Genomic DNA, 57,460 nt, shown 5'->3' on the forward strand with positions numbered 1-57,460 from the left:
TATTTTACTTTGCGAAGTATTTGTGTGAGATTGCAAAAAGAAAAGGAGTACTAGTGGCACCTTAGAGACTAACCAATTTATGCTCAAATAAATTGGTTAGTCTCTAAGGTGCCACTAGTACTCCTTTTCTTTTTGTGAATACAGACTAACACGGCTGCTACTCTGAAACCTGTGAGATTGCAGTGTATAATGCGTAGTTCTGACTTTCACTGAAATGGTGACTTGTTTTTGTGTGTGTCCATTCTTACCTTATACATACTGTGTATGTTAAGTGTAATGATGTATTTTAATGCATTAAAACAGCAAGGTAAACTGCATAGGGGTTTTCTGCATGTACTCCCGGCATATGTTTAGGGCTATTTTGAGATTTTTTGCCATCTAAACACATTAAAGAGAGAGAATCTTGCAAATGCAACACAGTGGAAAACATTTGTATTTGTCTGTGAGACTCTGTTTGAAAGGATTGTGTCAATATTACAATGTTTATCAGTGCACCTACATATGTAGTCCCGTGGCTCCTGTCTCTTACAAGGGAAATGGACTAGGATAAACTTAAAAAATGACTTCTTGCTTGAAAAACCCATTAATGTGTTTGCACAGAGCTGAGAAAACAAAGAAAACTACCTATTTAAGAATTATTTTCTGTCAATAGCTGTGTGTGAAAACAACCCCAGAGAGAGGACAGATAACACAGCAACTATAGTTGATGGGATTTAATTTAGCAAGGTGTAAGTAATTGTGGAATTCCATATTTCACGTTTCCATTGCCACAATATGTAGACCTGGGGGGAAGAAAACAACTTGAGTCAATATTTCACTACAAATGTTTTTTCCAAAGGTGTGTAGGAACATTGATTACATTTATTGGCTCATCTGATGCTGCCAGCCAAGATCCTACTCTTCTGGGAGGAGGGAGTACTCCACTTACATAACAATAATTCAGCCAACTAGTATAAAGGGGTGACAAGAACTGATGGAACACTATATATTTCCATCAGTGTGCAGTGCTATCTTCACTTTTGTTGAACACAGGCTTTGCATATTCAGAGCCACATTGTATGATGATCTTGTTAGAAATGGATTTATCTGAGTACTTCCAAACACGGAGGAGCCTGTGTATACCCACGAATAAGTCTATGTTGATGTCCTGACCTATCTCTTTGAACAAAAAATATGGTACAAGTTTTGTTTCCCTGATGTGACTCCTGGAAATACCTTCCGTGAAAATGACACCTCTGGGCGTGATCTGCACTAACTGGCTGACGGACACTTGAAATGCTGCCTATAGGGTGGTACTTGTGGAAAGTCATGTCATAGAAATGGTAACCTCAGGGTTCTTTTTAAAAGTAAAATAAAAAATATTTAACAAGTATTTATACAGAGTGTAATAAAGGAGTATCCTTTAATGCTCTGGGTGCCCTTGTCCATTTTTTTGGCCAAGCCAGGTGAAATCTAACACTCAGCTCTCTGGCATTTTCCTGTCTGCCTGTAACATGATCTCACTGAAACCCCATGTCTGACAAAGCCCAAACATTCAGGGAGTGTTCCAGGCATCTGTAGGCACAACCCTGTTGATTTTGCTGCAAATACGTGCACCAGAAAAGCCTGATTCAATGGAAAATCAGGGCTCCAAGACTGCCTGGTGCTTCATGCAGAAGAATCTCACTGCCACCCTCTGCTGCTGCCGCCTGGATATATCAGAGGCAACAGCTTAACTTACAAAAAGAACAGGAGTACTTGTAGCACCTTAGAGACTAACCAATTTATTTGAGCATAAGCTTTCATGAGCTACAGCTCACTTCATCTAGCCTGGGCTCCAAAAGAAATAAGAGAGTCTTACAGGGAGGGCTTGGGGGTGGGAGGAGAAAGGGGGTGCACAGAGATCCTGGGATGGAGGGAGGATATGCAGGACCCAGGGATGGTGGGTGCATGAAGACCCTGGAATGTGGGGAAATGAGCAGGGATGCAAAGAGACACTGGCATGTGGCGGAGAGGGGAATGTGAGCTACCCAGCCCCTGGCATGGGGCAAGTGGTAGGGAGCAGCTGCACTGGGTAAATGAAATGGAGGGGGATCGGAGGTTGTGGGGGAGAATGGAGGGATGCAAGAAGCCCCTGGTGTGTGCAATCAGCTCAGTTTACAAAAGCTACAAAGTCTGCACCCCCCCAGTCTAGAAATACGCTAGATCAAACAGAAGCATCACTCCCCCTGATCAACTTGAATATACAGCAATGACATGAATGACTGAAATCAATCAACCCCACACAGAGTCTCCAGAGCTGCTGTACTTCACTGTTGTGCATGGAGTTAAAATTGCTTTTTGGATGAAATCTATCTCCATGCAGAAAGCCAGCCTAATGCCTGGGCACCCTTGAACTCCCATTTAAGCTCTGTTTGGAGGGTTTAAGTGGGACTGAAGTGGGCCTTGCCCTTGTATGCTAGCTCTTTGCGTAGGGGAGGATATCACCCTTTAGGAGCAAACTGTAATGTCAAATTTGGCTCTTTTTATAAATAAATAAATAAAATGTAGTGTAAGACAAGTGTACTTACACATGTCCATCTTCTTCATTGATTATGTGGACCATTTCTGCTCCCAGTTGGGCCCAAAGCAGAGTAAATATATTCTTATTCCAGAGAAATTCAATCTTCGTAATATTTCTAGGGTTAATTTCAACATCGACGTACTTTGAATAAATGTTACCTTGATGAAGGAGTCCACTGCAAATAGGAGAATGAGGAGAGTGACACTATCTGATATGGTCCAGGGGCAGGGGTTCTCACCCGTTTTCTTTCTGAGCCCCCTCCCGTGTTCTAAAAACTTCACAGCCCAGCTGTGCCACAGCTGGTTTTCTGCATATAAAAGCCGGGGCTGTTGTTAGAGGGTAGTAAGCAGGGCAGTTGCCGGGGGCACCGGTAGGGTGACCAGATGTCCCCATTTTATAGGGACAGTCCCGATTTTGGGGGCTTTTTCTTATATAGGCACCTATTACCCCCCATCCCCGTCCCCATTTTTCTTGCTATCTTTTCATCCTACTTGCAAACAGAGGTGTGAATGAAATATAGACACACTACAAAGCCTAGTCTTGTGCCATTGAACTTACCAGATAATTTGGTACTGCTTTGTGAACTTGTCTGTGCCATGGAAAACTATGTTTAGTTCCCCCCTCACTTTCGTCGTGCCAGACAGCTTGATAGATATTTTGTGGCTCCAACCTACATAACAAAAGCCAAATAAAAGTAGATTGCTGGCATTGTTTAGGTTCCTTACAGACTGCAAACAGTGACAGTTCTCTTTTTAAGTGTACTTTTACTGTTCTCATTTGAAGAACAGGCAGCTCAAGAGTCTCAGCAAGAATGGACTTTGGTAAACAGTTTAGTGTTTTTCCTTGGTTGTCAGAGGTCCCTTCCAACTCTGATATTCTATGATTCTATGATACTAGAGAGACATGGAAAACCACCACCATTCAGCTTATCAAAGGTTTATAACAGCACAGAGAATTACAGCTTTACATCATCTCATTTCAAACCCCCACCTCTTCCCCTCCCCCCCATCCATTTGGCTAAATAATTACCCTTCTACACTTACTAGTAAAGGGTGGGTGTGCTCCTGTATTTAAAAAATATTTTTGGTTTATTTTCTCCAGTTTAGCTGGATATTGATCAGCATAGTGACCCATCATTGGGCAGCCTTCTCTGGGACACGGGAAGCAGATTCCCTAGGGTAAAATAAGAGCGTCTGGGTAGTGTGGAATATTTTTCTTTTCATTCTAACTCTTGCAAGACTAAGGCTGAAGAGGTGGCCCTGATGCTGCCAAAGCCTTGACCATTCTCTTACCACGCTATTGAACCCCACTGCGTTTCAAAGTCCTGTTTCTGATATCAGTTTATTTTCTGATTATTTATGCTTAACCATCTGAGGATGAAACAAACTAACTCTTTACCCATAACAATGAAGGGTGCACTTAACTTCCAGGTGGTGATGGTCTGAACCCTTCCATTTCAAACACTGCCTTTTTTTCAGCCTGAGATTTGTGCAAAACTTATGCGAGCCGTAAACCCCCAATGGAAAGTGTAGCATAGGAGACACTGGCGGTTTCACCTGTACCAGTGGAATCATCAGATACCCAGGATTCCGTCACTGGTGCAGCGTGGGAGCCAGGGTCTATCTAGATCTATCCTGCCACATGCCTGCTCTCTACCAGCTGGCATTGCTTTATTGCTGTTGGAGCTTTGTTCTCCCCCAGTCCTGATCCCAGTCAGGCACTGGGAGAGCAGAGACTCCCTAGCACCTGACTCTGTGTGTGATGTGTGCACATGAAAGTAGAGTTGTTAATTTTTGCAGCTCACCCATTCTTGGGCTGTTCTGCTTACCGATTGGAAGAACGCGTATGTCTTGCAGGGATATCCGAGAAATCCATTGGGATGGAGGATACTTTGAAAATAAAACTGATGGCTGCGTGAATGATGGCATAAAAGGTAATGAGCCTCTGTTGAAACAAAATTCTGAGTGTCTGTGAAACCATCTTCTATTACATTTGTCCATGTAGAGCAAGGGTGGTTTTTTCTCCTTTATAACAATAATAAAAATGCTGGCTGGAAGGATAGCATGGTCCTGTAGCATTTCTTAAGGGGAATCTTATGGGTTTCTGGTTGTCAATAGCATACGAGAAGCTCGCTGCTTCAATTGACCCATGCACCGACTTCTCATAGCTGGAAAACTGGATTCACCCCTGCCTAAGATCTCTTGTGGATATTGATCCATCTTAGAAGACAGCTACGCAACGCAGTATCGTTTTTTGTGTTGCAGCATGCTATAAAGCAGCAGTTCTCAAACTGTGGGTTGGGACCCGAAACTGGGTCACAACCCCATGTTAATGGGGTAGCCAGGGCTGGCTTAGACTTCCTGGGGCCGAAGCTGAAGCATCACCGCCCGGGGCCGAAGTCCGAGGGCTTTAGCCCTGGGCGTCAGGACTCAGATTACAGACCCCTGCCTGGGACTGAAGACCTAGGGCTTCGGCTTTGTCCTCTGCCACCAGGGGCTCGGGCTGGCTCAGGCTTTGGTCCCCCTCCTGGGGTCATGTAGTAATTTTTATTGTCAAAAGGGGGTCGCGATGCAATGAAATTTGAGAACCCCTGCCGTAAAGATGCAATTCAGACAAACTGAATAGAGTATAAGGGATACACAAGCTTTGTGTCCACCATTCCAAGCCATGTGGAAAGGGGATTCTTTCCCCCTTCTCCTTGGAGACGTTCAGCCCACTCTTTGGCTCAAGTTGCTAGAAGGAGGGGAGGTGCACTCAGGCTCTGTGCCTTTGCTCAATGCCTTGTGGGTGCTGGATGCAGCGTGGAGAGGTGTCACTTGCAGCCTCTATTCCAAAGTGGGAGCTAGTGCTGCCCCACTATAGGTATAGTCATGAGCTTGTCCTCTCCCTGGCCAGACATTTCCCATTACAACTGAAGCACTAACTGATCTCTGCCCCAAATCTGCAGTCAAATTATGGAAATTAAGGCTGATCCCACATCTTCCGTATGCCCATTTCACCCCTTACGCTACCTTCAGGCTATCATGGCTGTCATCTGGCCCTCATTGTTTCATGCTTTTTTCCCCCACCCATCATCAAATATGCAAAAACATTATTTTTAAAATAAAACCCTCAAAAAAGCTCCAATTGCCATGGTCAGAACGATAATATGAACAGACACTGCAGATGTTTGAAGTAGATTTATCTTCAGCGAAGATTTACCTTTTTTAGTCACTGGAATAATTACATCATCGCATCCAGGCATAATACTTCCTCCATTTGGGTAAAAGTCAAGGTGGCCAGAGGTATTAACTATTCCAACTCCTGAAATACATACATGACATGGTGAGTGCCTCAGTTAATTCAGTGTCATGACTGTTGCTGCAAATGTTTGCTTGTATGTGGGACCTTACCTACAGTAGGAAATTGAGCAGCATTACTATGAATAACGTCAACAAATCTTGCATCCGTAGGGTCCAATCTGACTTTTGGCGGAGTACCTTCAAAAAGGGGCCCAGCGGGGTCCAAGCCTAAAGAGAAACAAATTATTCACTGTTTGATTGGAAAAAAATTGTACGTATGCAGAGCATCAGTTTCAAATGAAGTATATAATGCATGGTGAGGAGTAATGTAAACATGGGTTAGAACTCCAGGCCAGTGCACTGAACATTTTAATGTAATAAACATTTGTACAGTGTCAAAACACTTACAAAAATCACAATACTTCATAAAATGTAGTCAGTGCAAGGAGAATGAAGCCTCGTTTCTCTTGGTTGTCTACTGTTTTTCCCAAATGATCTAGAAGTGAGTCTCAACTTCTAGAAGGCAGCCTTTCTGCAAACTTATCCCAGCACAAGCAAAGTGCTATCAGTTAGTGTATAATGGTGTCATATTGCCAAGGATAAGGAGGGATTTTAACACAGTGATCCAGTTTTCTACATTTTCTGCTGGTGTGGAATGGAAGGACTAAAGAGTTTTTGATCAGTTATTTATTTGTATTTTAGTAGCACCCATTGGGCCCAACTGTAATAGGCGCATTACAAACGCAAAGTGAGAGACAGTCCTTGCACAAAGGAGCTTGCAATCTAATTAGAGAAAAGAAGCATTATCATTATTATCCCCCTTTTACAGATGAAGGACTGAAGCACAGAGATTGTGACTTGCTCAAGGGCACACAAGAAGCCTTTCACAGAGCCAGGAACTGATCCATCCTAGTCCAGTGCCTTAATCACCAATCTCCTGTCACTAGCAGCAGTAACTACTACAAATGAGTCTGGGGAAGTGTGGCAAAAAAACCAAAATACAACACAGGAATGCAGTTATAGCCTGTCTGACTCGCCTGGTTGTGCCCACAAATCCTTAGCAGGGTCCAACAGCTGTCCAGGGAGAACCACCTTCTCCCAATACTTAGACCTCCATCGTGGTTTAAAACAAGAGCATGTGGTGCAATGGTGCTCCACTCTAGCAGGAGCCCCTTGCTGTAAGAGAACACCGGATCTGAGCCACAGGCTCTTCCTGCCTTAGGCAGAGCTAGTTTGGTGTCGGAGAGAGGTGAGGCTGTGACTACCCCCTTCCTATACTCTGCTGGAGCAGTGCTTGTCCTCATGGGAGTGCAGGGATTGCTGTCGCGCTCTGCTGCTGTGCAGGTGCATGTAGGGGTGGGGAAAACCAAGAGAAAGCGCAGAAAAGTCTTCAGGGGACTTGTGTGGTTATTTCCTCTCAAAGGCCTGGGAAAAGGTCATTTAGTGGGATTGTAGCCCGTGTTCCCACCCCACCTCTTAAACCCATTCAGAGCAAGGCATATGTCTCAACAGTGGCCGTTGGGAGACTCCTTGGATGAGACTCCGATGAAGTGAGCTGTAGCTCACGAAAGCTTATGCTCAAATAAATTGGTTAGTCTCTAAGGTGCCACAAGTACACTCTGCCTCCAAGAAGAAAAGGAGTATCTGCCTTGTTAATAAGTCCCATCCCAATTCCCACTTCCACTGAAAGTATGTTAAGCAGAAACTTAAGTTTTACTTTGCAAATGGATTGTAAGACATGGAAAAGTGTATGTGGAAGAAACTTGCCAGTCGTATATCAGGTCATCATTTGCTTGAGAATACTAAAAATACAGATCTGCATAAGAATCCTCATTGTTGATATTTTAATACTATTACTAAACCAAAACTGATAACATTGCATTTTCAGTTAACAAACCCAACGATAAAAGTTGAATATCTACCAGTGTGCAGATGCACTAGTTTTTTTATTTAAATATTTTGCTTACTCATGTTAACACTGTAAAGAATGCATAGTGATGTCTATAGGAACAACACACAGAACAGGCTAAATTCCGCTGTGGCATAAGCAAGCACCACAACTCATTGAAGTTGGTGAAGATACATCCACTTACGCCTGTTTGGATCAGTAGGTCCAGCTTTGCAAACTTCTTTCCTCTTAAAGAACATACCCTGTAATGTTCCATCTTAGTGCCTAGCCTACCGGTTATTCTTTTGATGCCTCGTATTCTTCTTCCCGCTTCTCCTGCAACATGTGCACCCAGACTATGGCCGATGATATGGATATGAGAAGGGCAGTATCGAAACATTTTCTGATGAGTTTTTGAAAAAAAGAAAATAGAACATATGTATTTAAATGTCAAACACAGAAGATGCTTTATTTTCATAGATTTTTACAGCCAAAAGGGACCATTGTGATAATGTTGTCTGACCTCCTGCATAACACTGGCCATAGGACTTCCCTGTATTAATTCTTGTTTGAACTAGAACATTTTAGAATAAATCCCATCTTGATTTAAAGATTTCCAGTGATGGAGAATTCATCACAACCTTTAGTTAGTTGGTCCAATGGTTAATTACCTTCACTGCTAAAAGTGGGCACCTTACTTCTAGTATGAATTTGTCTAGCTTCAGGTTCTAGCCCAGAGGTGGGCAAACTATGGCCTGCGGGCCACATCTGGCCCGCGAGACCGTCCTGCCCGGTCCCCGAGCTCCTGAACCGGGAGGCTAGCCCCCGGCCCCTCCCCTGCTGTCCCCCCTGCCCCGCAGCCTCAGCTCACTCGCTCCGCCGCCGACGCAATGCTCTGGGCGGCAGGGCTGTGAGCTTCTGGGGCAGCGCAGCTGCAGCGTCGGGCCTGACTGGATACCTACTAAAAGCACTGGCAAAAGTTATAAGGAAAGTGAGTAACACTGTAAATTGAAAGCCTGGGATTCTTTCATTTAAAGGTAAAAGCATTTTAAAATACTGTAGCCAAAGTTTTTTCTGTTCCTCTATCAAGGAAGACAAGCAAGTATGGCTGGATGCACTTATTCTGATACATGCATAAGCAAGTTAGGTTCCTTAGAGGCTAACCAATTTATTTGAGCGTAAGCTTTCGTGAACTACAGCTCACTTCATTGGATGCATTCAGTGGAAGTGAGCTGAAGCTCACGAAAGCTTACGCTCAAATAAATTGGTTAGTCTCTAAGGTGCCACTAGTACTCCTTTTCTTTTTGTGAATACAGACTAACACGGCTGCTACTCTGAAACAAGTTAGATTGTGGACTCCAGGCAACTAGTCACTGTCACTTTCAGTGTCACAAAAGTTGCAACTCCTTGGGTCAAATACACCCATATACAGTGAATATACAAATACAGTTGAGAAAGCAAAGAAATATTACAAGGAGTCTGGTGCAAATAAATCTGTTAGTCTTTAAGGTGCTACCGGACTCCTTCTTGTTTTTAGAAAAGGAGTACTTGTGGCACCTTAGAGACTAACCAATTTATTTGAGCATAAGCTTTCGTGAGCTACAGCTCACTTCATCGGATGCTTGTTTTTGTGGATACAGATTAACATGGCTACCCCCGATACAAAGAAATGTTGCCACCTGCTGGTCTTTTAAGTTATTTCGTCACTTCTATCATATTACTGTACTATCTTTAGGACATATCTTAGTACCATGTGTGGCTGTGTGAGGTATCCCCATTTTGGTGGTTCTCAACTATCTGCTGTGTTCTTCACTTCCCAAACATTAACTTTTTGAATCATACTTTTCTGACCACAAGAAAACAAGATCAGAGCACAAAGACACCAGTTACATAATCCCATTATGCTCATGTGACTCTTAGCTTTAAAAAGTAACTTAAAATTCACAATATTTTTTTTACCATAAGAGTATTTATGAAATAAGCAATCTCCGCCCCAACAACACGGATGTTGTTCACTGCACTGATGTATAAGCCTTTTGCACCTTCTGCCCAGTCCACGGCAATGCAGTTCACATCTTCCACTTCCACTAGCAGCTAGTGTGTAAACAGAAAACAAAGAATGTACGAAAGCATACAGTAAAATACGGATTCAACTTAAACCTAAATGAATCATTTAGTAAATTGAGCATTTGGGTTGCTTGTTGTTTACAAAGGACAACATTTTACTGCAGCACTTACACACATTAACCTGGGTCTTCTCATGAAGCACAATATGATGAAAACTTTGACATTCATACAAACAGATGCCTGAACTTTAAAAGAGCACACTCAAAATATTTTTTCAATTTTTGTCACCATAAACACTTATTTCAGATCAGAACTATAAACTGATTTATTGCAGTATACAATTTCTGGCTGTTTTGTTTTGTCTCTTCTGTAAACAGTTTAATGAAACCATTAATTTTTAAAGCTCTCTCTTCAATTCTGAAATAGGCAACTGACAGTGAGGGGCTTAGAACTGAGTGGGAGGCTTCTACAACAGCTCGTAAAGTTAAAAGCCTGGTGACTTTCACACTGGAGGCTTACAAACGTCAGGGATATTACTCTCTAATTTCCCATCATAACTCAGCATTTACTATAATAAGAATGCAAACATGAAGGTTTGCACTGTGCTTCTATAGTCTGTCCTCTTCGCAAGGCAGTATGTCTGTGCTGACCCATGAACAGTGCAGAGAAGGAATCATGCCTTAGAGAGAGGATTCCTTCCCTGCTTCCTATTTTGTGCCACAGGTCCAGTAATTAGGTGCTGGTGGATTACTACAAACAGTTCAGCTGCTCTGCTTAGAGGAGCGAAGGCTCAACTTCCTGCTCTGGGGTGGGTTGGGGGTGGAAGCACATAGAGTGTCGGTTTGCCACTTAATGCCTAGACCCAAGGTTTGGGGAGGAGATGCAGGGGTTTGTGAGGTTCTTACTGCTCTCATTCCCCTGAGCAGGTACATGGACCACATTGTAGCCTGGCCTTTTTTGTATTCAATGGATGAAGGTAAATTTGGGTCATATTATCCAGTATAACGTGAGACAGCGAGAGACGCTGTATGGCGATCTCTTATTTTTTCCATTTTCAGGTTAGTATTTTGCATCAAGAGACAGTATAAAACAGCCTCCACTGGGAGGACATTGAAATATTTAGTTTCACTTCTCTGCTGTGTGTTGACTTTTCAAGATATTTTTGGTTGTGGGTTGTTTATTTTTCTGAAATGTCTAAGATGATTCCAGTAATTGCAAGTAGAGCTGGTTGGAAAATATTTTCCTCTAGAAAATTTCAAATTTTCACTGAAAAACTGACCATTTTAATTCAGAAAAGTTCTATTTTCTGAAAACTCAAAATATCCCTTAGAAAACTGATATTTTTCACAGTCATTTTGTCAAAAGTCCAATTTTCCATTGAAAAACAGTTTTGATGGTAAATTTTCGACTTGCCTTAACTGAGAGTTCTGGGTATGAATTGTGTACTAAATCAGGCCAGCATATTGGTATTACTGTAGATTCTAGCCTTCACATGCTTTATTCTTTCAGAAGGATCTACTCAACAGCAAACTAACCTTTGGATAAAATTTTTTTTTAACTTTTAAATTTAAATTTTCAGTTTTGCAAACAAGCATTGTTGAGTACAGGAAATGTGTGTGTCTGTACACACTCTCTCTCTCTCTCTCTCTTTCTCTCTCTCTCTCTCTCTCTCTCTCTCTAGTTTTAAAATTTGTCCTCTCTTCTGCATAGGGTGTATAAAGTAACAAGACCATCTGTTAGCTTCAGCACAGTTAACCAAACTGCAAGGAGCAAAAAAGTTATTAAGGCTATGTCTACACTAGCACTTGTGTGGATAAAATTTTTGTCGGTAATGGGTTTGAAAAAAACACCCGTGATTGACATAAGTTTCAACCACAAAAGCGCTGGTGTGGACCGTGCTATGTCGGCTGGAAAGAGCTCTCTCCTGTCAGCACAGAGCGGCTACATGGGAGTCCTTATAGTGGCGCAGCTGTGCTGCTGTAAGGTCTGTAGTGTAGACACTGCCTAAGTTTCAATATCAGAAAGTTTGGAACATTGTAGGCTTGGCATGAGATCAAAATAAAATTAAACACCATCTCAATTAGAATAAAAATCCAGCTTCTCAGGCGAATTTGCTAAGACGCCAATACTACAAAGACTTACACATGTGCTTCATTTTACTCTCTCTGAGTGGGCCCATTACTCGCAGTGTGTAAAGTTAAGCAGGTGTGCAAGCCTACATAATGTCAGGGCCTAAGGTATTATCTACTTCCCGGTTACACAACAGTTAGCTCGATCCTGAGTGTAAACTGATTTCCCCTGGAGCCTTGTGCCATAGGCTCTCTCTGCTTTTGCAGATTGCTGTTTTTTGTTGAGGCCCAGACTTTCCTCTTTTTATTTTGCTGATTAGGAGTCCTACTTTGGGAAGAAATTTCTTTTTCTCTGTATATATGTGCATATATCATTGCTTTCCATTCATTTGTCCAAAGTAGAATTTACTCCGTTAGACTGATGGACATAAGGAGCCATAACAATTCTGCAAGACTGGGGCTAAATTTTCAGGCTGGCTTGTGAGTGGTGATGGCAGAGGGATAGTCCCCTCCAGCTGAGAGGTGGCATAGCTGAGTTGATAGCACACTGCCCAGGAATTCAGATGACTAGGGTTCTATTCCAGGCTCTGCCACCAGTCTGCTGGGTGACTATGGGTAAGTCATTTTACATCTGTGTGCCTCGTTTTCCCCATCTGTTAAATGGGGATAATGACACTGGCTGCCTTTGTAAAACACTTTGACATCGATGGATAAAAGGAACTATATAAGAGCTAGGTATTAGTATTGTTACCTCCCCCAACCACCCAGGAAGGAGTGGACACCACAAGAAGTATGGGTTTTTCTTCCAAAGCTGGAGTACTACAAAAACATATGCACATCCTTAAACCCAGCCCTGCATTCTCATTTCCTGTGAAAGCCATATGGAATGTACAGTCCAATTCACTCCCACACCCACGTTCGTGAAAAGGGCGAGGTGATTATTAAAGTTGTTACATATGGTTTAGCACCCCTTGCCCATTAGTAACATTAAGTGGTTGTCAAAATGCAAGCTTAATATTAGCGTTTAAGAAGCAGCGATTGAATGTGGCTGCAGTTAAAGTTGGAAATTATAGGATATTCTCTCATACCAAGCACATCTTTACCACCCAGCCACGTTTTCCGGTGCTCATGAATCCATGAACAATGAAGCGAGTTTTCCTATGTGAGCAGAAATGTGAGTCTTTGATAGTTGAGGGATGTATTGCAGAGATCACCTGTTTTGAGCAAAAACAACAGTAACAAATATCATCCTCTGTTTTGTCATCTTCCATCTCTTCTTAGCTAGGAAATAAAAACAAAATATGGTCCAGATCGTCCCTTATATAGGATGCTATCTTCACTCCTGGAAACCCCTGGGTCTCATTGGCTCCCCACAGCTCCCTGCCTCTCTAACCTCAGTCACAGCATAGTTCCTGTACTGTCCCTGCTGCTCCACACTACTCCTCTCTGTGTACAAAGAGCTCTTTATACAGAGCCAACCAGTATAAGACAATCACAGTGAGCAGTACCCCACTGAGTATCCTCCTCCCAGCTCCTGCCTGCCCCCTTACTGACCTAACTCCTGACTCCCCAGTTCTGCAGTGCAACTGAAGAGTGGCTTTGGGAAGTCACAGGCGATGGAATCATTGAGGTCACTCTCCTCTCCAAATATGCTGGTACAGCTCCGTGCTAGGTGCAGTAGTGGAGGCCTGTTGTACATTAATTTAGTATGGCCCTTTCTTCTGCTGCCAAAATGATCTCTAACCCTCAGTTTGACTTTTTAAACTAATGCTAGGTCTATGTTCTGGGTGTGTGGAGAGAGTGGGACTCTGAAGCATTCCAGGACAATGCCCCTACAAGCTTAGTTTGAGTCATTTGTATTCAATGCAGGTTGAGCTGCTGGGCAATAATACAAGGTACATGCTACCTGATTTAATGTACTGGATAGCAGTAATGTTTTGTGTAACCCACTGGTGAGGGTATGTTACATGTCCTCATGTGCCCTCTTGTAGCCCTGGCTAGGGAGCTTTAATAGCTCCTGTCTTTACCTTTTGAGGTGCCCAGTTGGGTCCCTGTTGTGTTGGCCAAGACGGGTGGCTGTCACATTTACACCGTCACAGCTTGAGAAGGTTGCACTTTTTATGTTCATGCATAACACAAAAGGCAAAATGTTCAGAAGCTCCTAAGTCCCATTTTTAGAAGAGTCTTAGGCTCCTAAGTCTCACTGAAAGTCAATGGGACTTAGGCTCCTAAGTGCCTAAGTCATTTTTCTAAGTCACTTAAGTGTATTTTGAAACGGTGACCCCCTGGGCACGTCTCACTTCCACCCCCAAAGTGATATAGTTCTGGCTCAGTGGGATGGCACTAGTACTACAGTGTCTCTGGGGCAGCAGCAATAGTGCTGGCTTACTCACACTGCTCCCCTGCCTCCCCCTGATCTGCGGGGATGAGATGGCAGTTCATGCTCCATGCCCGTTCAGGTTTTGGCTTCTGCTGAAATTGCCAACAAGGGCACCCATTAGGGTAGTGGTTTGAATGATGAAGGCAGCTATGTTCTGGGGAAATGGACTGAGACCACAGACTTCACATAGGCCACCACAGAGGAAGAATCTTCATTTGAAGCTGAACTTGGCTGCAGTGGCTACAGGTATTTTCCCCTTGCAATTTCCCCAAGCCATTCTCTTCCCCTCAATTCCACTTCTTCACTCATCTTCCCTTACTGGCTGCATATTTGAGTTTAAAATCATGTTGGCTTTAAAAGGCAGCATGGGTGGGAGGAATGAACACAGCATTGGGAGGGAGGAGCCTAATCCTGGTTCTGCTCTGGACTTTCTCTGTGGTTTTTGGCAAATCATATCATCCCTGCCTCAGTTTCCCCATCAGTAAAATGGTGGTGTTAGCTCTCCTATCTGTCAGGGGTGATTAAGCACCTAGAGCACTGCATAAGTGCTACTGACTATTAAAACATGTCTCCCAGTTTTCCTCAGAGAATTAAATGTGTTACAAACAGTAGTAGTCTGCAGCATTCCTAGTTCCTTGCACAGGAAAAGTGCCAGAAAAAGGTTTCATTTGTTTGGTTCTTTTTCAGTTTGTGCATGAAAATATTCCAGTTTTTACCCCAGTGACTTTAACCTCTGTTAGTTACTGCATCTAACAACAAGCTGACTCTTTATTCCCTGACTCAGTTTCTCATGGTGAGTGACGCGCTCTTCCTAGAGAGCTAGTGAACATTGGCAGGTGTAATTAATTTTTAATATTAAAATAGAGGTAGGTTCTCACTTGAGAGTTATTTCTAGTTTCTTTAGTGTAAAGGGTGAAGCTGATGTTCATACTCTCTGGAGAGTCGGGTAAACCTCCCAGAAATCTCCCTGGTATTCCAGCCCACGGCGGTTTATCTGAAAAGCAGCCAAGTCGTGGGTAGCAAACTTTTTCGCCTGTAGCATACAAAGCAAATCATTAGTATTTTGGAATCCATTACAGTTGAATCCTGAGCACTTATTATTTCCTTTGACTTTTCTGTTCATCGTAAACACTGTTCATGACACTGAGCACTCCTACTGCGCTGTTCCTGGGAAACGGTGCACACGTGTAAAATAAATGTGTCCATAGGACTTTGCAGAATCAGGGTCTAAAGGTGGACAGGGGGGTCTATGCATCGCATGAGCTCTTATAATAGAACTTAAGTGGTTCACAGGCCTTTTGCTAGTTCTCGGCACCAAGTGAACTGCATCAGAAGTCATATAGAATAAACTGAGTGCAGAGGAAAATGAATTTCCATTGTACCTACATTCATTTTTTATTTCACTTGAACATGACTAAATTCACCATGTTTGGTGTAGTTATTTATAAATATGGTATCTCACCTACTGTTGGGTCCAGCAGATAAAATGCAGCAATCCAAATTCCAATCATCTAAAGTAAATTAAATATACATGTGAAGTTCAGGTAAAGCATTTTATTTGGATACTAACTGATTTAGATTTATTCATCTTGTGAAAAGTGTATAATACAACAGTATTTTCCCAGCGACCAATATAGCACTCAATCTAGCATGAATTTCTATGCATTCATTCCTTTACGTCCTGCAAAGTAAAGGTAGCATGTCCTTAAATGTGCCCTTTAATCTACTCCTGTTTCAAAGCAGGGTAGATCAAAATGCACTACAGAACATTTAGGGCATGGCTAAGGTGACCAGACAGCAAATGTGAAAAATTGGGACAGGGGGTAGAGGGTAAAAGGAGCCTATATTAGAAAAAGACCCAAAATCGGTACTGTCCCTATAAAATTGAGACACCTGGTCACCCTAGGCATGGCAGCAAGGTCTACATGGACACTTACAGCATGGCAGGCTACTGCAGGGTAGATTTACACCCCAGCTTGCTGCAACCGAAGTGCTCATGTTGCCAAGCATTAGTGTAAAGCGCTGTTTTCTCGATGTCTCCTCATCAGCAGATGCCCCTTTTTAGTTCACCAGTTATTTTTTCTGCTTTCTGCAATGTCGTTTTTTCTTAAATTAAAAATTCCAATTTATGTCTTACACTTAGCCTGATAGTGCATTCTATGCATCCCCCCCAACTCCCATTACCGTCCCTGGAAAATTTTGTGTGTGCGAGAAATGCAGGCTCTAGCTTCGTGAGGGAATAAATTCTGTCTCAAGTAGATCTTGGAAATGTTCCGACAAAACAGCGTTTGAGCTCTGCCCCTCCTTGTGATTTTGCTTTCTTCTCTATTCCCACTCCCAAGGCACTATGCAAGCCTACTCCCTTTATCTCCTCTGACACTGTGCCACAAACTTAGCACCCTTCCAACAATCCTCCACTTTGCCTTTCAAATCTCTCTTCAAATCCTCTTTTCCCTCCCCACCCACATGGTTTTGCATACAAGGTGTTTGGAAGCCCTGGGCTCAGCTCCTGACTCCATGCCAGAGAACCTGGAAGCCATGAGAACCCAGGTTTGAGCCAGGCCTCTAGGGGCTTCCAGGGTCCCAAGTCAGCTGGCTCCTGGGCTGCCCAACTTCCGCAGCCTGGTGAGCCAGTTGCCCCAAGAGTCAGGAAGCCTAGGGAGCCAGCAGGGGTCCCTGGCCCGAGCAGTCGAGATACCCCGGCTGCCCCAGAGCTGCAGACCCTATAAACTCTGTCAGCTGCTGAGTGAAAATGACGCAAACTGAGAAGATTCATCTCCTGTCAACCACTGAATAGCAGCACTGAAACTGACTCAGCAGCTGCTGAGTCATGGGACCATTTTGGAAACACCTTGTTTTGGCCAGCTCTAATTTGAAGGCTTTTGATTATTCCATCATCTCTGAGGAGCTGGGTAAAGTCCGGAGGGGAACAAAAGACAGTGACATGCAAAACTTATTAGAGGGTCACACGCTTTTTGTTTCTTCTGTGGGCTGAACGCTGGGCTCACACCAGGGGCTCCTAGTGTTATTTACCCCATCACATCACCCAAGAACCAGGGGTCATCCAATGAAATTAATAGGCAGCAGGTTTAAAAACAAATTTCTTCACGCAACGTATAGTCTAGGGTGACTAGATGTCCCGATTTTATAGGGACAGTCCCTATTTTGGGTCTTTTTCTTATATAGGCTCCTCTTACCCCCCCACCCCCATCCCGATTTTTCACATTTGCTGTCTGGTCACCCTAGCACAGTCAAGCTGTGGAAGTTGTTGCCGGGGATGTTGCGAAGGCCAAAAGCATAACTGGATTAAAAAAAAAAAGAGAAGTTCATGGAGGATAGGTCCATCAATGGCTATTAGCCAAGATGGTCAGGGATGCAACTTTATGCTCTGGGTGTTCCAAAACCTCTGACTGCCAGGTGCTGGGACTGGATGACAGGAATGGATCACTCAGTAATTGCCTTGTTCTTGTCATTGGCCACTGTCAGAAGAGAGGATCCTGGGCTAAATGGCCCATTGGTTTGACCCAGTATGGCTGTTCTTACGTTCTTATGTACCTTGCATTCTTCCATTCCTCTACAAGCTCCTGATGTGGCCTCCCAACCTCCTCTATTTCAGGGACTCTTTGCAACCCCCCAACCCTTTATTCATGCCAGATTTAGCTCAGTATGCTTTAGGATTAATACACAGGACCAAATCCTCAGTTGGTATATATCCGCTAAGCAACATGGCCTTTGAAGCTAGAACAATTTATACCAGCTGAGGGTATGCCTAAGGATATAATATAAACAATTGTAAGCTCCTTTCTTTGGCCTTCTACTTCAGTCCCACCCCCCTCCAGTCCACATGGAATAGCTACTGGAGAACAGCAATGCCAGTGAATTTCCCTGTGTAGGCTGCCCTAAAAGTGGCAGTAAAAATCACAAATCCTCTCCTGCCAATTCCGTCACATCACACCCCTCTCAAGTGCATATGCAGACTGACCCAGTCCCATATGTATTTTAAGCTCCTTACTGCATCAGAACCTTTCTCAATTCTGCCCCTGTTTATAATTCCGCTATCGTCTCTTCCTTTATCCACACCCGTGAGGCACTGCACAAGCCAAATCCCTTTGTCTCCTCTTACAGTGCCTCAGACTTAAAACACCCTCCCAGCTGCAGTCTTTTAAGCATTCTCCCTTTTGTCTTTCAAACCTCTTTTTATATCCTTGCTGCACTTCACCCCCCCCCCCCCCCAGTTTTGCCTACCATTTACTTAATAAGTGAAGTGCAACAGGGGTATCCACTCTTGCACTGCAATTATTACATGCAAAATGGAGAGGAAGGAAGGTCTTAGGGGTAGTGCACCTGCTGGAAACCCAGGTTTAATTCCCTGCTCTGCCACAAACTTCCTGTGTGGCCTTGGGCAGTCACTTAGTCTCTCTTTCTCATCTGTATAATGGGTTTAGTAGTGTTGTCAGGGTAAATGCATAAAAGATTGTGAGGTGCTCGGATACTGCAGTAATGGGGGCCATATAAGTACCTAAGAGACATAGAACCACCTCTTTCCCTTGCTATATTGTTGTTCCTCTCTTTGGCTGCTGTCCTGGAATGGTTTATGCCAGCAGCTGTTGTTCTGTTTTCTGCTCTTTCTGCACAAATCATATTATAAATTTTCCAAAGCCGAAAAGACGTCTCTTTAAAGTGCTGCATTCACCAGATCAATACAATATGTCTAAGTGTTCACCTGTTGTCTTTTATACTTCAGTTTAAGGCCAAGGATCAGATTCATTAGAAGGAAAGAGGTAAATAAAAACATGCCAGATGATTACAGTTAATGTCTTTGAAAACTCAAAACAAAACCCTTGATAATGGAAATATCTGACAGTACAAAGTTCTCTGCATACCACATGTCTCCTCTTACCTGTGTGAATACCCAGTTCACCTCTAGAAAATGACTACTTGGAAACACACCGGCCGACTCCTTAAAAGGAATCTGAGAATAGCCTCTTCTCTAGGCACATTCACCCTCTGTAGCTCAGGTTGGAGATAGCCCAGTAGGATCCCAATTAGCTGCCCAGACTCTTCCAGATGCTGAAAACTGGTGCACAGAGAATTGCATGGTTTGCTGGTGACATGAAGAGTGAAGTAATCTGTACAGGAAGTGGAGGACTTCATCCCATCTCTAAATGCTGCCTACTCCTTCCATATGTTTGTACAGTGCTTAGCACAGTGATCCATAATTGCTATTAGGATTACTACAATGCAAAATATAACAGAGAAGAGAGCATCTTGACTTTGGCCAATCTCCTCTTCCTGTCTACCCACTAGGAGTTGTATGGGGAAGTTCTCCAGGAGGTAACTTACCTTAAATAAAGGCTCAAGATGACATAAATTTAAAATTAGGCAAACCAGCCATCCCGTGGAGCAGAGTGCTTTGGAACTTCTTTGAGACTCTCCTCCTCCAAATCAGCAGACAGAGTAAAAGCAATAATTAGGTCAGGGTAGAGCATTCATACACATCACTTTGTCCGGCCGTAGGTAAGAAGGGAGGCTTTCAAATATCTGCCGATCTCCTAAATTATGTTGGAGTCTCTGGATTGAAGCAGTGACCCAGAATAGGTGCTAGGGGATGTTTTTCTGAGGTATTTGATGTGGGGGATGAGGGTACAAAGTGTACAGGCATTTGCTTACTGTTGGAGACCATGTGCCAGGGGTTGGGATTTTAAGAAGTTAATGTTATAACCTGATGAAGAATCAGATACAATTAATATGATGGTAATGTAGGACAGAGGAAAAGGGGATATTAATCCAGAGCTACTTGCTTGGGCATGGATCACAGTCGAATGGACTCAGATAATGTAATGATGAAAAAAACTCATTCAGTTATCCAATTTTTCATCTTGCCAATGTAAGATTGTTCCATTCAGCATTTTGTCTAGTCTAGTTTAATGTCCTAAGTAAGGAGGATTCAACCACTTCCTTGCACTGGGATTCATGGATTTTTAAGGCCGAAAAGGACCATTATGATGATCTGTTCTTGACCTCTGCATAGCACAGGCCATAGAAGAGTTTGGGAGATGTTTGTGCTACCTGTGGATTCTTCCACTAGTTTATAGTCATTGACTAAGATTTCTTGCCTCTTCTTTCTTTCTAGTGGCTCTTTCTCTCCTTTCTTCTTGGTCAGTAGTTAGGTTACTGTTAATCTCTGGCCTATTCTCAGTCTGCTTGTCAACTAGCCATCCTTAAATGTAGGATAACTTTTACTGGCAACCAACCTGAATCTGAATGTCTCCATAGATGATTGTGTAATAGAATTGTTTCTAGTTGCCACATTCTTCCAATTAGTATCTCCAAAACAATCCCATCCATTCTTTAACTCTGACAGTACTTTACTTCGTGCTTTATCTAATTTTGCTTCCTCAGTGACTTCAAATATTACTCATCGCTAGAGCTGAGTGTGAAATAGTTCTCCCATCCAGCAACATTTTTTGAGATTTCAAATATGTTCCTGTTTTGCATTGGGATGAAACTAAGACCTTCCGGCATTTTTCACAAACAGAGAGACAGACACAGAATAGCTAATAGCCTGATGCTCCAAATCCAACACCGCCAGGACTTAAACAAGGCGCGCTCACATCCCGGGTAAGTGCTCCAATGACTAGGCTGGTGGTAGTGGATCTTTCTCAGAATCTCCTGTTGGAGCTATTCCACTCAGTATAAATAATTAATTCATCATTGGGCTAGAGTACAAGCAAGACTGACTATAGCACAGTGGTTTAGTCACTGATGTGAAAAACCAGGGTTCAAGTCCTTGCCCTAGAGCAGGGATTTGAACCTGTGTCTCCCATTTGCCAGGTGATGTGCTAACCAGGAGTCTGATGGTCAGAGGCACACACTTTAATCCTAGACACGAGAAACCTTATGATGAAAGTTTTGTTGACTGTGATCCTTTCCCATGAAAAGCTTTGGTTTTGACAAATCAGTTATATTCTGATGAAAACATGTTTCATCAAAAAATTCCCAACCAGTTCTACTTGTGCCCCTATATATTTGACTCTGGAAAGGATCCAGATTACAGATATAGCTTTTCTGGTCTTCTTTCAAATTGGGACAGCATCCCTCCCTCTGAATCCCAGTTACGTTACATTATCTCTCCAAAGGAGACTCATCACTTGTTGGGATATGTCAGTGTTTAGACCCTGAAACCTCTTCCTTTCAGAGCTTCCACGGGTAGCCCTCGGAACTCGTTTGTTTGCTTCTCACATGTTGGCTGAGTCACTCTGCCATCCCTGTCTCAGATACATCCCTTGGTTAGCAGTAATGGTTTTCACTGTCCCCTGGCCCCTACATGGAAACAATCAAACATCTCACACTACCCTTCTTATTTTTAGTCACTTACCACTCTAAATCCAGCATATACGCTTGCTTTGTAATCTCTGTTCAGATCACTCCATCTGGAACACTGGTTCCTGCTCTCTTTCCTCAGACTATCCTCTCCTTGGGTGTGGACCTAACCATAAAGTGCCTAATTATGTATTTAGTGCGGGGGAGTGTGAATCTTTGTGATGATCATACAATGAGAGTATCCTTGTTCCACCCTTTCCTGTCTTGTCTTTTTTCTTACCATCTCCAGGGTTGAAGCAACCCCCAGGTTCCCCCAACATTAGGGGGCACAAAGGAAGCAATTTAGAGCAGGTCTACACTAGAAGTACTATGTAGGTACAGCTGCACTGATGCAGCCTTGTCGCTGTAGCATGTCTGGTGAAGACGCTCTGTGCCGACAGGAGACACTGTCCTGTCAGCATAATTACCCCACCTCCGTGAGTGGCAGAAGCTCTGCTGGCAAGAGAGCGTCTCTCACCGACACAGCACTGGTGTGGACAGAGCTTAGGTCACTGTAACTTGTGTTGCTCAGAGGGGTGTCTTTTTCACATCCTGGAGTGGCTTAAGTTAAATTGACTAAAGCAGTAGTGTAGACTTGCCCTTAGCAAAGACAAGAGGGTGTGTATTGTGTATGAAGCCCTATATAGGGAACAAGACACTAGGTAGGTGAACATGGTATCCTACTCCAGATGCAACTAACAGGCTCAAATGGCTTTGCCTAAAAAGCTGTGGAGCAGCAAAGGGAAAGTAACTTAAATAACAAGTGCACTGAGTGCCACACTGGTTCTTTCTTGCTTGTTCCAGGACAATGGGAAGGCAACATGTGACACTGAGAGATTTAGGATATTAAATCTGGCCAGGAGGGGTCGGAGTCTTGGCAAACTGAAAAAGGTCCTGTGCTGAGGAGCAGTAATCACGTTTTCCTCATTCAGGCTGGGGATTGGGTGGAGGAACCTCCTATTAGAGGAAGTTAATGATTTATAGGGGGGTGGGAGGAAAGATGGTAAAGGTAATTACAGAAATATTCAATTGTACTACTCATGGAGGAGGGAAGAGCCAAGCTCCCACAAGCGGATGCTAAGAGGGAGAGAGCTCTTGCTCCCGCTCCTGTGCATAATTGATGTCCTACAGCTGTGGTTTGCATTGATTTTGGCTGAAAATGGCAAAAACCAACTCTGGCTCCAAATTGCCTCTTCCAAGCCATGAGCATCACCCTCACGATCTAACCTCACTCCCTTTGCAACCTCACTGTTTTCTCTCAATTCCAAAGTCCTGGGACAAAATTGTGAAGGGAGTATTATTTACTCCTGAGGGCATTCTGTGCAAAAAAATTTAAAAATTCTGCACCAAAAATATAAAAATTCTGTGCACAATATTTTAAAATTCTGCAAATTTTATTTGTCAAATAAATATGGAGGCTCCAGCACAGCAGTGGGGAGTACAGGCTACTGGCTGCACAGAGATGGGAGATCACTGTGCAGCTCCCCTCTGGGACATGGACTCAGTGGTGAGGCTGCATCCAACCCTGACATAGCACAAGGACCGGGCCTTCCCCAGAAACATCCCAGGGCCCTGCCCCTCTGTGCCAGATGCACCAAGTGTGGATAGGCAGGCTCAGCAAGGCAGGATCCAAGTATGGAGGGGCTTAGTGTGGGGTGATCCAGGTGTGGGTTGAGAGGGTTCTGTGTAGGGCAAACTGGCTGTGGGCGGCTCAGTGGGGTATCTGGGTTTGTGGGGGATCTGGATGCACAGGGGCTTGTTGGGGAGTTCTGGGTGTAATGGTAATGGGACTCTGGAGGGGTTGTGGCATGCAGTTAAACATTTTGTTTCCTGTTAATAGAGAATCCTGATGTTCATGATTCTTGCTATCAAAGTAGCTCATTTTTATGCATCATTATCTGCAAAATGGATTCTCTCCTTTAACATTGTCCCATGGAGACGCACACAAATTGAAGGCAGTAGGATAAGTGGCTCTAAAATATTATTAAATTTTTGGTACAGTAATTTAATATTCTGGATTATTTATTTACTATTGCTGTTCACTTCTTCCATGGAACTAAAAGGAACATATAAAGTTCAAGGATCTCATGTTTTTTCACCTCCCACAGTAACAGAAGAAATGTCATGCGTATAATAATACCCTCCCCACACACTGAAAGCTGAATTTTCTGTAATAATTTTGTTAGTAATTTTTGAGAGTATCCTCAGCTTATTCTTTGCACCAAGGAAGAACTTTGGACGAAGGTTTTTGTTTTGTTTTTAATTTTAATAAAATATTTTTCTATTGTACTTCCAAAAAGCCAATACAATGTTAAAAATAAAGAAAAATCAATAGTAATAACTGAAGTTGTTGAATCCAATGACAAAAGCTGCCTCTAAAGTTAGCATTTTATGGGGTAACAAAGAGAATGCAAATTGCACAGTAGAGGAATATGCCCTCAAAAAACATACTTAGAGCACAGCTGTTCAAAGAGTAATTGTCTTTTTCAACATGGCAGCAAAATGCATCACGTAGCGCACCATGAAATTATAAATTATAGATAAGATTTAATTTATTATAAAATGTAGGCTTACTTTATTTTGCCATTTACAAGGTATGAACTTCTTGACTGGTTATCTTTTTCCAAGGCAAATCTTCCTGTGATTAGATCAGGCCTTTATAGCCTCAGACTAGTTCCAAAAATTTAAAATGACAGCACCACACAAATCTGAAACCAAGTTACAATTTTAAAATTTCAAAAGAGGGAGCTGGAAAGAGAAGACTGTGATACAGCAATAGCTGGTAACTGTCAATTCTTTATTAAAAGTACCTGTGATAAGTTTACAGGTACTAGCAGGAAAGATCAGTACTTTCACCCAAGTAATTATTACACCATTATCATAATCTCATATTGCAATAAGGAATGTAATAAATCTACTTTTGATCTACTTGGGGAAGATACTTACCCTCTCTATACCTCAGTTCCCCATCTGGTCTTCTAGGTGCTACTGTAGTACAAATAGTAAAAAACAACAGGAAGCATTCCCAATGCGTCCGAACTCCTCCCACTCTAGTGTATCTCAAAAGATCTACAGGAGAGGACTCCTCATATTAGGAATTTCCAAAGATTCACAGGAATGGGGTCCTGCCCAAGTAGATTTCCTAAGTTGGACCGGAGTAGGTTCCTTGGTTGTGCAGGTCTCTATGTCTGGTTAGTGGATGCACTGATTTACTGTATCTGAGCAAGAAGTCTGCTGATCTGGTCAGCACTGCTGCCGGCTTCCTAAGCTGCTTCCGTTCCTCTGGCAAACCTCATAAGAAATGGCTGGATTTAGACATTTCTAAATATGCTTTTTCTGTCTTTCAGGTTTGGCCTTGCAGACTAGATCTCATTAAGATCTTGCCAGTAAATCTTGTTTGAAGTATTCCAGACAAGCCAGTAGTCAGGATCCGGGAGTAAAGTAGTTGCAAGAATTGTCACATAATGATTAATACTTATTATTTCTATGTCCCATATTTTAAAAATGGCTTCTTGAAATGGTCTCACACTTGGTTAAAAAAAAAAAAGGCTTGCCACAGACCACATACACCAAGTTCAAAGCTGAAAGGACTTTTATGGGGGATCTTAAATAGGAACCAAAATTTGGTTTATAACAGAAACAGTGTCTGCCTTTTCAACATTCTCTGTTAGTTCATCTTATAGATAGGCAGAATCTGAATACCTTCAAACTTTGGGAAAAATCCAAACTATGCAGCTCAAGTCTACCTCTAATATGAACAGATGCTGAAATTCTGATGAGGAGGATAGAGATTTATGGGACATGTTCTCACATTCCCCTCCTTTGTGTTCTTTGTGGGAGGAAAATAAACATGATCCTAAGAACTGATTAAGCCTGTAGCTCTAGAATTTCTGTGACAGGTGATCTTAATGGTCTTTCCAGAGTTAGTAAGCCACATCAGTTGTTTGTATAGAAAATTCAGCTTGATTGCTAAAAGCACACGATCATATTTTGGAAGACACCAGGGATGTTTAACATATCTGAATACTTCAGTGTTGTTCTGGCTAATGAGATGAGCCATGCTCTGTGAATACAAAGGGTTGGGAAAAGATCCTGGTTGTCCACCAAATCCAGCAGAGATGGATGGAGCCGATCACAGCAAGAACAAGGTGGCAACAGCAAATTTGCTCTAGAGGAAAATGAGAAAAATCAAGTGCCATGCATTGCATTAGGCTGGCCTGATAACGTCATCGTTCCCAGCAATGACCAGGTTTTATTTCCATGTACATGTCTGACTGCATATCTGGATACACGGTCCTGCCAATTCTCAACAGGCTTTTGAAGGTATTGCCAAAAAGTAGCTTTAAACATGTGCTTCAGGAAGAAAGGTCATATCTCAGATAATTCTAGTCCAACTTCGGAGGCTTTTATTTTCAGTAGACACTATTCAGAATACTGGTGTAGAAGCAGATGTTCCCAGGACAACCATGGGAATTTTCTGGGCATGTTTAGTTGCCCGGGAAAAGGGGATTAAGAAGAGATGGTGCAGCAGTCACTCTCAGCATGAGTTGGCATATTTGAAGCTCCTATGCTTACAAAGTACATTCGGAAGGGCAAAGGTTTAAAGACAGTCTTTTCCATTGTATTTGAACAAAGAGAGACCTTTTTCCATTTTAGTATTTGTCTTCACGTTGATACAAAAATGGAACGAAACCATTCAGTTATAGCATTGGTAAAATATCTGTTATGTTCTATCGTCATTAGCTGAGCTTGACAGGAGTTTAGCTCCCCTGTGAAGGAGTGGATAGGGACAATGAATGAATTTGAAAACACAACGTTAGTGCTTTTGCAGAGAACCAAGTAAATAAAGCTCTAGTATTTACTGAAGGAACCTTGTTCGAAATCAGTTTGCCACTGAACAAATGAAAGAAGATTCTGTGGTTCTGTGTACTATGGTCACAGGAACTACAAACACAAAATTTCCATCTATATGTTAGCAAGGTGTAAGAGTTTGCCAAACTCTAAGCTGCACAATGACTTTGCCACAAAACATAGATCTGTGAACAAAAGAAAAATATAAGTAAATGTATTTCAGTACGACTGGAAATTTTCAAAGCAATGGCCGCAGTTACTAAATATGGAATCTATTCATTTTTTTAATGTCGTGTCAACATACTGGTTATTCTGCCTCAAAATATTTGCTTTTTCTAAAAATACATTGTTTTTTAAATGATCAGAATAAATATTTTAAGGGTCACCAGGTAAGATTTAACTAAACTATTCCAAAATATATTCACCCTCTGGTTCAGCCCAAACATGGAAAATTTCAGCCCAAGAGGGAAACATAACTTTCCCATATGCCTAAACCAAAATTGCAAATCTGAATTCTCCTGTATCTGGGGTAAATCTGGATACAATTCATGGTTGGCCATGATGTCCAAAATGGTCAGAATCAAAACCCTGTATCCCGTGGAGGATTAACACACAGGCCCATGAGGCCGTGCCTAGGGGCCCCAGCCAATTTGGGGCCTTTGCTGGAGTTCTGGAACCTCTGTAGATGTGGGGGGGTCACTGGCGCTGGAACTCTGGCCCCGCCCCTTGTTCCTCCTCTTCCCCCCGGGGCCCTGCCCGCTGGCTAGGCCAGAAGCCAGAGCCAGGCCATGGCAAGAGCCTTCTGGGGAGCCCTGGACCCTCTACCTGGCCTGGACGGAGGGATGGGGGACCTGAGAGCAGCCCCCGGCCTGTGTCCCCGCCCTCTGAGGCACGTTGCCCAGGGCAGGTGGAGAGTCCATAGCTCCCTACAGTAGCCTGTTCTCCCTGGGCAGCTCTTACCACAGCCCAGCTCCGGCTTCTGGCCTGGCTAGGGGGCAGGGCCGTGGGGGGAATAGTAGGAGAAGGGCCCCATAGCGAGAGTGGGCCTGAGGCCCACCTCAGCCCTCCACTGGGAAGAGTATGGCACCGCTAGCGGGGCTGCACTTTGTGGTGGGGGAACTGATTTCCTGCTGCAAAGCACAGCCCCTGCTGCTCCATGCTGGCCCGAGGCTACTATGCCCATGTTAAAGAATGGGTAGGCATGACCACCCTGCCTCCCCCGGGGTGTGGGAGGCCCAATGTTCTTTGTGCTCAGAACCCCAATAAATCTTAATCCGCCTCTGCAACACCGACAGACCCCAGTCGTCAGCAGGCAGGATTGAACCTGGGATCTCTGGAGCTAAATGCATGAGCCTCTATTGCGAGAGCTAAAAGCCACATAGCCTTAGCTAAGGCTGTGGAGCAGACTCATTAATCTCTCTCTAAGTGGTCTTGGTGCCACTAGATGGGACAGAGTACTACACCCAGGAGGTGTGTGGGTTACACCTGGACCAAACATACCTCTGAATGGGTAAAATTTGCATCTGAGTCTTAATTTCATGGATGCGCCCTATTTGTTGTCATGAGAAAATCACAATGGATGTAAAATTTGTTACTTGAACCATCATTTTCACTGCAGAAGAAACTACAGAAATACAGCTGGTACGTGTACTTACACTTGCCCATCTTTTCCAGATATGACTGTAATGTTTTCTGCTCCCATAGTGCCCCTGCAGATACACAGGGGAGGCTTTTCTCAGAAAAACTCGACTTTGAAATGTTCCCCTGAATTTCTGTATCAATGTAGTTTGCGTAAGTGTTGCTAAAGGAAAAAATATGCAAGGAAAGTGATACTCCACGTTCTTCAACATAGTGAAAAGAAAATTTATCCGCATAGTAACGCATCACTGGGCAACCTTCTTTGGGACATGGGAAGAAGGATCCCTTTTTTGAAATAAGAACATCTATTAATAAGTATTATTTTCTTTTCATCTCAACTTTTATAATATTTGGAGTCAGGATACCTTGGTTCAGTACTTAATCTCAGTTTAGAGGTGCTCTTTAAAAATCAGAAGAGGCAGAAATGCTTGCTTCTGAGATCAAATCATTTCCCTATTATTTATGGATGTAGTTGACCCGTGAGACAGGATGGTCTGGTTAAGTCACTGGACAAGAATTCTGGAGACCTGAGTTTAATTCCTTGAGCTGCCACGGGCTTCTTGGGTGATATTAGGCAAATCGTTTAATCTACCCTGCGCCTCAGTTCCCTGCCTATAAAATGGGGATAGTAATTCCTTACCCCTATAGATGTTGTGAGGCTAAAAACCATTAATAATTGTGAGGCACTTAGATACTACAGTGATGAAGGGTCACATAAGTACCTAGATAGAGACTACAACAGAGAATAGTGATGAAATAAACTGGTTTTGGTCTCCAATCTTGATATCTGATCTGCATGCATGTGGGCCTTCTGCCTATGTAGAGTCCAAATTAAGCCAGTGGGGCTCTGAGGTCTGCCCATGTTGATGAGGACATTACTAACCATAAAAAAAGATGAGTGCACATAAGCTGAGTTAGTTTTTAAGTATTTATATTTAATTTCAGGAGGAAAAAAATTACTTACCACATTCAGACAGTAGAATTTTGTTGTTCATGAGTTGTTGTGAAAAGTGTTCTTGCAGCAATAGCTATTTAGACATTAGAAGGATAACAGGACAAAATTGGGCATTGTGATCATTTCTATTATTTATTCTGCCATTCATGGAATTACTTTCCTCTCTGAGGTAAATTGCATAGAGTAGGAAAGAGCACTGGTTTTATTCTAATGCTGAATTATATCAAATTTCCAGGTTATTCTATAATATTGCTTCAAGGAACAATAAAGCTTTTTGTTGATCAGCACTGAGATAATCATTCCTTTTGTGAACAGATGGGGGGAAAGGATTACAGGCTGTATTCCCTATATAATTATCCCTCAATTGCATTACCAGAGTTCATTCATTAACGACCCAATCCTGCCAAGTGCTGAACATCACCAGTTCCCATTGACTTCCTAGTTTTCAGCACTTAGCAACTATTTTAGGCCCTGAACCATGAGTGTTTATATCCTGTATAAATGTTCATACAATCCTGTGCGTCTGTGGATGTACTTTCATTTATATAAACATCTAATCACATATAAAATCATACTCAGGCCCTGCCTCACTGATACCTGTTGACCGTGAGTTCTGTTGTGAGCATTGGGCCTACAAATTGACCTGAATTATGAACTCAACTGTAAAAAGTATGTAAAAGTTCATAAGATGTTACAGTAACATATAACAACAAATGCTGATGGGAAAAGGTACGAAAAGTAGATAGAATAACTGAATTAGTTTTTAAACAAAAAGGCCTACTGATAAAATTCAAGAACTGTGTTGAAATTAGGCTTGTTAAAAATAGGAGATGTAGAGCTGGAAATTAATGAGTTAAAATTGGTATGCTGGATATTAAGCCTAATTGGTGGACAAAATAATAAGGGGCAGGGCTATTCCACCCATCGCTGCTTTTTGGAACCTCAAAAGAGAGAGATTTTATGGGGAATGAAAAAACAAAAAGAACAGATGGAAAGAAGAGAGGCTATTGGAGCAAGCCTCACAATCATGGCTTTCACCCCACCATTTCTGGGACCCTGCCTTTCCTCATCCTGATCCTCAGACATGTCCTGGCTAGAGTGGGCCAGAGAGAGAGGGACCCAGATCATGTCGCCATCCCTATCAGTTCCATCTGAATCCAAAACACCATCTGGGATGACAGTTTTTGCCATCTTTGATGCCATCTAAAAGACTGTCAAACAAGGGAAGTTTTCCCTTCTGAAATTGGACTTTAACAACAGCAGCAACAACATCTCCAGACCATCTCAACTAACTTCTCTTTTCCCCAAAAGAATAATTATTACCATTTTTAATACCATCTAAGAGACTGCCAACAACAGGGGATTTCTCCTTTTAAAAACTTGCTCCAGCTAAAAAGACAGGGAACAAGGGATGTCGTTAAAATGAAAGCTTTACTTAATACTTCACATTTCAAATGCTTTAATTGTTTTTCCTTCTTTTCTGTATCTTTAGTAAAAGTTTAAAAGGATTTTTAATTGCGTGTTTGCCATAGTGCGAAACAGGCTGAGGTCTCTATATACCAAGCATCGGACTTTGTTTTACACTTGTTTAATGCTGAACAGTGACTCAGTTATGTTAACATCATTAGCCCATCTAAATTAATATAACAGTTTCATTGGTTAATTATATATTTTAAATCCAATTATTTTCTTTTTAACTGTTTTAAGTGTACTTCCTTTTAATTTAGTGTTCCCTTGTTCCAGGATTTATATGAGAGTAAAAATAGGAGTGTGTGATTTTTTCTCATTATATTATATGCTCCTATTATTCCCTCTATTTACTCATCTCTTTAAACAGTACTAACTCTTTTAATCTCTCTTCATGTGGATCTTCTTCTGTGTCTGCTGCTTCCTGCAGCTCCTATTGGCTGGGAATGGCGAACCGCGGCCACTGGGAGCTGCGGGGGGCAGTGTTCCCTCTAATTTTTGACAGGCCGTGTGTGCAAAAAATTTCTTCTGTGCAAATTTTTGAAGCAGAGGTCGAATTTGTTCACAATGAGGCAAATGCGCCCAAGCGAGTAAAATGCTTATACATTTTAAAAAGTTTTAATTTGCAATTTGTAATGATAGTTTTACATCATGTTATTTTATAAATGTCTTTTTTAAATACTTAGAAAAAGGAAATTTAACCATTCTTCATGAAGCAGAAGTTAGTTTTAAGCATTACGCTTTATGATCTTTTTATAGACAATCACAAGCATATATCAAGCACATATTAATCATGATCATTATCAGTCCATAGGCTTCTGCCCATTGATGTCCACTTTCACCTTTCATTCTATACACATGTCCGAAAAGATTTTGATAAACATATAATAAAGACAATTTAATAAGTATGCCATTATGTCAATTTATATGGGTTTTCAGATAGAGACATCATAAGTAAAAAAAGAAAAACAAGAGTTTGTGTTTTAAATTTAAAATATTCCTAAAAAAAATCAATACATGATTATCAGCCAAGAATAAGATATGTCATTACAAATGCATTTTAATTTCCTTATTGGTCAAAATGTCAAAGACGGCTAAACTAACCTTACTGTTTTTCCCTGCGATCCTTTTCATTTGCCCATTCAATATAAACTCTGTCCAGATCTATCAGTCCTCCATCCAGCTGGTAACTCTTAATGCACATCCGCATGTCCAAACGATCTACTTGTAAACAATTCCGTAGTTTGTTTTTTAGAGTGTTCATTAAGCTAAAGCCACGCTCACAGTCTGTACTTGATGCTAGGAATGTTCCTCCAATATCCATCAACTTTGCAAGATCCTGAAACTGTTCGTTCTGGTGAGCAAATGTCACCATATCCGGAAAACTTAAAACCAATTGGCTTTTGATTCTTTCGGCTACTGCAAACTTGAAGTCATTGTACTGACTGATTATAACAGTCTCTTCAGCAAGAAAGTCTTTGTGTTTTGAACATAGGGATTTGACCTGATGAATTCCAAAAGTGAAGTCACACTTAACTATTGCTGCACAGTCAAAAGCGGACCACTCCTGGACTTCATCCTCTGGAAACCTGTCTGCCAAATGTGCACACAAGCTGTTTATGAAAGTTTTATTATGGAACTGGTATCAATTTCATTATTTTCTTGAGAGCTCATATCTAAGAGAGCCTTAATTTTGTCACTCCATAAGACTGAATCTCCAAGGTACTGTCTTCTGATCTTGTTCAGTTTACCTCGTGCGAGGTGAAATGCTTCAAGAGGTGTAAGGCCCCGTTCTGGAGCAGTGTGGATAGTGAAGCCAGCTCCGACAAAACATCTTTCATAACTTCTAATGTTATTCGGTATTCCATGGTATTCAGCTTTTTGTGGCAGTATTTAGAAACTGGATCAGTATCTTTGTCTTGCTCAAAATATTCCAGAAGAGGATTATAGTTGCAAATAATTGCTCGAAGTGCAAAGTGCCTAGATAACCAGCGCACTTCATTGAGTGGCCTGATAGCCACTGACTCACATTCAGAAGCATCCACTATTTCCTGAAATTTGCATTTTCTCCTAGATGACCAACAGAACACCGTGTGGACAGTTCTCATTAAGGTTTCGATGTCTCTTATCAGCTTGACCTCTTTCCATGCATCAGAAATTCCCAAGACTTCCCGGTGTGCAATGCAATGTTGCTGGACTAAGTGTGGAATATCACGTTTCAGCTGAGCAGCCACACCATTGAGTCTGCCCAACATCACAGAGGCAACATCAGATGTGAACATCACCATTTTCATTAGATCAAGTTGGTGTTTTTTATAAACTCTTTGATTGCAGACACTATTGAAACAGCATCATATTCTTGCAATCATAATAGTCCACCAAACGAAGTTTTATAGTCTTCAGATTTTATGGATCTATATTTAAAGTAGAGTATCAAGTATCTGTTAATGGATATATCAGTGCTTTCATCAACAGCTAGAGTATGAAACATTGCCGATGCTATTTCATGCATGAGGTCATTTTGGAAAATTAAAAAGCATAATTTTTACTTCTCCAGCTTGCTGGTATGCGCACATACTTTTCCATATGGTCATTAATATCCTGAACAGAAAGCATTGAGCTGTTCATTTTAATAGCCAACAACACACTGTCAATAAGTACCTTGATTTCTTCTGGGTTTGAGTTCTTGCATTCAAGATTAATTTGCCTCCCCTGCTTTTCAGCTGGACTTTCAAGAATCATGCTAAGCAATCCGCTCTGTAAGGAAGGGTTTTCGTTTCTAAGTCTTGTTAAACCATCTATATGAGACTTACTTGAAAGATGACGCTTTAAGAAATCCAACTTGCATACATTGTTCCACATTCTTCCTGTTGAAAATTCTCCCGAAGCTCTGGCATCTCGACAATATACACAAACCACTCCGTTGTCCTCATCATATGTGAATATTTCACAAAGTTTAACAAGCATTACACTATGTGACTTCGGTATAACCATCTCTATAGTCTCATACAGCCATCCAGATTTAAATGAAGTCGCTGTTCTTTTTACGCTTTAGACCTCTAGACAGTGACATTTTGGGATTGATTTTTTACCAGATTGATTTATTTAAAATTAATACTTTTATTATGTGGCTACTATTTCAATGCGTTTAACAGCGTGACTCGACAGAAGGGCAAATGGGAGATCATTCAGATCAGGATACTGGAAGTTTGTGCATAACTCTGATCACGTCCATGCATCTGCGGCAAAAAAATGCGGGGAAATGGTAAAACATCATGAGTAAATGTATGAAGTCCAATGCCTTTGAAAGATTTCAATCACGAAAACAACACTCACCTTTGTTCATTTCTGGGAAATCTTTGCAGTTCCTTAGCAACTACGGCCAGGCATTTTGACTTATTCGCACGTACTTGAGTTTGTACACAGCCAAATGAACAGACTACAAGGAGATGTGTGGGTCCCGACTGTCCCGACATGATCAGCGTTCCACGTTTGAAATGCTGGCGGGGAGAGGTACAATTCATTGCCCCCCCTCCTCCCCCCCAGCTAGTAGAATTTGGCTGTGTTGATAGATGGCGGGCGAACTATGTCAAAAGTCGCCTGTAAATGATATTTCGGCCTGGCTCCGAAGTAGTATTTCATTTTTTGTGTGCGTGGTATTTCACCATGTGCGTGGGGCTTAGGATCTGTGTGCGTGTGCACACACACACACAGCTTAGAGGGAACAGTGGCAAGGGGCCGTGCCTGTGGATGGTCAACGTCAGCAAAATGTCTCGCGGCCTGCAATCACATTACCCTGATGGGCTGCATGTGGGCCGCAGGTTGCCCACCACTGGTCTAGATAATACTTAGTCCTGCCATGAGTGCAGGGGACTGGACTAGATGAGCTCTTGAGGTCCTTTCCAGTCCTATGATTCTATGATTGTCTTCGATCTCTCTCTAAAGCATCAATTTCCTCCCAAAGTTTGATTAAAATATACATTTTTGTCTAAAAGCTTCCATTTTATTAAAAAGCCACATTTGGTTGAAAAAAAGAGTAGAGATGTGTAGCCCATAAAGCTAGCTTTAGCATTTGTTTTATTTAGCAGTAATGCAAGGAACCTACAGACATTGGCTTCAGCAGTTAGCATAAAGCTTGAGGCCTGTGAATTTTGGCACACATAAATGGCCCAGCAGTCACTTTTGAGTTTTGGGAAACTTGGAATAGTATTTCAAGGGGAAGTTTGTACATACAGAGATCAGGCAACCATAGAAATGTGAGCTAAAACCAGCTTTTGGATATTTTAGAATAGGAACATCTGCAGATGTCTGATTTCAAGAGTGTAATGGCAACGAACTGACATATATGATGATAAGTTGAGATCATTAATATCCTAACCTATAGGAGAAGGGCACCCCAATATTAGTAGGGTGAGGAAACATAAATAAGGAAGAAGGGAGAAACCCCTACTGAATATACATTAGGTATAGTGGCATCAGCATATCATATTATACAAGTTAAATCCCAGCCTGTGTGCAGGGAGAGAGGCCCTCTTTGTCTATGATCACATGATCACATAGGCTTAATACTATCGCGTGTGGTCGGTATTGTGGATTCATAAGATAGCAGTAGTTCCTGTGCTTTGTTAGGTTCTGCCCTCTTTCTGAAAAAATGTGCCAAGTCCCATCTGATGAAGTATCCTATGGTACCTGTTGTTCTTCCGATGCCTCTTTCCCTTCTCCTTGCTTCCCCCTCAGCATGTGTTCCAAGACTGCGGCCAATGAAATGGACATTGGCAGGACAGTATTCACGTTTGTTTGGTTGATGTTTGAAAATGAAAAAAGAGCATAAATATGTTTGTGCTGGGCCAAGAGAGTGCCAGGGAGAGGACTGCATTGGGAGCTAGATCTTCTGACCCAGCTCCCTGCAAATGTCTGTCATGTCTGTGCCACAAATGTGCAGTGTGTGAAAATGTTAGAATATATGTGGGACCTGTAAATTAGAGATACAAGCCTAGTACAATGGCCTGATGCTCAGGGCCCAATCCTGTGAGGTGATGTATGCCTTCCCCCATTATGGACTTTGTTACGACCAATTTACCCCCAACTCATGCTATATCATGACCCCCCCAGTACTTCCATGTCTTCACCCTCCCCTGCACAAGCACACTACCATCGTCTCTAAGGCACTGGCTAGCCTGCTTCCCACTCCTGGAGTCTGTGCAGGGACAGCAGAATGACCCTGGTTGCCCTCCTCAAGCCCCTCTTCCCCCAAGCCCCATCCCCATCCTTCAGGTCAGGGCTGTGAGGCCTGGTGAGGAAGTTTGCGCTGTACCCAGTCTGTGGATAAAATAGGCCGTTATTGTACAGGGATGTCAGTCTGAGCCCTTCCACCAGCTCTGTTCATATGCACACTAAGTAACACCATGTAATTTAAAAGCAGTTAAAAAAATAATGTATGAGTCATGTTCCATACCTCTCACTCCCAGTGAAGGGCCTGTCAGCTTCATTTGTGTGAGGAAACACTGCCACCTAGTGGCTTTTTGGGTTAATTGTCCGCCTTTTTCATAGTTTGCCCTTAGGGTGTATGCTGCATGTTTTGTGGTGGTGTGACCCAGATTTGGCAAACACATGCTTAACTTTAATGGGACTCTCAGGCACTTAAAGTAAAGCCTGTATTTTATCTATTTGTAGGATTGGGGCCTGTGCGAGGCAGCCACGTTTATGTGGTTATCAACTACTGCATTCAGCATTCCCCCGCTTTCTGACTGTGCCACGTCTGATCTAAGGACACCATTGGTATTTTCTTAGACCCATCATGTGAAAAAGCTTTAGGGTCTGTAAAGAAAATAAAACCTGATGTAAACTCCACCACATGGACTGTATGTCAGCGGGTCAGCTCCATACAGCCTTGAATGGTGGCTAAATAAGATATTTTTACCTCAAGAAGGTCCACAAAATAGATCAGTTCAGCCCCCACAACACGGATATTGTTTGCTGCTTCAGTTTACAAGGCATTTGAGCCATCTCTCTAGTCTACAATAATGCAGTTCATGTCTTCCACTTGATACATGAACTGTGGATATGAAAAAGAGGATGGAAGGAAATCAGCATGAGTTAAAAGTCAGGATTCAGGTTATTAGAACTAAATAATTAAGTAATGATTGAATTATATTGTGCTGCGGCAGAGGGTCTCATCTCAAGCACCGAGGGCTGGATTCTACAGCTATTATTTATGAAATTAGCATATGCTCGTGCAAAAAGCCCCATTGGCCTCAAATTCTGCTCACGTTACTAATGTGACTAATCATATTGAAATCCCTGGTCCAACTCGTGGGCACTATACTGCAACTTTTCCACTGAGGAGTACCTCATTTTGCAAGTAATTCTATTGATCAGTGGGCTACACAGAGTAAAATATACGTACCACTGGTAGGGGGACAGAATGAGTTTGTGAGTAAGGTGTGCAGGATTTGGCCCCAGGTTATATATGCAAAAATTTTCCACATAATTATAAAGCAACTCAGCTAAGATTGTTTTTCAACATTATTTTTTATCCTATATGTTTCTAATAGCCCCTCAGAAGCTCAAATCTTTGTGTGTTTCTGTTTAGAAAAGTGGCAGTATAATAATGACACAACTGCCTCATCCGCTTACTTGACTAATGAAGATAAACTTTGAGTACTTTTTTACTCCTGTTAGTGGAGTGAACACATCACAAAACAGTGAGGAAGGATGGTCCAGTAGTTAGGGCATGACACTTGGACTTGGGAGACCTGGGCTGAAGTAGCTGCAGCACCACTGACTTCCTGTGTGACTCTGGGCAAGTCACTTAGCCTCTCTGTGCCTCCGTTCCCCTTCCCCCGCTGAGGATAATAGTGTGACAGGTTGGATCACAGAAACCCCCTTGGGGCTGCCAACTGATGTGCCAAGACTACTTCTGCCCCTGCCTTCCCTGCCAGCTTCGGACTCCAGAACCCTGCCTGGTTGTGCCAGACACGCTTGCTGGCTACAAACACAGACCCAGGTCTGAACCACATCCCCCAAACTGCAGGCTTAACTGAAAGCAGCTTAAGAAGCGTTCCTGTCTCTAACACTCAGATGCCCAGCTCCCAATGGGGTCCAAACCCCAAATAAATCCGTTTTACCCTGTATAAAGCTTATACAGGATAAACTCATAAATTGTTCGCCCTCTATAACACTGATAGAGAGATATGCACAGCAGTTTGCCCCCCCCCCCCCAGCCCCAGGGATTAAATAACCCAGAGTATATATTAATAAGTAAAAAGTGATTTTATTAAATACAAAAAGTAGGATTTAAGTGGTTCCAAGTAATAACAGACAGAACAAAGTGAACGCCTTGACTGGACGCCTTCCTAGTCTGGGCACAATTCTTTCCCTTGGTACAGCCCTTGTTCCAGCTCAGGTGGTAGCTAGGGGATTTCTCATGATTGCCTCCCTTTATTCTGTTCCTCCTCCTTATATATCTTTTGCACAAAGCGGAAATTTTTTGTCCATATCTGGGTTCCCACCCCACCTTCTAAATGGAAAAGCATCAGGTTTAAGATGGATTTCAGTACCAGGTGACATGGTCACATATCCCGTGAGACCCCAAGCTTTCACTCCTCCCAGCCTGACTCACAAGAAGGCCTGCAAGCAAACAGAGCCATCTACAGTCAATTGTCCTGGTTAGTGGGAGCCATCAAGATTCCAAACCACCATTAATGGCCCGCACTATGCATAACTACAATAGGGCCTCAGAGTTATATTTCATATTTCTAGTTTCAGATACAAGAATTATACATACATGCAAATAGGATGTCCACACTCAGTAGATTCTAAATTTTGTAATGATACCTTACAAGAGACCTTTTGCATGAAGCATATTCCAGTTACATTATATTCACACTCATTAGCATATTTTCATAAAATCATGTAGAGTGCAACGTCACAAATAGTACTTCCCTTCTCACAGGTATGTTGCGAGGATGAATATATGAAAGACTCTGAGGAGCATACATGCAAAATTGTGGTGCACCCGGCGTGGAGGGGTAGGGCTTCAGGTTTTTTGGAGGTAGGCATGAGGCAGGCTCTGTCCCCTCAGGCAGAGCAGAAAATGTAGCAACCTGCCTGCATAGTTTTTCCTGTTGTTGTTAGTTAATTGTTCCCGTTCTTAGTGAATTCCCCAAGGAGCGTAAAACAGGTGTAAAAGTTTTAAGGCTCTTTTACATTGTGAGAGTGGTGTAAAGGAGTCTTTCTGTAAATGACAGTAAGGGAATCCTCAGCTAGGAATATCGATGTGCTTTCTCGCTTTTTTCCTGTGCCAGAATGGCACAATGGGGATAAATTACAGCTCAGGATCTATTTTACTGACCCATTTAAAAAAAAGACTTCGAGGGCAAATCAAATGTTTATCAAACAGTCAATAAAACATCAGGACAGGCAGAACTAAGCACTTTCCAAGGTAGCCAGCCAGGATTGTAACTGGAACGCAGAGTATTGGTTACCAAGTATTTGTAACTTAACTTTCTTATGTATAGGAAATGCTAAATAATTCTTGACTTTTTTCTGTATTATAGTTTAAATAAATTACCAATGTAATTGAAACTGGCGTGACTATATTGCGTTATTTTGACAAATAAAATGTGCAGAATTTTAAAATTTTTAGTGCAGAATTCCCCCAGGAGTAGCGTATAAAGAGCTTAATGAGGAAACAGAGCTGACCATGTTTTGAAGTCCGTACATTTTAGCTAGAAAATACATACCAAATAGTTTAGAAAAGGAAAGCTGAAATTTCAAGTTGAAATGGTATGACTATGAGATAATATTCGTATTATACCCTGCATGTATCTATTATCTAGAGGTAATCTTACTGATGGTATATCCATGTATCATGAAAGGAATTTTCCTATGTGTTCAGAAATTTGAAGCTTTGATAGTTGAGGGATTCATAGCTGAAATTTCCTGTATTAAGAAAGAAAAGGAAAAAGAAAAAGATCTGTAATCTTAACGTGGCATGTATTTTTATGTGGAGGCAGTGTGGCCTACTGAGTAGAGCATGGGACTGGGACTCAGGTGAGTTGGGGTTCTATTTCCAGCTCTGCCACTGGACTGCTGGGGGACCTTGGGCAAGTCATTTCCTCTCCCTGTGCCTTAGGTCTATGCATAAAAGTTAGCTACATCGCTCAGGGCTGTGAAAAATTGCATTGTGTGTGTGACATAGGTAGGTCGACTTAGTGCCTACTGTAGACGCAGCTAAGTCAACAGAAAAATTCTTCCATTAACCTAGCTACTGCCTCTGGAGAGAGTGGATTTCCTGCAGTAACAGAAAAACACTTTCCGTCAGAACAGTGTCTACGGTAGAGCGGGGTAGCTGCAGCACGTGTAGTGTAGACATACCCTTAGTTTCCCCTTAGTTTTGAGATCTACTGCCATATCAGAACTAGGTATTATCAAAGGAAATACCTTCAAGCTGATAGACTGACAGGCACCTGTTTCCCCCACTTTTTGTTTTGTTTTGTTTTTTTAGGAAAAATCAGAGAGACAAGTGGGGGGACCTGACTTTCTAACTCTATTTCTTTTTTATCTTAAAGACTCTCTAGACAACTGGAAAACTGCCAGTTATCACATCAGAGACCCTGGGTATCATTTGATTAGTTGAGAGGGGAAGCAATATTTTAATTAATTTTTTTAATTATAGCTTGTTAAGGCTTATTAAACTTGAATACTTCCATAAACAGTTGTGAAAAAAGATGACTTGAAGTACTCAACACCTCCATGCCTTCAGCAAGGAGTTAAGAGAAGTCAGAGGATGTATCTGAGACCCTCACCAAGTCCTCCAGGGAAAACCAGACCTGGTAATCCTGAAGGGTTTTTAAGGTGACACACAACCAGGAAAAATAAAACTTTAAAAATCCCACTTTTTAAAAACTAACACTAATAAAAATCTCTTGAGCCTTTTTATTCATCATAAAAGAATAAAAAAACAATAAAAAAGACACCCACCTCACTATTTTTTTCCATTGCCAGGTAACCATTAAATTACTTGAATTTCAATTTCTCTTTAACACAATTAGGATTGGCTTTCTTTGGCGAGTCATTTTTCTTCTGCCACCAACGTAGTCTCCGGTCCAGCAAATGCATCGCAAGTACACACTGTGCTGCAGATGGGCCCAAGCCAGAGCCCTCAACCCAAACACCTGCAACGTCTTGAGAAGGTCAGATGCGAATTTGGATACAAACTTTACCCAGTGCTGGCTGGTTCTTAAAATAATTGATGGGTCTGAGACATCCTCCATCTCCTTTCTACCTTCCCAATGAGGACTCCTCACTTTCTCTCTCTTCCTGCCAGTGCAGCAAACCTCTTCCAGCTGTCCCTTTCTGCTTCCTCCTGTCTTCCGCTCCATTACTTCCTCTGATCATGCCTGGTCTCCTGTCACTGTAGTTGCCTCTGTTGCCTCTTTCCCTTTCCCACTGCATGTGGTTCCAGAAAGCTGGCCCAGCCACCTCTCACTATCTATCTGAGCAGGCTCTAGAGACACAGCCTACTCATACTTTCCCTGCCTAGCTGACCCTGCACAGGAGGAGCCAAAGTCACCTCCAAAGTCACCACCACTTTAAAAGAAGTCGATTAGAGAGATTTGCTTCTCTTTAGATTAGGGGAGCTGAGAAGAGCTGAATCAGATTTGAATGGTACGAGTCCATTTCTAGAGAGAAGGGGTTCAGTTTTCTGTTGAATACTCCTAGCAACCACACTGAAGTAAGACTGGGTCCCAAAGCATTCTGAATTGCTCCAGTGGTGTTCCTAAGAAAAATAAGAGTAATAGATAGAGCAGACTTCACGGCTCTATCACTCACACTCGCCACATCTGGGAGGAAAGGGGAAGGACCTGATTTCCTGCAGTAATGCAGTTCCTGCAGTAACAGTAATGCAGAGTGCACAGCACGGGGATTGCACTGGTTCCTCTGTTCCCCTATAGGCGAGGCAGGAGTTGCCCTTTATTGCAGACATGTTGACACAGAACAAGCCCACATCTTTTTCTGGTGTTAACAGTGCACTGCCTAAACAAGGCGCTCCTAAGAAGAATAGCTGTGTTACTTGATGCATGTTCACCAGCAAACTCATGACATCCACTTAGCCATTTCTAGATATTCCTGATACACGGCAGATCACTAAAGACGACAGCACTGTAACAATAAACTTCTTCAAAGCCTACTTTTAATTAACCAATTTGTACATCTTAGCAAACGGTGCCTGCAGCTCTGTATCTAGGGTAGGGGTGGGCAAACTTTTTGGGCTGAGGGCCACGTCTAGGTGGGGAAATTGTTTGCAGGGCTGGGGCAGGGGGTTGGGGTGTGGGATGTGGGAGGGGGTGTGGTGTGCAGGAACGGGTTCAGGGCAAGGGATTGGGGCAGGGGAGGGGTGCGGGGTGTATGAGGGGACTCAGGGAAGGGGGTTGGGGTGCAGGAGGGGTGCGGAGTGCAGGAGGGGGCTCAGGGCAGGGGTGCGGACTGCGGGAGGGAGCTCAGGGCAGGGGGTTGGGGTGCAGGAGGGGTTCGGGCTCTGCCCAGGCGCCGCTTACCTAAAGCAGCTCCGGGGTGGCAGTGGCGTGCACCGGGGCCAAGGCAGGCTCCCTGCATGTCTGCCCTGGCCCCACGCTGCGCCGCTCTGGGAAGCGGCCAGAACCATGTCCCTGCATGGCCCTTGCCACGCCTCCAGGTACCTCTTCCAAAGCTCCCATTGGCCGCGGTTCCCCGGTCCCGGCCAGTGGGAGCTGCGGTGGGCGGTGCCTGGAGGCAAGGGCAATGCACGGAGCCCTCTGCCCCACCCCCCCTCCCCGGGCCCCAGGGACGTGGTGCCGCTGCTTCTGAGGGCAGCGTGGGGCCTGCGGCACCATGGGGGGCAATCCTGCTGGCCAGATCCAAAGCCCTGACGGGCCGGATCCAGCCCCCAGGCCGTAGTTTGCTCACCCCGATGTAGGGCATGTTACTAGAACTGGTATTTCTGGGGAACTTGGTTTACTGTCTGCTAAAAGCTAGTGGGCTATTTAGAGATGGTCTTCAAGTGCTGTCAGCATACACAGGAATTAGGTTTGAACGCTCCTCAAGAGACTGTAACCTGGTGGAGCTCTACTTTCCACATTTTTAGATGTTATTTCTTTAGAGACGACTAAGGTTTGGGTCTTTGGTCTAAAAGGAAGAGAAGCCAAATGGGAAATACATGTAGCCTATGGAACTCATAGTTACAAGTTTACTGTTGAGGCCAAGACCTTAGTAGGAAATTTATGTGAATAACAAGAATATCCAGAGTCATATTAGTGAGGAATTTAAAGAGAGTTTGGAAGGGATATAAACTTACATACTTCCGAGAATAAATCAACTTTTAACTCCTGAGAGTTAGGAAGAAACTTCCCCTGCAAGCTAGTTATCCCAGAACTGCTTAGTGCAAGGTTTCTTGCATCTTTCTTTGAAGCAGCTAGTAGTGGCTACTGTCAGAGACAAGATACTGGACTTAATGGGCTTTGGGTATGATCCAGTATGGCAGCTCCTGTGTTCCAACGACCTGACTGGGAAGGGTTTAGAATCTGATTGGCCCACATCTTAAATCAAATATCTGCTTTTATTAGCCAAAAGGTGTGAAGTGAATGTACTAGTGCCCAAAGAAATGCACAGCCTGGGGAAGTGGTGAACTCCTAAAAAAAAAAAAAAAAATAAAAAAAGTTGTAGTCTTTTAATTTCTATAGTTGTTTTAATATAGTAGCAATACAATGACCATATGTGGGAGTTGCCATTTAAAAGTCACCATTTACCAACACTTATCGCTGTACCTGCAATCCTCCAACTAGTTCCTGTTCTAACTAGAGGAAAATAATACAAATGATTGGAAACTATGATAACCAAGGTTAAATAATGAATTTTTAATTGTGGCAACTATGACTTGTATATTTTTCAGAACTCTTGACAAGTGGCTGGTATAGTAGATTGTATGCTCTAGAAACACATTTGGGATAAGAATGAAATTTGAATATTGAAATGTAAATAGGGTGTATGTTGAGACCTGACATTGTTTAGTGATATTCAAAGGAGTCATTCCATTGACTTCAATGAGCTTTTTGATCATGCCCTTAGATACTTGTAAAATGTAGTGCTTATATAGCTCAGAATGCTTTATTAACAAAGATTCACACCTGCGTGTACTCTTTGGTATGTCAGGATTACTTACTGAAGAAAACTATGACCCAAATATGTAGGGTAAATGTCTGGTTTATATTCCTGCATCAACCATTTTGCAGGAGCAATGTGGGTTTGCACAAAACTGTGTGCACACTTTAAAAAAAAATTGGACCTACCTCCTTTACTGAGCCACAAAACCTGCTTTGCATTAAATTCCAGCGTAACAGGAGTAAATATAGATAACCATAGATGGCCACTCTGCCTGTTGCCTAGATGAAAAGTCAATCAAATGTCATTAATGGGCCATACACCATAACTCAAAAAGGCTAGATCAAACAGGATTATGGATTAAGGCCAGGCTATTAAGCACCACACAAATTAGCCTGGAATTTAGCATTAGTGACATTGCTAAATAGCATACCAGGAGTAGGAGAGAGACATTTACTCTATTAAAGAAGCTGTAACGGAGGGAAAAGGAGCAAACAGATGGTGCTTGTCAAATTCCAATATCAGGTCCCGATGCTGCACTGGCTGCTGGACAGGCTGATCCCAGCAGCCCCACAGAATTCCAGTGAAGTCAGTGGAGCTCTGATGGGGACCAAGGGACAATCCATATGGAGCTCATTGCAGGTTCAGAGCCTAAACATGTCCTCCCTTATGCCCTTCCCCTGACACGAAATAACCAAGGCGCTGTCATGGCCCACATTATAGTTTCATGGATTTCAAGGCCAGAATGGACCATTGTGATCATCTCCTGTATAATACAAACCACAGACCTTCCCCAAAATAATTCCTAGAGCAAGGTTTTTTAGAAAAACTTCCAATCTTAGTGGAAGATTTAAAAATTGTCAGTGATGGAGAATCCATCACAACCCTAGGTAAATTGTTCCAATGGTTAATTGCTCTCACCATAAAAAATTTACACCTTACATCCTTGTCTGTATTTGTCTAGCTTCGACTTCCAACCGTTGGATTGTGTTATATCTTTATGCTAGGTTGAAGAGCCCATTATTAAATATTTGTTCCCCATGATAGGTACTTATAGATGGTAATCAGGTCACCTCTTAACCTTCTCTTTGTTAAGATAATTAGATTGAGCTTCCTGAGTCTGTCACCATAAGGCATGTTTCCTACTCCCTTAATCGTTCATACCTGACCGTATGTCCTTAAGTATCCCTAGCACTAGTGGTGAGCTGGAGCCGGTTCGCACCGGTTCACGCGAACCGGTTGTTAAATTTTGAAGTTGTTAACCCGCTTCCCTGCAGGGGGCGCTGAGGCTTTGATGGGCTCCGGCCGGGAAGTGATGTAATTCCTCCTCCGGCCGCCGGGGGCGCTGTGCTGCAGGAGCCATGTGAGCTGCCGCCTGGCCCTGCACATGAGCCCTGTTGCTCCCCTGGCCCTGGGGCTCCCAATGCTGCCTGGTGGGTCTGGGCTGCGGCATCCTGCTCTCCCCGTGAGTACCCACCACCCTGCCCACAGCCAGCCCCTGCCGCACCCCCGGCATCCCCTGCCCGCACCAGCCCCTGTCTCCAGCCACCCCTGCACCCTCTGCCCGCAACCAGCCCCTGCCGCACCCCCTGCCCTGCCTGCAGCCAGCCCCCGTCTCCAGCCACCCCCGCGCTCCCTGCCCTGCAGCCAGCCCGTGCCGCGCCCCCTGCCTGCAGCCAGCCCCTGCCGCGCCCCCTGCCTGCAGCCAGCCCCTGCCGCACCCCCTGCCCTCCCCGCAGCCAGCCCCTGTCTCCAGCCAGCCCCTGCCCTGTCTCCAGCCAGCCCCGCACCCTCCTGTCTCCAGCGAGCCCCGCACCCCCTGCTCTTCCCCCAGCCAGCCCTGCACCCCCTGCCTCCAGCTAGCCCTGCCCCACACCCCTGTCTGCAGCTGGCCCCATGTCCACTGGTGCCCTGCAGTTCCCAGGGCTGTAACCCTGCACACCTGCTTCAATGAGGGGGGCAGGGAGCAGCTGGGACCCACACATGTGCACACCCTAGGGTGACCAGACAGCAAGTGTGAAAAATCAGGACAGGGGGTGGGGGGATAATAGGAGCCTATATAAGAAAAAGACCCCAAAATCGGCACTGTCCCTATAAAATGGGGACATCTGGTCACCCTAGCACACCCCCAGGGAGTGGCAGGGACCCACACATGTGAAACGGAGCTCATTTCTAGTTCAGGCCTATCTTTTTAAAAAAGAACTTTAGGCAGGGTTAACATACATCCGTATTTTCCCGGACAGGTCAGGCTTTTTGGTTCTTAAATCGCTGTCCGGGAAAATACGTACGTATGGTAACCCTGTTGGTACAAAAAATACATACTGGGGCACATCCCTTAAATCAGAATTTTTTATAGGGAACCGGTTGTTAAGATTTTGGCAGCTCATCACTGCCTAGCACCCATACACTACTGCAGCTTACCAATGGACAGGCTGAAGCTATGTATTCTAGGTCCACCATCTTGGCATAGATTGTAGCCTCTTCAGGTGTCTGAAGCAAAATAGGGCCACAGCACATCCTCCACCCCTAGCCATGAATCAGATTGAGACTAACTCTGCAGTTGTTACCCTTCTTTTGGTTTCCCAACTGTGTGTGCGGTTCCATGGGCTAGTGCCAACACAATTCTCATTATTTTGGGAGTGTTCTATTTAAGACAACTAGAACTGGTTCAGACCAGCTTTTGTGGGGCACCACCCATGTAAACCCTAGTGAATAGTAATTAATTATTTTTAAAGAACCCAGAAGTGTGGTAGGAGCCCCACTGTACAAATAGAGTCAATGGCAGGTTGCTTGGTGGTATATCGTCCCCTTGAAGAACATTGCATTGGGCAAAACTCAAACTTCTGAAAACCAGAAAATGCACAGCTAAGGGTTGCCCATGCAGCTTTAATTTGGCCCTCTTTCAGAATTTCATATGGATTTTAGAGCACTTAAAAATTCAGCTCTTCTTATGCTCCTAAGTAACTTAGACACTTTGCAATGGGGGCTTAGGCTCTTAAGACACTTAAGTGCCTTTGAAAATTTTACCTATAATGACAATATCACAATCTTGTGTCCAAGATCTAAAGCAAAGGTTTATACTGTACAGTTATTCCTGTAATTCATTACTTGAGATATTACACCTCAAGCCTCATTGCGGGGAGCTTAACTCCTGTCGGCTTTTCTCAAAGTATATGAGATGAATTTTCAGTGAGTCCCTTACTGCTGTGTGGCAGTCAGTATGATTCCACAGTTCCCACTTCACCACAGAAAGCATCACAAGCCAAGATTACAGGTAAAGCGGGGGCCAGCCGGAGCATCTTCATTTATTAACAATTCAGTCAGAGGATTTACTAGAGCAGACAAGCATGAAATGAATTCTCCATAGTAGTTTATTAATGCCAGGAAAGCTTGCTCCACAGAAGCCAATAGAATTTGTCTGCTTACAGTATTAACCCCTGGTTTTCTGTTCTCTCATCACAGTCTTTCATTCTTATTCCCGCTTCCAAGTTCTACAATTGTTTCTCTAATAATTTGGATGTCTTCCAAAAACAAAGGATCCCTTTTAGATTCTGCTATATCTGGTTCATAATGGATTGGAAACCATAGCCAGGATTACTGTGTGAGATAAAACAGGATTCCTGCCTCCCCAGCCAACCTGCTGATTTTAACAGCTTCACCTCTGGTGTGTTTTCCATTAACCCCTACAGCTGGTCAAAGCTTGGAGATCAAACATAAGATCTGTTGTGCCAGTGCATCTTTTGGAAAGTTGCTTCATGGTAAGAAGATTTTTGGGGGACAGAGGAAACACTACAAAGTCACGCTGAAAGTATATCTTAAGAAGAGAGACCCCATGAATTGGGAAGAGACCCCATGAACTGGGAGTTGGCTGGCAATAGACTGCAATGGCACACATCATACATCAAGCCTCAGTCCATTTTGAAGAGAATCGCCTTGCTCAAGAGGTGGAGAAATGGTAGAGGTGGAAGGAAAGTGTACAGCATGCCAGCCAGGAGTTGTGCTGTCTCCAAGCAACCACCTGTCACATAGATGGAAAAATCTGTAGAGCACGGATTGAACTCCTCTGCCATCTTAAGTCTTATTAGTGACTTTTTTCCCCCTGGCAAATATCATCCTCGTATCGAGGAATAACTGATGACGAGGACAAGAGACAACATGAAAGTTAGAAATACAGATTAGGGAACTGAAGAGTGTCACATGCAGAGGAGATTTTAAATCACCTCTGGGGAAATATTTTAAGGATGACAGACACTTGTTATCTTAATCCAAATTTCAAGGTATAGGTGGTTTTATCTAGACAGCAAAAGGGAGATGAGATACATTTTTGAACTACCTATTGGGGTGAAGTCCTGGTCCCATTGATGTCAATGGCAAAACTCCCATTTACTTCAGTGGTTCCAGGATTTCACCCTGGATCTTTACTCTGAATTCTGCCTTCTCTAAGGGAATGAAAGAAACGGTTACAGTAATAATGTTTTTTCCCAGTTGATTTATGACTGTTTTTACTTTTCTCAAGGGTCAGCTCTTGTATAATTGTTTAGCCTATAATTTTCGATAGCTAGTTATAAACAATTTTGAGAATAGATTATGAAATACTGTATGAGATGCATTTCGCAGATCAGTGGGCAAGGATAAGGCTATTTCAGGGTGAGGATAGAGATTCTAATCACACTCATTTTAGAAGACCTCATGGAAGACTGATGATATGAGGCAAATGAATTGTAATCATGAATGACAGATTTTATTATGTGGTCTTAGAATGACTTTTTGAGATGAAAACGGAGGTTCTGCCTGCAGACCTTGGATATAATGTGTGTGACCTATTGACTTGGTTTGTTGAGCTTCTTGCTAATTTTAAAAAAATTTGGATCAGTCCATATCATGACATAATAAGTTGTCATGCCTTTAGGAAGGGATTGTGTATATATTTTAATTACTTAGGTTCTTTCAAACAAGAGTAGTCATGTTATGTTACTTGTGTAACATTAGTTGCATAAGATGGCTGTATCATCTCTTTTTTACATCCTGATTAAAGTTTTTATCCAACTGCATATATGATGTATTTGGAAAAGAATAGTCTTAAGACCAGGAGTCAGAAGATCTAAGTTCTATTCTTGGCTCGTCACAGATTTCCTGTGTGACATTAACAAACCCACTTAATCTCTCCCTCTCTCTGTCTCCCTATCCTTAAAATAGGGACAACAATACTTGGGCCAGTTCCTTAGCTGGTGTAAATAGACATGGTGAAGTCAATGGATCTATGCTGATTTACACCAGCTGAGACTCTTACCTACTTAACTAGGAGTTTTTGATACTTTCATATAGTTAGGTGCATTTGGATTGGGTGGGTCTGTTTCTCCTTTTGCTGACACCAATTTTGCACTGGTATAATTCCATTAACTTCAGGTGAGTGACTTCTGATTTACACTAGTATACTGGTATGTGTGTGTGGTTTTTTATACTCTTAACTTTTATGGTGGTTAAGGACTAGATAGTGTCTGGCCCTGTGCACAAGGGGAGAGAGGGTTCAACAAGCTTTTCCCGCATATGCCTGCATAGGGACCAGACACAAGCACAGCCTTCGTGCTCCCCAAACATATGGACTATTCCACATTAACGCTATTAGCAGTCCCCAGAGTGACAGGTTGAGAGCAAAAAGAAAAGGAGTACTTGTGGCACCTTAGAGACTAAACAATTTATTTGAGCATGAGCTTTCGTGAGCTACAGCTCACTTCATCGGATGCATACTGTGGAAAGTGTAGAAGATCTTATTATATACACACAAAGCATGAAAAAGTACCTCCTCCCACCCCACTCTCCTGCTGGTAATAGCTTATCTAAAGTGACCACTCTCCTTACAATGTGTATGATAATCAAGTTGGGCCATTTCCAGCACAAATCCAGGTTCTCTCACCCCCCACCCCCAAACACAAACTCACTCTCCTGCTGGTAATAGCTTATCTAAAGTGACCACTCTCCTTACAATGTATATGATAATCAAGGTGGGCCATTTCCAACACAAATCCAGGTTTTCTCACCCCTCCCCCCCCACAAACTCACTCTCCTGCTGGTAATAGCTTATCCAAAGTGACCACTCTCCTTACATTGTGTATGATAATCAAGGTGGGCCATTTCCAGCACAAATCCAGGGTTTAACAAGAACGTCTGGGGCGGGGGGGGGGGATAGGAAAAAACAAGGGGAAATAGGCTACCTTGCATAATGACTAAGCCACTCCCAGTCTCTATTCAAGGCTAAGTTAATTGTATCCAATTTGCAAATGAATTCCAATTCAGCAGTTTCTCGCTGGAGTCTGGATTTGAAGAGCAGAGAGGTTGAGAGCAGAGCACAATCGGCTGATGCTGGCCAGTGGAGCAGAGCTGCAGAGGGAAAATGCCCGCTATAGCCTAACTAAGGGTGGTACAGCTGCCACTCCAGTGCCCGTGCTTTTACTATCCCTGAAAGTGCCAGGCCCTGGACATTTCTGGAAAGTCTATTAAATAAATGCGATCTGGGACATCAATAGGGTCAGACACAGGAGACAGTTAATGCTGACAGAAGATCCCAGAGACCGTTAGCTTTACAACACTCTGTATTGAGAAATGAATGTAATTTGTAACATCTTCCTGTAAATGAAGCTTATATCAGCTCCAGAACACCATAAATTTATTTTGCAGACCAGCTCAGTCGTGTCTGGAACAACTCCAGGTTATGATTTTACTTCTGTCAAACCAAGCATTGCAATTTAAAATGAATGCCTTCGGGTTTAAACATTTTTGAATTCACTAATACTGCCATATTTACGATTAGGAAGGAAGGGTCATGAAGAACCAGGTGAAAATTCTTTAAATACAACACTGAAACAAAGGAGTTATTTTAAACTTAGCAGAATTATAATGACAGGATCAGAAAGCACAACGCTATTTGAAATCTAAACCAGGTGGGCATGGAATGTTGCAATCAGCCTAGCAAGCAGTGGAAAGAATTACATTACTGATGATATCTACAAAGTTTAACTGCATACTTGTGTAATATGAGTCCTGTGCTGCTCCTCTTGAAGCCAAGTGGGAATTTTGCCATTGGCTTCAAGTAGAGCAGGATGTAGCACTGTATTTCTATATTGACTAACGTCTGATTTACTTGTGCAAATTTGAGGGGTGTGGAGGTGACTGGAAAATAAATTCATTATTCAAAGGCGAATGCAATATTCCTTCCTATCTCTAAAAGCCTGTGTATCGGACCAGACTTAGAAAAATATACATGCACGCCATCAGGAACTTGTTCACCTGCACATCTACCAATGTGATATATGCCATCATGTGCCAGCAATGCCCCTCTGCCATGTACATTGGCCAAACCGGACAGTCTCTACGCAAAAGAATAAATGGACACAAATCTGACATCAGGAATCATAACATTCAAAAACTGGTAGGAGAACACTTCAGCCTCTCTGGCCACTCAGTAAAAGATTTAAGGGTAGCAATTTTGCAACAGAAAAGCTCAAAAAACAGACTCCAACGAGAAACTGCTGAACTTGAATTAATATGCAAACTAGATACCATTAACTTGGGTTTGAATAGAGACTGGGAGTGGCTGGGTCATTACACATATTGAATCTATTTCCTTAAATTAAATATCCTCACACCTTCTTGTCAACTGTCTAAATGGGCCATCTTGATTATCACTACAAAAGTTTTTTTCTCCTGCTGATAATAGCTCATCTTAACTAATTATCCGCTCACAGTTTGTATGGTAACTTCCAACTTACCTGTATGTATGTATGTATGTATGTATGTATATATATATATATCTCACTATATGTTCCATTTTATGCATCTGATTAAGTGAGCTGTAGCCCACGAAAGCTTATGCTCTAATAAATTTGTTAGTCTCTAAGGTGCCACAAGTACTCCTGTTCTTTTTATCCTGATGCAGTAGCTTTCCATTTTTTTGTCCAAAAGGAAATATCTTTTAGAATATATTTTGCTGTCAGTTCAATTCAGAACATTTGAAATACACACACAAAAAATAAAACAAAACAAAAATATACACACACGAGCCTGGCTAATAAACATTTATAAATTAAATATCATTGACATTATTGCCAAAATATTTCAGAATAGCACTAAAGCAAATCTAAACCTTATCTCATTGATCTCCTACACTGCTCGCTAAATGAACTGTATGCTGAACGGAGGAGATTTAAGTTTATAGGGCTGAATTCTGGCCTAACGTAAACCCTGTGTAAGACACTTGGAGTCCATGGAGATGGATTTGTGCAGGTGACTGATTCTTAATATGTCTTGTAAGTATTATATGGAAAACAAACTATATCAGGGAAAAGTCTTATATACAGCAATTGAATGGTTTGGCTCTTTCACCTTATTATTATTCAAACTAAGTCTCGGGTGGTGATGTAAAGATTGGTAAAGTCCAACATTTCATGTAAGGTCCCACAGGCCTAGAATCCAGGCCAGTAGAGCTGCAAGGCAGCTAGCATCTTCTGGCTGCTATCCAGCTGTAGCCAACTTGTGTCCAACTGCCATTGATCCGCTGGGGTCACAGACTATGGGAAGTCCCCCCTCAAGGGGTCTGATAGGCAGTAGTCTCATGGTTCCTGATTGGCTGCCTGCCCTATATAAATGCAAGGAGCGTTCCAGGACATGTCCAGGCAACAGTGCAGGTTTCCTGTATATGCAGTGACCACTTCTGCTTCCTTTTCTGGAAGTCCTGGCTTTGACCTCAGCTTGATTTGTACTTTGCCTTGTGGCCCAGACCCTAAAACCTGACTCGGATTCTGACCCTTGGTATTGACCCTGGTCTGGAATCTGCCTCTGAACAGCTCCACTAATCCCAATCTCAGGTTTGACCCTGCCCTGACCTTTGGTCCAACTGCCCTTGTTAGGATCCTGACACTTAAATTGAACTGGGATTACTTGGGGTAACAGTACAGGAAAGGCAAAATGCTGCATGAAGCAGGTCTGCAGATGAGATAAGCCCATAGTAATTGAGAGGAAGCACCACAGGTGTATGGCCTATTTCCCTCATCCTGCACCAGGATATCCCTGCGCCAGTAATACTGCTGACATCACTGGACTGATCTACTCCTTCTCCCCACTGCTTTTTGACAATATGTCACTGCTGAGGCAACTTTCCAGGAAAACAACTACAAAGCTCTGTATTCTCCATAGGCAGAATAGACCACCTAACTGGGGAGTGATTAGTGACCGTCTATCAAGCATAGAGCACCAGTGTAGGGCAAGGACACATGGTCAGCGAGGCAGGCCTGCAGAATCCCCTGAGCCATTAGTGCAGCAGTCTGCAAACTGTGGGGCATGTGGAGGAATGTTCAGGGGTCTGCAGATGGGCCCAGGTGAGCCCCCACAGGGGGTGGGGAGGGAGTGCCATCCAGCCCTGCTCTGCTCCCAGTTCTGCTCTGGCTTGACCCCGCGGCTCTGCTTCTTGCCCAGCCTCGGCCCCCAGCCTTGGCCCCTGGCCGTGGCTCCGCCCCTGGCTTTTTCCCCCAGCTGCGGTCTCAGCTTCCGCCCCCTTACTCCATTCTGCATCCCCACTCCTGGCCCTGGCTTCAGGGGACAGGGTAGCAGGGATGGGGTAGCGGGGGGGAATGACTCTGAAAAGTTTGGGGACCACTGCATTAGTGACATGAGCAGGAGCCTGAGCCTGCCCCAGATCTGCTTTGCTGAGAGATTACAGGTAGAGCCTATATAATCTATTCCCCCATCCCAAGCCACTAGATATTTGATCCAGATATTCCAATTGATTCCAGTGGGAGTTGGGTCTGGTCCTAGAAGACATGTAGTATGTGGCCAAGGAATTCAAAGGGGCTCTTGTTGCTGGTACGTTAGTAATACTCATTTATCTCTTTGAAAAAATTCCTTTTTGCCCTACTGCAAAATTGAGTTCAAAGGAATTATTTTTGCCGGCCACCATTGCTTCTTAGGTTTAGTGCACATTGAAAATTATTACTCTATCAGGCAGGTAAAGTGGCATTTTTCCTAATCTGCTGTTTGCAGCAGAAAGTAAAGCTGGCAAACAAGTTAAGTGCCTGTTTTGCATATTGCTGCTGCTGTAGTAAGTACAATGGCTTCACCACCATGAAGTTTTGAGTTTGTGTAAATTACACTCTTACATTCCCCCCCCCCCCCCTTATAAATGGTCTCTGCAACAGTTTTTGCATTGTAGTGAAATTTGATTGGACTCTCTTAAAGAGATTTTTTTTCTTACTAAGTTGAAAAAACACCTTGAAGATCAAAAAAATTTAAATTACTTATACAGCGCCATGGGCATGCCTGACACTTCAACGGATTACAGATCTCTGCCCCACAGAGCTTAGCCATTATAATTCCTGATGCATGTGTGTGATTTATTTTTAATAGCGCAGAGGTTCTCAAACTGTGATCCGTGAGCTCCATTCAGGTGGTCTATAGATAGTTCCCTCTAAGGCGCATGCCTGGGCGGCCGCGCACAAGAGAATGAAGGACCACCCACCTAATTAGTGGAGCCGTGCAGGCATGGCTCCACTAATTAGGTGCCTGGACCCTGGAGAAGACGCACATGTAAGGTGAGGTGGTAGCCTTGGGGGGAATAGGGAGTAGGTGGCAGGGGGCAGTGGGGTAAGAAGAGAGGGTGGGGGGAATTTGGGATGTGCAGAGCTGTGGCGGCCAGAGAAAGAGGCGACTTTCCCCACCTCCAGGGCTGCGGCTGCCGGGGAGAGACCCCCCTCCTTCCCAGTCCCAGCTTGTGGGCTGCCACAGAGGGGGAAACCCCCCTTCTTCCAAGCCCCAACTCGGGGGTTGCCACGGCAAGGGACAGAGGGAAAGACCGGCCCTCTTTCCCAGCTCCAGCTTGGGGGCTGCCGCGGCGGGGGAGAGAGGGCACATCCATCGCATTAGAAAGGTAAGACTACTGATATTAAAATGTGAGTTGTGTGCTTTTATTTCTAGAACAAAAAAACCTTAATTTTTATTAACTTTTTTTATATAGCACTTTTATCCAAAGCGCTTTACAACAGTTAGCTAACGGTACAAAAACATTTGGTGAGATCATTAAGCGGTCCGCTGAGACCCTCAGCAATTTTCAAGTGGTCCACAGAAAAAAAAAAGCTTGAGAGCCACTGACTTATATGAATTCACTTTGTGGTAGAGAAGATCTTCCATGGGAGAATGGTGTTTTAAAGGGCCAGGACTGTAAGCTCATGGATAACTATAATATAAATAAACTTAATTGTTGAGATTTTCAAAGCAGTGTAGCGATCTAGACATGTATTGTCCATTAAAGTGGAAGATTACAATTAATGGAAGATATATGTCTGAATCCCTTAGACTGCTTTGAAAATCTCTACCCAGTGTGATTCAATTCACCAGGGATAAATCTGGCCCCATGTGATGTGATCTTTAAATATATCTCATTTTATATTTTTATTTTTCCAGCTAAAATTGAATATTTTCAGAAAAAGACATGCATAGAATATTGGGTTTAAATATTTGTACTGGAGAGGCAGTTGAAGACAATTGGGTATTAAAAGGATTTAGACTAATCTCTGTTGGTTAAGGCAGTTTCCCTGGAAGCTTAAGGAGGACTGGGGGGAGGGATAGCTCAGCGGTTTGAGCATTGGCCTGCTAAACCCAGGGTTGAGAGTTCAATCCTTGAGGGGGCCATTTAGCAATCAGGGCAAAAATTGGGGATTGGCCCTGCTTTGAGCAGAAGGTTGGACTAGATGATCTCCTGAGGTCCCTTCCAACCCTGATATTCTATGACTGTTCCTACTGCAGTCAAATCTATTGTACATGTGCTGTTTTGTTTGGTAACAGCGTAAATGCTAAATGAGAATATCTGCATGTTGAAAAGTATTTGTTCTCAGTGGCTTTATCTAGCAGTGATATGATGTACTTTTTAAGGGTTAACTTTGGGGTATGAGAGAGATAAATGACAGTGGATATTCATAAATATCTTTCAGTGAGAATCTCCAAGATCTTCATGCTCATAGTTTTCTTTCCGACCTGTTAAATAAGTGGGGAACAGATTAGCATAACTCTGCTCCGGCCCTGTGTACTTTTCTGACGAGGCTCATAGTATTCTAGCCACTGCTGAGCTAATGATAGTAGCCTTGACCTGTTCACGCACTTCCTTTCCCAGCTGTCTCTGTGCCTTCTCCCACATCATTCCTAAGCACCGTCCTAAGGGGATCCATGACTTTACCCATTTCTATCATGACACCCGCAAAACATTTTTTGATTTTAATTTGTATTTTAAGTGCCACCACGCTGTGCATGTGCCTTCTCTGAGGAACCATGTATTCTTACTGCTGTTACTCTTGTCCTTCCTCCTTCATTCCCACCCTGCAGTGTACTTGCCTCCCTTGGTTGCCTGAAATTAGACTGTAAACTCTTTAAAGCAGGTAGTTCATTTTATATGTCCTGTGAGGCACTAGCTCACTTTTGAGTGCTGCTGAATAACATTAATAACCTTAATTTACAGATTTTTTTATATGGGGAGTATTGCTATGTTTACCAGCCTTGTATTGCTTGTTTGCTGCACACTGGAGAACAAGATTAATTGCCCTCCCTTCATGTGTGTGTGGGGTAGTATAGAGAAGTGGATCTCAACCAGGGGTCCAGGGCCCCCTGGGGGAGCTGCAAGCAGGTTTCAAGGAGGTTGCCAAGCAGAGCCAGCATTAGACTTGCTGGGGTCAAAAGCCAAAGCCCTGTTGCGTGGGGTTGAAGCCCGGCCCCTGAGTGCCGTCACCTGCGGCTGAAGCTGAAGCCTGAGCAATGTAGCTTTGCGGGGGCCCCTGTGGCATGAGGCCCCAGCAATTGCCCTGCTTCCTACCCCCGAACACCGGCCCTGCCTTTTATATGCAGAAAACCAGTTACTGTGACACAGGTGGGCAGTGGAGTTTTTATAGCATAGTTGGGGGTGGGGCGTAAAGAAAAAGGTTAAGAACCCCTGGTATAGAGTATTTGCCTGATGGTTACCTGGAGCCCAAGCAGGTGTGCTTAATGCTGACCATGAGACTGATGCAGATGATAAATCTCCTGGTAAGCATCCTCCTGAAGAAAGTGAATGTAAAATCCTTTGTGAGCAACATGTATCTTGACTTCCTTCATTAGCTGAATGTCCCCAGGATGCTTTCTGATGAAATACTGTTGTCTTTTGTATAGTAGTAGGGAATGTAACACAGGCAAAGGGATTTAAAAAAACCTCATTGTACAGCTTCATATTAAGCTGTTAAACTGTATGATTCATTTCACCACACCCTTTTAGAATTGTAGCGATACACCCCAGTACCACCTATGTGCATTGTAGAAAGGTGCATATATAACATAGTGTGGTGATGATTCCTGACAAGAACCAGTTCGCACGTCATCCTATTAGCAGACTTCCAGTACTGTGATGAGTTTTCATAGCATTTGGAAATCACGAGCAGCACCCGACAAGTTTGTTCACATGTCATCCTTTTTACAGGTGACTCAGTATAGGTACTACTATAATACAAATAACTAACAATAATAATCACAGCTCTGTCAATCACATCTAGCATTCAGTAGCATAGTTATGAATCTTGATAGCCTAGATGTTTACAGAATAGGTCATGGGTTTAACTACTGGAGGAGATGAAGAGGATGCTTCCTGCTGAACTTTATAGTAACCTCACAACTCAGGATTCCCCCCGCTTCTGCCGCAGTGCCAGAATCTATGGCTAGTGCAGACAAGCCAATGATTGCGGAATGGAGTAAGTAGCTAACAGGGAGAGGCAAATCTGTGCTATTTCACTGAGTGTCTAGACTCCCACAAGCCAATG

At 43.0% G+C, this 57,460-nt stretch overlaps 1 protein-coding gene across 1 annotated transcript; it reads right to left on the reverse strand.

The window, feature by feature from the left end:
* Positions 1–2,545: 2,545 nt before the first annotated feature.
* Positions 2,546–32,788, reverse strand: LOC102934008 (pancreatic lipase-related protein 3). The gene is made up of 10 exons (XM_043551964.1): positions 32,252–32,788; positions 29,043–29,106; positions 15,106–15,260; positions 12,936–13,061; positions 9,671–9,805; positions 8,006–8,114; positions 5,935–6,051; positions 5,744–5,845; positions 3,101–3,212; positions 2,546–2,717 (listed from the first exon to the last, which is right to left on the reverse strand). The coding sequence occupies exons 1-10, from the start codon at positions 32,786–32,788 to the stop codon at positions 2,546–2,548; spliced, it is 1,629 nt and encodes a 542-aa protein (XP_043407899.1).
* Positions 32,789–57,460: the final 24,672 nt, after the last annotated feature.

The sequence above is a fragment of the Chelonia mydas genome, chromosome 7 (assembly GCF_015237465.2).
Source record: "Chelonia mydas isolate rCheMyd1 chromosome 7, rCheMyd1.pri.v2, whole genome shotgun sequence".
Taxonomy (NCBI): domain Eukaryota; kingdom Metazoa; phylum Chordata; order Testudines; family Cheloniidae; genus Chelonia; species Chelonia mydas.

What these genes read in the sequence shown, in the direction of transcription:
- LOC102934008 (XM_043551964.1), bottom strand. Translation starts at nt 32,788, where the DNA reads ATGGTGATGTTCACATCTGATGTTGCCTCTGTGATGTTGGGCAGACTC. An exon ending in AGCATTTCACCTCGCACGAG is followed by an intron (nt 29,107 to 32,251) that starts GTAAACTGAACA and finishes ATGTCTAAATAG; the next exon opens with CTATTGCTGCAAGAACACTT. An exon ending in AAGCAGTACCAAATTATCTG is followed by an intron (nt 2,718 to 3,100) that starts GTAAGTTCAATG and finishes TCCTATTTGCAG; the next exon opens with TGGACTCCTTCATCAAGGTA.